General features: G+C 37.2%; 1 protein-coding gene across 1 annotated transcript; it reads right to left on the bottom strand.

The window, feature by feature from the left end:
• Positions 1-37,679: 37,679 nt before the first annotated feature.
• On the bottom strand, positions 37,680-50,220 carry LOC149227629 (putative LRR receptor-like serine/threonine-protein kinase At1g56130). The gene is given in 8 exon segments (XM_089380557.1): positions 37,680-38,084; positions 39,445-39,839; positions 39,955-40,165; positions 40,320-40,438; positions 42,696-42,875; positions 43,096-43,291; positions 43,539-43,915; positions 49,938-50,220. Coding segments are annotated over 8 exon segments (2,166 nt in total).
• Between the last annotated feature and the right edge of the window lie 21,869 nt (positions 50,221-72,089).

Below are 72,089 nucleotides of genomic sequence, written 5' to 3'. Positions count from 1 at the left end.
GATCAAGGTCTTGGTCAGTCCAGTGGTAAGTTTGTAGGAAACCTCTTGCAATACCACTTTGTTCATAATAAATGTAGGCATAGCATGAGGGAGCTTGTAAGCACCAAACACTATGATATAAGTAGCATCACAAAGAGGAAACCAATCTGTGATATCATGCAGGGAGGCACTAGCCTTGTTGAACATGCGTGGAGGTTTTGTGTCAAAAATTTCATGATATAAAGGAGAGATGAAGTATTATGTGATATTTTCATACATCTCTATATATCTCATGTACCAAAAACCTTTGAAATATATATGCACAGATAATTCCTCTTCAGGACTCCACTTCAAGCCCATCCCTTAAAAATCACACTTTGCACATACTACATCGAGTAGGTAATATGCCATGTAAAATTGTGACTATTCTCTCTCCAATAGATTCTTGGTTGCATGGGCATTTGATTTGATAGATGATGAAAGCATACTTTCCCAGTTAAATATTGTCCCTTTAGTGGCACATGTATGCATTAAGGCAACCCAGGTTTCCTGAAATGTTTTTGTGTTTGGTTTTCCATAGACCCTATTCATCATAGCAACTAGCATTTGATAAACTTTCTTGAGGGATTTAGTTTTTTATTTCCCATATGCTATGTGCCTAAACTTGTTTGGATATTTCCACCAAGACATCAAAGCATCCTTAGTTGAGCCATCAAAGCTAGAAAACCACCTGGTACTGAAGGTCTCTTGACATTTGGGAAGCTTATAATAATTTTCAATGTCTAATGCTATAAATGATACCACAAGTTTTCCATTACCACTTTTGACTGCACATTGCTCCTCATTTGTGTTCTAAATAATCGACTCTATAGTCTTTGCACATGGAAGACTAGTGGACGTGCGACAACCTTGTGTAGCAAAGGATTTTTTACATTGATGTATACCTGATATATAGGAAACTTAGGAGGGTTGTTCACAACTCCATCTATGTTGCTTTCCACCAAGCCAAAGCTCCTGTTCGATCCTCTTATGATAGGTGGAACCATATTTCTGGACGAAGATGATATGTTAAGGCAATATAGATCAATGGTACTTGACATATCGAATATATTTATTAGTGAAACAAAATTTATATTATGTCAATTCTAATCACTAATTTCAAATGAAAATATGATTATTCAGGTCATGTTTTGGGATGCCAGGGTTAGTTTGAACATGCTTTTCAGAAATGAAATTTCTCTGCATGTCACAATTTCGAGTTATAGTGCCACTAAGGACTACAACTACGATTTGTGACCTAAGGAAAGGGGCAAGTCTGGTCTAGTCACAAATCTAGCTTACAGTGTAATTCACAAATTAAAATCCAAGTCGAAGTCGCATTTTCAGATAGCAGTGTTGATGGGGACGCTGAATGTGATTTGCAACCTAAGACAAGAGAGAGATTATCCCAGTCAAAATTTACAGATTTGGCACAAGCCACACTTTGGAGTTATAGTCTCACTGCATATTATGAATGTGACTTGCGATTTCTAAGTGAAGGTTTCCTATACTAGTCAAAATTCCTATCTTTAGCATCATTGGGTTCTAAGGACGCAATTTACGACATACAAAATATGTTGCCCAACCTAGTCATTAATGGTATATCCTAACCTTAGTGGCCCAAAGTCTCAATTTGTAATGAGTGGCAGAGGGATTTTCTATTGACAAATCACAAGGCATAGGGCTTGGAATGCATTGATGAAAGGAGTGCTATAAATTCACAGTGATCCCATCAATGTATGGATTAATCCAAAGAAAACAAATATGATCCCTTTAAATGAATTCATATAACTTCAAGGCACAAGCCACACAATTTCTTGCATCAATGAATGCATGTAATTAAATTAAACAATTTCAATCATTATATATGCTCCTGAATCTTTCGATATGGAACTCGTAAGAAATCCAAAATAAATTTAGAGTAAACTCAGGGTAGAAACCCTTAGAAAAACAATGATAGGAAAGGGTTTTGGTGTAAAGATTTCTAGGATCAAGGGTAAGCAAAAATTAGGGAATTTGTGCAAGAATTCAATTAAGGGAAAGGTCATAAATCCATATTGGGTGTAGAGAGAGTAAGAAAAGATGTGCGTGAGCAATATAAGTATGCATGGGTAGGGTAGATGAATCACTTGGGAACTTGGAAAGTAAAACAAGAAGTAATGATGGACAAGGATGTGTGTTACTTACCAGTAGTCACAATCACAAATGCTATCAGGAGGAAAGGTTCGCTCGTCCAACGTTGAAGCGGAATGAAATGAAAGGAGAAGACAAATTTGATATATAAGTGATAACATGTGTGGATAAATTGAAACTTGAAAGTGAAACATGTCTTCATTGCATGCGATGAAGGAAATCCTAGTCGCATATCGCAGTTTCAGAGAGCAATCACAAGACACTGTGAACTAGAATTTGCAACTAAGGATGAATTTATCAGAGTAATTTGTGAATCACACTTCCAGAGGCTAAGAATATTGGCACTGCAAGTTGCGATTGTGACTTGCGACAAAGGAAAGAAAACACAAGTTTCAAATTTTTAATTCTATGCTTACTATTATGCATTGGAACCATAGTTAGGTCAAAGGAGAGGTCAAATACTAAGAAATCAAAGGAAAGTTACAAAAAGAAGTTGAGTAAAGGGGGTCACCAAATTTTGAAATGGTAAAAAATGTGGGTTTTTTATAGTGGCTACAATAGCTACTAATTCTCTTGATCCTACTTTCCTTATTTCACACCCTTTAGACCGAAATGTGAGATCACATCCTTGATCACACATTTGATTAAAACTCAAAAGATTGTGTTTTCAGACCTAAACATAGAAAACATTTTGAGTTTTAGTCCTGCCATTATCAAGACTGATTGTGCCCTTTCTAGCAATTCTCACTAATGCATTTTTTCCAAGAATTACACTACCTCCTTTTTCTTCTTTTAGAGTGAGAAATTTACTTTGGTCTCTTGTCATGTGCTTTGAGAATCCAATCTCAACATAACATTGGCTCTCTTTATTTTGAGCATATAGTACAAAGCCACATTCTTCCCATTTTTCTTTCTTCCTCTTCCATACCTTTTTATATTCATTTTTCTTATGTTGTTGAGGAATAGTTATTGAGTTGCTTCTACATTTACTTGTCTTATGGCCATTGTTGTTTCTTTTGTAGCATTTGACATGATCCAATAGAGGAGAAAGTCATTGTAGTTTTTAACAACATTCTTATTGAAACCTCTATGTTTGTTGTTCACATAACCATTCCTTGAAGTCTCATAGGATTCTTTGCCTCTATCTCACATATGAACATTTTTTACATATTCTCTACAATTCATTACTTTATGACCAAAATTATTACAAGCAAAACAATATCCCAAGAAATGTTTTTGATATCTGGATTTGACAGGCCTATTTAAAGAAATTTAGTTCTTTTGAAATTATTCTGATTAAAAGAAAGTTTAGTTCTCTGATGCTCACTAACTCCATTTCTAGTGCTACTTGTATTGTTGATAGGGTAATGTATTTTCTCATTCTTAAATTCATTTACGATGCTACTTATATTGTTGATAGGGTCATGTCTCTTTCAGTTCTTAACTTAATTTTTTGTACCACCTATATCGCTAATGGGGTTGTGCCTTTGTTGATTTGCACCTCCTTTTATAGAACTTTTTTCAATGCTGATAGAATTTCTAAGCACATTAGCAAAGATTTTATATTCTTTTATACATTCCTTTTTTGGCACCTTTATGCTTGATTCTCCCTTGAAAGTCTCATAATTTAGTTATAACTAATACCTATTTTAATGAAGGGAGACCCCTGAAAACTTAGAATGTCGTATAATATCTCAATACTTTTTCCAAGTTTCAAGCTTTGATGCCATATTTTGGGTAAAAACCATCGGAATGCACATTGTTTAAGAAATGATCGGTTTACAGTTCAACAATAAATGAGTAAAATGGTCCTAAGGACAAATTAAACTCATTGATTAGGTCCAAAAATTAATTTAATATGTATAGGTGGAGATAGCATGAATCGATTTGGCACAAAAAAAAAAATTATATGAAAGAGGTTAGTAAATTGATTTGGTCAACAAAATCCATCAACAAAAATATGGTTTTGCCCATGGTAATTCAATGGTGGAGAGATTATATATACTCAAGGAAATTTGTCAATTGTGTGTTTACTTGGAAGACTTGTGTTTGACTCTGGCACCAAGGATCTTCATAGGTATTTTATGAATGTTTTAATTTCCACATGATTATTTCTAGATTGGAGGAGGTTTGAAAGTGATGCAAAATACGCGAGAGTATCTCTCATCTATAGTTCTAGAAATTTGGCTCAAGTATAGAAATCAAATTAACTCTGATTGCATGGTGAGCTTGTAATAGCTTTATGCAAAGGTCCAGAAAATAGTGTGATCTGGTTTGGAGTCAAAATTTCAGAGATATTTTTAATATGTGTGGCTGAGAGATATGATTCGTAGGTGTTATGTAAGTGTGTATGGAAGATTGTGTGCATAGAATGGCCGATAAGATACAATACACAATCTTTTGAATGTTTTTTCTAGTGTGTACATTGAATTTTGATATTGCTAGTATGGTTGCTAACGAGATGTAGGTTAGATGATTACACTCTATTGTTTATCTTGGTCGTTAAATGATCGATCAACCAAACTTTATGAATGCTGGAGGTTTCCTTTTGTTTATGCACACTATAGTTTAATTTTTGGAGGTTTTGCTTGTTTATGTACACCACATATTTAATCTCTGGAAGTTCCTTTTCGTGTGCACCATATAATTGTTGAAGGTCCCATAGATATATGCGCACCATGTAATAGTCAATAAAAACATTAGATTTAGTCCTAAAACTCTTGAGATATGACTGAATACATAATTAAATTGTGTGCATTGTCATTGTAGAAAAATATCTTGGTGACTCATTGTTTTATACTCATTATATAGTTGGCATTGAAGTTTAAGTGTCAGTGTGAGATTACTGTACAAAAGTTTTACGCCTTGAGGATTTTTGCAGGGATCTACACATAGATCTAACTGAATGAGATTATTTTCCAAAATTTGTACTTAGTTCACATCATTTAGCATTGATTCTAGGTTGATGACCACAAATGACAAAGGTTTATGAAAGAGTTATGTGCCTTACATTGTTTTACAATGATTGTCATCATGATTGTTGTAGGAGTTAATCGACCTTCATGACCTTGTGTACTTATTTATTATTGTTGCATTTGAAAAATGGACTGCAATGACAAAGGTTTGGCAATGTGTAAAGATTAGTGCTCATGCATTAAGAGATTTTTGTCTCAAGCACCAGGATATAGATAGAGTTTTCTAGTCAATATGATGTATGTAATTTTGTTGCTTGACCCTTGATAAGTTTCCATTCTTTAATGCAGGGATTGCTTCCATCTAGTAGTTGTGAAAGAGATGTTGTAAGTTTTGCATGCTAAGGTTCGTATTACAGGGGTAGTTTGTATGGTTACATGTCTTGTTGATTGAGATGTATTGGGTTATTATGTTGTATGCTACTTGGTGATGTGATTGAGGTTGAGATTAGTGTGTTGAGCCGCGTTTGATGGAAGAAGTATGGTGCTAACCAATGAGTCACAAGAAATGATGATGAGATAGGGATTTGTGACAGTGTGGATGTTGGTAATTGTAGTTTCTTTATATGTATGCTACTAGGCGAAGTTGTAAATTATATTTTGAAGTGTTGCATACTACAATGGGTTGGAAGTTGGTTATCTTACATACTGAGTTTGGTACTGTTGTCATACTTTGAGTATACTACCATTAGGGTTTTATAGATGTATTGAAGTCATATTATTGGTTGATGTATTTTCTTGGTGAGCTAATGTAATGGCTCGATCTGAGTGAAGTCAACGTGTTAGCTAGAGTGATAGAAGGTAGAGTCAAATTCATGAAACTGTTGATGGTTGAGTCATGTATGAATAAATGTTACTGATTGTCAGAATTTTGATCTTGTGGGATTAAGTTTTGGCATTGAATAAGTGAGAGAGCATTGTGTGGTTGCATGTTGCTAATGGTTCTTGAGTATTTATATTGTAGTGGGGATGGTATGAGTAGATAATTTGATTGATTGTTGATGTATGCGACGATGGATTGCCAATATATTATTTGGTTAGTGTAGAGAGAATTTTGTTGACATTTGTGCAAAGGTCAATGTGTATTTAGTTATTGAGATTGAGCATAAAGCTATATGTGGGTCCAATATGAAATATCTTGATGAAAGGTGGCATGCAGTATTTGTGTTTGAATCAGGTGGATCCAGTGTGAAAGATTTTGAAATGAGGTCCAAAAGAAGTTTGAGGGTTGGAGCCTCTAGTAAGGGAGTGGTAGCTTCCTTTTGGTGGTGGCAGGAGAACTAGATCAATGAGTGGACGGAAAATTTTCTTGAAGTTTAAAACATTGGCGAATCTCGCCAATCCGTAATATGAAAAATATAAAATGTTTATTGATATATTTGTAACATATTCAAATTTATAATGATTTTATATATAGTCTCTATATCATGTTGGCGATTTTTAAGGTAAAATAATTCTATATTCTAAAATTTGGGCGAATTGTCTTTCATAAAAATTGGAAATTGGCGAATCTTTTTTGTGGAAAATCATGGAAAATTAGCCCACTGGGCGAACATTAGCCCCTAAAATTTTCCATGGCTTCCTTCTAGTGGTAGATGGATAACAAATAGGAGGTGGTAGCCTCTAGTAGGTAGGATCTTGTGAACTGGTAAGATTTTACACCAGTGCAAGATGTAATAGAATATTTTATTTATAATAATAAGAAGAAGACATAGACAACAACAACGATGGTTTTTTCTAGTTGGTTTTTCCACATAATATATGATGTTCCTATGTGATTATGTGCTTACTGGTCCATTGATGTGACTTATGTTTTTATGTGCTTTCTTACAATGCTCACAATTTAGATACATCATCTAGTAATGCTTAACGCAATTGTTCATTAACATCACAATAGAAAAAGTGAAAATACTAATTGCATGAAATACTTATTCACCCCCCCTTCTCACTATTTCCGTAGAAAACCAAAAATTAATACAAGACATAATTTGGGAAACCCTTTCGACAGAAAGATCGACTGGAAGATGAGGATGCTCTTCTCTATTTCTCTGAATGGAAAATGGATGCAAGTACAAAGAAGTGAGGCATATGGCCTATGGGATGATACAGTGCACAAATACATGTTTCTCTATCCCTATCCACTCATGGCTACTATGCTCATATTTGGAACAAAATGCACTCAAATAGAATGGAACCCCTTTTCCTACTAGTTGCTCGGTTAGAAAATAGCCCAATAGCCTATTAGTGGTTAGGCTTGACTAAAAATCTTAACTAGAGTTAAAATATGGACTCTTTTAAAGTATTATTAATCATGATCATGTGGCTAGCCCCTTTTCCATGAATACTAGGGGCTAACATGACATCATCTTGAATTTTGATGGTCAAACAGGAAGGTTAAATTCCAAGTTGCAAACTTATGCATACAAACTCTGATTGGTGTGATTATTTGTCATTGTAAAGGTCTCTATGTGTAGAATAACACAAAAAGGTGACACAATTAAGCGGAAAAGGTTTACCCCAAAAAAATATTGTTTTATTCCTCAAACTATTACAGGAAATTTTTAGACCCCAATTTTCCAAATTGGGTCCTACTAGTAAAAATGGTATTGTGAGTTGATTCCTCCACTTTTTCCACTTTGAAAGCTTCAAGATGGAAGAAAAACACTCTAATGATCCAATTTGGATCATAGGTTCACCTCGAAGATTCCATTATATTTCATTTGAGGTATGATGGTGTATATTTTCATATTTCAAATCAACTACCATTATTTTAAAGATTTGACTAATATGGCATTTTTAGAAATGGAATGGTAGTTAGAATATTTGCTTGATCTTTCAAATTTTTTGGAAATCTTAGGCTATCCAAATTATTTTGATGATCATGAATATTGGGGAGAGGATATACCAAAGTTTCACACGATTAAATACTCTCCTATTTTGCATGCTTCACTCTTTATTAATACTCTCTTAAAACCTAATCTCATTCATGAGGATGTAAAAATGATTATGTTCATAATTTCCTTAGAATTTCTTGAATATGGTGTTTTTAATTTGTATAAAAACCTTGTTGGAAAGCAAATACCATCACTTCTAGATTTTCACAAGGCATTTCTCAAGCATATCTATGAGATTGAATGCATTGAGAAAATCTATAAGTGAAAAGTGCCACAAGAGGAATGCCTTAAGAAAATATAGAAGTGATAAATCTACCACATATCTATGTAGTGTATTGGGTTGCAATCTTCAAAGGATAAGTAAGGAACAACTATGAATTAGTTATCATATTCCACCTTGAAACATTGCTTGCAAACATTTATATCAACAATATAGAGGTGTAGGTTCATTATATTGTGATGGCCTTCACAATTATTCAATATAGGAAGAAGAGAGGTAAAGGCATATTTATGGTTTTATATGTTCATCCTAAAGGATTCTTTAATGGTTTTTATCTATGTTTAAAGGGTCGATCAAACTCCGATTTTGGAAAGAGAGTTAGAAAAGTAGAGTTAAAGGGTTGATAGATAGAACCTGAGAGTCTAGATTCTTCCACCACCTCCACTAATTCTTCGCCAATGAATTCAAAGAAGTGCAGGAAAAATTCTACAGTCCAGCCGTCCGACCCAGGACTTTTGTCTTTTTGCATCGATTTGAGGACACTTTCAACTTCCTCTTTTGTGATAGGAGCCGTAAGAAGTTCATTATCTTCCTCCTCAATGAACCGAGGAAAAACCTGGGCAACCCTTATGACTTCTGCGATTGTAACTTCATCTGGGGCTTTAAAGAGGTGTTTGAAATAGTTTACCCCTTCAGTGGCCAAATCATCAAAAGAGAGCGCTATGTCACCGTTTGCTTTCTTCATTTCCCATATAGTGTTTGTATTTTTTCTCCCTTTTGCATAATTCTGAAAAAACTTAGAATTTTCATCCCCTGCCTGTAACCAGACCGCTCTGCTTTTAAGACGCCAACTTTGCTCCCTCAGCTGCAGGATTCTCCTTCTTTCCATTTCCAACTCATGTATTCGCAAGCGCATTGCCCCTGTGTCAAAACCCTGACTGTCTGGATCCTCAAGAAGGGCAAGTTCTGCATTCACTACTTGCATTGTTTCTTCCTCTTTTAGCTTCTTTTGATGTGCCCAGCTTTTTGAAGCAGCCTTCATCCTTAATAAATTTTCCATGAATAGATGATTGTGGTTCTTTTGCCGATTTCAGGCCTATCTCGTTGTGTACCTGTGTGTACAAAATAATTGCTAAAATCATTGCTGTCAGGATCAAACCCTTCCTTTCTAAACATGTTTCCCCGAAGCAGTTTGGTTTTCTTGATGGCAGGCAAATTCATGAAGCTGTGGGAGTTGCTCAAGAAACGCTCCATAGTCTCAAAGTTGGAAAGAAAAAAGGAGTTGTGGTTAAAATAGACCTATCTAAGGCTTATGACCGAATCAGCTGGATGTTCCTGAGACTTTTGCTAACTCATTTGGGCTTTAGTTTTGAGTTTGTAAGATGGATTATGAGTTGTGTCTCGTCTTCCTCCATAGCTGTTCTGATCAATGGACCAGCCTCCAGTTTCTTCCGTCCTGAACGTGGCCTCCGCCAAGGCTGCCCACTATCACCCCTCCTGTTTTTGTTGGCAGCAGATGGAATCAGTCGTTTGATCCATGAAGCAAAAAGTCAAGGTTTATTGAAAGGAATAGAAGTTGCTCCAAATCTCTGGGTCACTCACCTTCTTTTTGTGGACGATATTATACTCTTCAGCAACGGCAGTCTTGATGATTGCAGGACGTTAAAGAGGATTTTGGACCTTTTTTTGAAAGCGACTGGCCTCTGCATTAATGATAGAAAATCTTCTATTACATGTGCAGGTCTGACTAGAGAGGAGGTGCGCCGGGTGTCTTTGGTTCTGAATTTTGATGTTAAATCGCTTGAGGATTCCTTCAAATATCTGGGGTTCTATCTGAAGCCCGACAATTATAGGATAAAAGACTGGCAGTGGATCCTTGTAAAATTGGAATCGAATCTGAAGCATTGGAGCCACAAGTGGCTCTCCCGGGCAGGTAGGCTGGTTTTAATAAAATCTGTTTTAATGGCTATCCCAGTCTATTGGGCGATTTTGACTTGGGTGCCCAAAGGTATCATAAACTCTATTGAGAAGCTTTGCAGCAACTTTCTATGGGCAGGGTCTAAGTCTGAGAGAGTTACCCCGTGGATCGCATGGGACAAAATTACCCGGCCTAAAGAATGGGGGGGCTGGGGTATAAAAAACCTTGCTAGCTTCTCCCAATCCCTTGCAGCAAAGTTGACATGGAGGATCATTTCAGCGGAGAATTTATGGACTACAGTGACTAAGAAGAAATATATAGATCCATTATCTACACTTGATTGGATTCGACTGCCGCATAAATCGTCCAAAAATTCCTCGGTGGTCTGGAAAGCTGTGCTTGCTTCGGTTAACATCATTGAAAAGGGGCTGGCTTGGTATGTAGGAGATGGAACTCAGATCCGTTTGGGGTGTGATCCTTGGATTGGCTGTTCGGGAGATTTTCATCTTTCTCAAGATTTGGTGGCCTTCTTAAGAGACAGAGGATTAATCACTTTAAACCAGATCGCTGATCCCAGGGCCTCTTCCATTTGGAATCAAGGATGGCTTAAAGGTCGAGCCTTAGATTTGAGTGGTGACAGGTTGGAGGAATGGGACAGATATATAAGGAACCTCGTCAACTCTTCGGTGCGGCTTTCAGACTCTGCGGATGAGTTAAAATGGGTTTTTGCTCAGAATGGCCTTTATTCTCCAAAGGAAGGTTACAAATGGATGATGTCTCAAAAGGGGTGGGAAATTCCGGGCTGGTGGGCTAAATCCCTATGGAAGCTAAAAGGACCTGCTAAAACAAAACTTTTCTTCTGGTGTGTCCTTTCCCAAAAAGTCCCTTCGTGGGATTTCCTTCAAAGAAGAGGCAGAATCGGCCCTGGTAGATGTCCTCTATGTAAAGACAGTGACGAAACTGCCCAGCATCTTTTTCTCTTGTGCCCCTTTAACTCCAGTCTTTGGGCAGCAATGCTTGGATTAATAAAAGTGCCTCATCGATGGGAAGGGCAGGGTCTCCTAGAGGCCTGGCAGAGCTGGTGGTTTTCCTCTTTAAACGAAAGGGAAAGATCCATCCCTTTAATCATTACTTGGGGGACATGGCTGGCCAGGAACCATGCCATCTTCAAGGACGCTGCTTTTCCTATAGGAAGGCTTGCAGCTGAGGGTGCGGCCATCTATGAAAGCATCCCCATTCCTCAAGCTCTAAATCCCTCTAGAGCTGTTTGTCAAGAAGTCATAAGTCTTTCCATGCCGTGGGCTTATTTTGATGGGGCATCGGATAATAATGGACGATGTGGGGCTGGATTGATCATACACTTCTCAGAAGTAAAGATTCTTAAAGCCTCAGTAGGTCTGGGACAGGGTTCAAATAATTTTGCCGAATTAAAGGCCTTTCATCTCCTCCTCAGTTGGCTTATCCTCCGAGATGTGCGAAAAGTTCAGATTTTTGGGGATTCCATGAATGTGGTTAAATGGTTCAAAGGGACTCATCGCTGTCATAATCTTCTTTTGCTTCCTCTGTTTAAAGATGTCTCCCGGTTCAGGAATTGTTTTGTGGAGATTTCTCTTAGCCATATTTATCGGGAAAGAAATTCAGAAGCGGATCGTCTTTCAAAGGAAGGAGTAGCGCATGAGATGGGGCTGTGGTCTGTTTCAGAGGTTAACAACGGGTCTGTTCGGACTGTTGATCAACCTGTTTTTGATTAATCCTCCTTCATGCTTCCTCTGTTCCTGTATATATCTGTGTATGTTGTCGTCTTCTTTTTTTTCCATTTCTCTTCGCTCTCTTATTTATACTCTGCTGTCTTTCTTGGGCTGATTTCCCAATTTGTGGATGCCTGGGCAGAGTTTTCAGTTTTTCTTTAGCGTTTTTCCTTTGTGGATTTCTATTATGGATCTGCGCAGTCCATGCGATGGCTCTTTCGCTGCTGTCCATGCGTCGGCTTACTTCGGCGTGGGTAATAGGACGCTGCTCACCTGTCCTTTGAGTGCCGTGGGAGTTTCTCCACTCCTGCTTCGGGTCTCTTTCAGAGACTGTTTGTTTTGCCGAGTTGCGCCTATGATGGCGGTTCTGGCTCGGTGTCTTCTTTACATACTCCATTATGTAAACCATTTTTATTAATCAAAAGGTTGGAATTTTTTCTGTGGAAAAAAAAAAGGGTCGATCAAACTACCAATGCCATTATCTAGAAGAAATAACTTAGGTGTGGAGCAGTGGTTGTCATTAATGACAAGAAATATCAAGTTCAGGGGGAGCTTGTTGAAGTAATATTGTTTAGCATGTCAAATTTAAGTTATTGATGTCAAGTGTCAAGTTTAGGGGGACCCTGTTAAGTGTGTTAATGTGTGTTTCTACTTATCCAAGGTCAAGGATGCATATAATATATTTGAGGGAATTCATGTTTCAGTTCCTTAGCTCCGGTGAGGAAACTGCATATTCAGTTGGATAGTCCTCTCAAATACCTTTCTGATGGTATATGGAGCTTGATCTTAATCCAAAGGAGTGATGAAAAAATCATGTTAAATTTTGGCAAGGTTCCAACTCCTCCTAGTTCCAGTGCACACAAAACAACCCCCCCCGGCCCTGTTAAACTTCAAAAAATATTGGGGGAGGCCAAAGTTTAGTTACGACCATTCGATGTGAGAAGTCTTTAGATTTACATGGCACGATCTACAGAGGTATGGGTGGATTAGTCGCATATGTGACAAATTTCATCCCCCCACCCCCCTCCTTTTAAACATCAGGTAGGCAAGGGGGGGCCACAATGATTCTCATATATTGATCTCTTTCCAAACATTTGGCACACCTTGGAAGACATCTGTGACATTAATGAAGGAAAATGTGATATGGAAGGACCAACAGTGATATTGCAAGCCAAGTGGTGACAGGTGGCAGTGACGTAACAATAATGATGACATGGAACACTATCAGTGTGACACATAGCAAGCGAAATTACCCATTTTGGGTGGCCAAATGACTTGTTTTTGAGTGACACATGGCACCACTGAGAGTATGCTATCTGACATGATGACATTACCATGATGATGGCATGACATCAACAAGATGTGGTAAAGGAAGAGTGAATTGGATTAGTAGATGACGTAGACGTCCTATAGCAGGTGGTAGAGCTTGATTGGTTGACGAAGATGACTTCAAAGCTAAGCTGGCCAATTGGCCACTTAATTAAATCTTAATTTACCCTAATTAAGGATTATCCTTAATCCTTGGCCGCATGGTCTCAGATGTATGTGAAATCTGATTACCGGAATGGACCAATGACTGAGGGATGTGGTAATCACATGACATAGCTATCAACATAGCTGTGACATGGACACAATGCAGGAGGTGCACATGGCATAACATGTGACGTGGCAGTGATATGGTAGGATTTGTAAGCACACTATTGAGTTACCCAATGATTTTGGTTAATTAAGGTTTAAACTAAACTAACTGGGAATTAGCCTTAATCCCCAACCTTGAAGTCATGGATGGTTTGCGATGGTTAGTTAAATTAACTTGCCTAGGGACCAAGGGACCCAGATGGGAAAGTCAATGGAAATTGATGGGAAAATCCATAATAGCACATTAAAAAGGACTGGGCTTTGAAATGTGAATATTGAGCATTGTCGTGACTTCCATGAGGAATTATGAGAAAGTGCCAACAACATTGTGCTATTGAAAGAAAAATTTATCCACAATATTGATCAAGATTCAGGTGTGAAATGTTTTACACAATCAAACAATTAGGGGTATTAATCCAGTTAAATAGCTTGGCTTAGTTGATATAGTCAAAGAGGAATTTCCATGAGAAGATACCATGGACTGATACCCATGGTAAATGAAGGACCAAAATATAAAGAGAGGGAGAGATCAATGTAGGAAGGTTGGTTGCGCTAATGAAAAACTAAGACTGAGTGAGGAGTGTTGTAATGTGAGCCCATGTGTGAAGAAAAGAAATCAATGAGTAGCAGTATAAGGTTGAGCATAGATATTGTTGAGAAAATATCGTATTTGAATTTTTGTGTTGAGTTATTCTATATTGTTGTAGAATATATGGAAGTTTGAGAGTTTTAGAAGTAAAAATCTGAGGTTCAATTTGAGAAGAGTGTTCCTAAAGGTAAAAGTTTGAAAATGTATGAAAAATGGATCTGAGAGGTTGGAGTAGGTTGGTTCTTGCACGTGAAGGGAGTGGGTGCTTCCTTCAGTTTGGTGCCTAAAAAGAGAAGAAAGTTGGTTCCTTTAGGGGTTTGGTGCCTACAAATTGTGGGAATATGTGCTTCCAGCAAGTAGGTGCTTGCAAATTAGGGGAATAGTGTCTCCTTCTGGTTGGTGCCAATAAATTTAATGTAAGAACATGTTCAAGCTTGCATTTGTAGAAAGAACAAAAAAGGATTTCTAGTTTTCTCCCTTTATGCGTTTCCACATAAACATTTGTGTCTCTTTTGTGTGTGCTATTTTATTTATGGTGTTGTGATATTATTCTTTGGTTATAACATAGATACGATTAAAAATTGTTTTAAAAGTACAGAATATTGATTCACTCCCCACCTTCAATATTTTCCTAGTTTCTAAAAAATGGTACTAGAGTGGGTTCCTTCAACAAAAATTTAACAACTAGAAGGTAGATCTAGGAAAATGACCAACCAAGAAGGAAGTTCCACCAATAAAGCCCCCATGTTCACATGAAAATTTTATTAATTTTGGAAGGTATGGATGAGTATATAATATCTCTAGGTTCAGATGTTTGGGACACAATATAGAATGGCTACATAAATCTAAATCCATTGATTAGTAAAGATGAGTAGCTTGAGTTCACAAACAATGCTAAAGCAATGAATGAAATTATGAGCAGTTTTCCTGAATCCAAGTTGGTTAAATTCATGCATTGCACAATAGCCAAATATGTATGGGATAAGATGAACAATTGTTATGAAGGGGACAATAGAGTGAAGAAATCGAAACTCCAATGTTACCGAATGCAATTTGAAGCATTGAAAATGAAAGAGAACGAGGATATAACTAAATTCTTCCTCTGGGTGGATGATATAGTTAACAAGAGGGGAATTCATGAAATAATAGATGACTCCTTTGTAGTACCAAAAGTGCTAATATCACTCCTAGCAAGATTTGATCCCAAAGTATCAACAAGTGAGGAGATGCAATATCTTCACTCATTGACTTTGGATTTATTCCATAGAACATTGCTAGCCTATGAAATGTGCACTTCAAAAGGAAAATCCACATCAAGAGAGGTTTCTGATAGAAAGAGAAAGGAATAATTAGAATATTGTAGTTGTGAATATGATAAAGAAGAGGCAATTTCTATCAGAAGGTAGAAGAGAGGATCTGAAGTACCATAAGTGAACTACCTTTTAAATGATTTAAATGAGGAGAAGTAGGCTAAAATGCATCAAAATTTCCATACAAGAAAGACAAGCATGAACGTGATCTTAAATAAAAGAACAAATATATGACAATGAAAAGGGAAAAGAAGCTCTAAAAGAAGATTGTTTACACTCAATAAGATAACAATTCCTCAAAAGATGAGGATGAACGATTCTCTGAAGAACAAATAAGAAAAGAAAAAATGAATGACATTATGTTTGTGGCCTTAGAAACTCCAAATCAAGGTTAAAATGAGTTTGATGAACAAGAGGAAAAGGTAGACCCAGAGAGTGAGTTGATCAGTGCATTAGCAAAAATCCAAAGGCTTAGAAAGAAGAATAAAATGTAGAAGGAGATGCTCGCAAAATTTGAAAAGGAAAAGGATGAATATGAAGATTCATCACTTCTTCTTATAAAAGTAATGTTGGAAGAAGTTGAAGATACCTTATTATAATAGTTTGAAGAGAAAAGCGAGGAGTGTGAAAAATGAAAAGACGAAATTGTCTCCCTCAAAAAGGAAATAGAAAAATTCAAGGGTCAATTGAACCAGAAAATACAATTTATTAAAGGATCTAATAAGGTAGATGATATTCTAAACGTTCAAAGATCATCTCTCATAAAAAAAGGTATGGGATATGAAGGAGAGTCAAGTAGCTAAAGGATTGAAAATAAAGGACCAACCAACTATATCAAAGCAGTCAAAGGACCATCCAACAATGCAGTCAAAGGAAATGAAAAGAAACAACAACAACAAAAGGAATCTTATTACAACAATATGAAAGGCCATAGAGATCAAGTGAACAATCAACCCTGACCTCATTTCTCTTCAAGGGAATGTCATCAAAGAGTAAGCATATCACATCCTCAAAAGAAATTTCATCCCACGTATCAAAATATTTTCAATGGTTGTCGTTTTTCTTGTATGAATTTTGGGCATAAAGCTACAGATTGTAGAGCTTATCTTAAAAGTTAAGAAAAAATAGAAATGAATTCTATTAGTCAAACAAAAATGGAAGATTTGTAAATTCACATAAATAAAGTATTATGGATAGTAATTCTTTTGCTCCCTTATTTGATGATGTTGAATGCTACAACTATCACAATTTTGGACCTATAGAAACTGAGTGTAGGTCCAACAAACTCAAAATAACTCCTTGGGTTAAACAAAATCTACAAGAACCAAAAACCGGAAGAAAAATGATAAACAAATGGAAGAATGTGGCATCATGTTGTATGCCCAAAATCACGAGATCCATTGGTATGTGGATAGTGGATGCTCCAAGCATATGACTAGAGATAAACAAATTCATGTTATTGAATGAAAACAAGACTGGAAGTGTCATTTTTTGCAATGATGCTCTAGATAACATCAAAGGCAAAGGAACAATAAGCTTGGACAATGGAAAAGGTAAAGATCATAGAATTCTCTTTGTATAAGGGCTTAAACACAATTTATTAACTGTAAGCCAAATATGCAATCAAGGGTATGATGTTGCCTTTCATTCCAAAGGATGTGATATAAAAGTAGAAAACACAAGAGGTGATAGCAACATGTGTGAGAACCTCAAATAATGTGTATATACTAAAAGAAGAAAATGAAAATTGTTATTTGGGAAGGCTTGATGAGAGTTGTTTATGGCATAGAAGACTAGGACATTAAACTGTCAACCATATTGTGAAGCTCAACAAAATGGAAGTTGTAATGGAATTACCAATGGTTACTAAGCCAAGCTACCATCTATAAATCATGTCCAATTGGAAAGAAAATTTGATTTCCTTTCGAGACAAACGAAAATTCATCCATCAAGCCAGTACATCTAGTTCATACAAACTTTTGTGGGCCCACAAGATCTGAGACTCCAAGCAATGACATATATTTCATGTTATTATTGTTGATTATACCATACTTACATGGGTTGTTTTTCTAAAAGAGAAGTTTTGAGCACTTGAAAAGCTTAAAAATTTTAAGGCTACGGATGAGAACCAAACTGATTACAAATTAAAGTGTGTAAGATCAGAAAAAGGTGGAGAGTTCACTTCAAATGATTTTAATAGCTCTTTTAAAGAACATGGTATAAGGAGATAGTTCACCATTGTTAACACTCCATAGCAGTATGGTGTAGCTAAAAGACAAAATCGATCAATCCAACAATTGGAAACATCAATGGTGGATGAAATAAATATACCAAAAGCCTTTAGGGTTGAATTTGTTCATACAACAGTCCATATTTTGACTAAATCTCACCTTAGGCCAAATAATGACAAGACCCCATATGAGCTATGGAATGGAAAACCAGCCACAATAAAACATTTCACATTCTTTAGCAATAAGTGACACACCAAGAATAATGAAGACAGTCTGGGTAAATTCAATGCAAGGGAAAATGAAGGAATATTTTTAGGATATTATACTAAAAGAAAGGGATACAGATGCTACGATAAAAAGGTTGTGTAAAATAGTTAACTACATAGATGTCAAGGTGGATGAGGGGTAATATCACAAAATCCAACAATAAAGATTCATTAACCCACCCAATTAGATTAATAGTGAAGATGAAGTAGAACAACTTGAAGATTCAGGAGAAGAGGAAGAAGAACAAGAAGAATGCTCAGACCCAAAAACTCCCTCAAGGTCCGTACAAAAGCGTCATCCCACAAATAAAATTGTTGGTGATAAATAAGTTGTAGTTCATACTCAAAGAAAAGTAATGAATAGCTCCATTCAAGCACATATTTCTATGCTTTCAATGATTAATCCAAAATATTTTTCTTAAGCAAGCCAAGATGAGCATTGGGTAAAATCCATGAATGAGGAACTAGATCAAATCGAGAAAACGCAGACATGGGATTTAGTTCCAAGACCAACAAATAAAATGTCATTGACACTAAATGAGTATTTAGGAACAAATTGGATGAGAATGGGAAAGTTGTTAGAAACTAGGCTAAGTTGGTATGAAAAGGTGATGTTCTAGTAGAGGCAATAGATTTTGAAGAGGATTTTGCACCTGTAGCATGATTAGAGGCAATAAGGATGTTCCTGGAATTTGAATGTTACAAAAAATTCAAGGTATATCAGAAGGATGTAAAATCAGCCATCCTAAATGGCGAGCTTGAAGAAGAGGTCTACATAGAACAACTTGAAGGATTTAATCTATAAGAAAATCCTCAAGAAGTGTGTAGGCTAAGAAAGGCTTTGTATGGCCTCAAAGAAGCACCTAAAGCATGGTATTCCAGACTAGATAAGTACCTACAACATCAAGGATTTAGAAGAGGAGAAGCAAACAATAATATGTATATTAAATTTGAGAATAATAAATAGTTAATTATCGTTGTTTATGTTAATGATATCATTTTTGGTAGTGATGTAGATCTACTCAGCCAAAATTTTGCAGCATACATGCAAAATGAATTTGAGATGTCCATGATTGGAGAAATGTCATTTTTTCTTAGATTGCAGATTTCTCAATCAGAAAAAGGTATACTTATCTCCTAAAGCAAGTACCTCAAGGAAATGTTGAGTTTTTTTGGAATGGAAGAGTTCTCTCTTGTTAGCACTCCTATTGTCACTGATGGAAGTTCAACAAAATGACGAGTCATTAAAGGTAAATCAAACAATGTACATATCAATAATTGGTAGTATTTTGTATATAACATCCTCTCGGCTAGACATTATGCAAGTTGTTGGTGTATTTGCAAGGTATAAATATGCCCCCAATCAAAGTCACCTCTTAGCTACGAAGATAATTTTCAAATATCTATGAGATACCAAGGACCATGGTCTTTGGTATCCAAAGGGTCACCTTGTTTCATTAACTTCATGTTGATTGGGAAGGAAGTGTAGATGACAAGAAATGCACAAGTGGTGGTGCTTTCTTTCTTGGCAATAGCTTAATGGTGTTGTTTAGCAAAAAAAAATATCTATTTCTCTTTCCACTGTTGAAGCCAAGTACCTAGCAGTTGCAACTATTTGTACTCAAATTTTATGGATGAAATAAACATTGCAAGACTTGAAAGTAACATATTATAAACCCATTCCTATTATTTGTGATAATAAAAGAACTATCAAAATATCAAAGAATATTGTTCTTCACTCAAAGACTAAGCACATCCCTATCAAATACCATTTTCTTAGAGAACGAGTGGTTGAACAAATTGTGAAGTTGGAATATATTCCAACCAAGGAACACATTGCTGATATTTTTACAGCCTCTTACCAGAGAACTTTTTGAGTATTTAGGGAAGAAGTTAGGAGTGATATCTCACTCTTCTATTAATTAGTTTTCTTTACAAGAAAAGAGGGAATTTGTCCAAACATGTACAAGGATGGTTGTAGTGATTTAACACAAGACAAAAAATTAAATTCAGAGGGAGTATTATGATAAACAAGAATATGAAGCTAAGGAGAGAAGTTCACATACATTGTATCGGAAATCATGATTATGCATGTAAAATTCGTTGGTCACAACCTTGACAGAGGGATCTTTCAGATAGATCCGCGAGAATCTCAAATTACCCATAAAATATTCACCAGCTAGTTGTACATTTCATGGGGAGAATAATGAATAGCCATTTATCTCTTTTTAGGGGGAGGACCTCAACCCTTTGTCATTGATGTCAAAGGGGAAGAGTATGCAAGCATTGAAAATATTGAAGATGAAGAGTGCTTAGTTATTAATAACACAAGGGGAAAAAGTGAGAAAACAACAATGGATTTTCCGGTGGTGTTGTCATCAATCACTAGTAGACAATGTTTGGTGATGATGCCATCAATGCTAAAGGGGGAGATTGTTGAGATGTGGTTGTCATTGAAGTCAAATTAAGTCATTGAACACAAGAAATATCAAGTTCAAGGCGGGAGATTTTTGAAGTAAGAATGTTGAGCTTGTCAAGTTTAAGTCATTGATGTCAAGTTTCAATTTCACAGGGAGCCTGGTAAGTGTGTTAATGTGTGTTAATGCGTAGTCGAGGTCAAGGATGCAAGTAATATCTTTGAGGGAATTTATGTTTCAATTCCTTAGCTCCAATGGGGAAACTACATGTTTAGATGGATATTCCTCTCTAAGACCATTCCAATGGTATTTGGCACTTGATCTAACTCCAAAGGAGTGACGAGAAAATTTAGGTTAATTTTGGCAAGGTTCCAACTCCTCCTAGTTCTAGTGCACATGAAATGAAAAAAAAATCCCCCCACTCGTTAAACTTCTGAAAAGTTGGGGGGGGGGGGGGGGGGTTGAAGTTCAGTTACAACCATTTGATCTAATAATCCATTATATTTGTGCAACGGAATTGGAAAAGGTGTGGGTGGATTAGTCGCATATGTGACAAATCCCCCCCACCCTTGTTAAATGTCGAGTGGGCGGAGGGAGACCACAACGATTCTTAGCCATTGATCTCATTTCAAAAATTTGGCATCCCTTGGAAGGCATATACATGTTAACAGAGAATGATGTGTTGTGAAAGGACCAATGGTGATATGGTAACATGAGTTGCCAAGCCAAGTGGTTACAAGTGGTAGTGATGTAACTACAATGATGAAGTGGAACATTATCAACATGTCAAGTGGCAAGTGGAATCACCCCTTTTGGGTGGAAAAGTGGTTTGTTTCGAGTGACACATGGCTCCACCCAAGGGATTTCACATGGCACGATGACATCACCATGACGATGGAATGATGTCAAAAAGACATGGTAGATCTTCATTGGTTGACAATGATGACTTGGAAGTTAAGCTGTCCAATTGACATCTAAAGATATGTGGTCGCTTTATTAAGTCTTAGGTTACCATAATTAGGGATTAATCTTAATCATTGGCAACACGACTCTAGATGTATGTGATGTTCGATTTCTGAAATGGCTCGGGGACCTAGAGATCAGGGAACGTGGAAATCAAATTACATAGTTTTTATATATTTATGACATGGATGCGATTCAAGAGGTACACATAGCATAAAAAGTAATACGGTAGTGACATGGCAAGATTCATGGGCACACTATCAAATTACCCAGTGATTTTTTTAATTAAGGCTTCGACTCATGGATTAGCCTTAATCCTTGACCTCATGGCCTAGGATGGTTTGCAAAGGTTGGTTAAATAAACCCGCCCAAGGACCTGGGGACCAAAAAGGGAAATTCAGTTGCAGTTGATGGAAAAATCCGCAACAACACAGTGAAAAGGATTGGGCTTCAAAACATGAAGATTGAGAACTACCATAACTTCTGTGATGAATTATGAGAAAGTGCAAACAACGCTATGCTATTGAAAGAAAAACCAATCCACAATATTGATCGAGGTTTAGGTGTGAAATGTTTTACATAGACAAACAATTTGGGGTATCGATCTGATCAAATATATTGGCTTAGTTGATACAATCAAATATATTGACTTAGTTGATACAATAAAAGAGGAATTTCCATGGGAAAATAATATGGACCAATACCCATGGTAAATGAAGGACCAAAATATAAAAGAGAGAGAGATCCATGCAACAAGTTTGGTTGTGATAATGAAAAATTGAGACAGAGTGAGAAAGAGTGTTGTAGTGTGAGCCCATGCGTGAAGAAGAAGAAATCAATGAGTAGAAATATAACGTTGAGTAGAGATATTGCTGAGAAAAGAGTAGATTTGAATTGATGTAATGAGTTTGCCTATATTTTTGTAGAATATCTAGCAATTTGAGAGTTGTAGTAGTAAAACTCTGAAGTTTAATTTGAGAAGAGTGTACCTGAAGGTCTGAGTTTGAAAATGTATGAAAAAGGGATTTGAGAGGTTATAGCATGTTGATGATTGCATATCAAGGGAGTGGGAGCTTCCTGCAGGTTGGTTCCTGAAAAGAGCAAAAGGTTGGCTCCTACAAATGGTGGGAGTAAGTTCTTCCAACAAGTAGGTGTTTGCAAATCAGGGGAATAGTGTCTCCTTCTACTTGATGCTAGTAAAACTAATGTAACTGGAGGTTGAATCTTGCATTTGCAAAAAGAACAGGAAACGATTTGTGGTTTTCTCCCTTTATGGGTTTCCACATAAACATTTGTGTCTCTTGTCTGTTTGATATTTGAGTTATGGTGTTCTGGTGTTCTTCTTTGGTTATAACATAAATAATATTAAAAATTGTTTAAAATGTACATAACACAAATTCACCCCCTCTCAGTATTATCTCGGTTTCTAACACTACGTTTATATCTCTATGTACTTAGATGATCTATAATTACATGTCCCATGTGCATGTATAAGATAATTTTATAAACCAAGAATAGGTGAGGTCAACCCTACTTGTCATATTTATATTTTGGAAGGTCGCCCATCTATGAATTCAAGATACCTTTTAGGTTGATGTTGAATTGATCTTGGCATAATCATTATAAAAAAATGGAAGGATCTCATTTATCAAGAATCCTTATATATTCACTTAGCTCTAAGATTTGTGTTTTGATAAGGGTTTGGATTTGAACCCAGTTCGGGTCCATTAATGCCAAGGAGGGCATTCGATCACTCAGGTATACTAGAAATTCATGAACACACATACATGGAATTTTCATGGCATCCTTTCTACTTTATTTACCCCACTTTATCTCAAGGCATGGTTGGGGCTAATTAGGTCATAAAAGAGGCTTGTATGCACTCAAAACATATTCATTTGTGGCTACAAATGATAGCAATTCTATGGATAGATTGAGGAATATTATTGAAGTAACACTAAGCAAGGGACAACAAGCCTAAGAAAATAATTTAGGGTGTAAATGCACAAATCTAAACCTTGTTCAACCCTTTAAAAGGGCCACCAAAATGGAGGTAGTGTTAATATCACACCATCAACAAGAATATTTTCTTACAATAATATTTGTCTAAGCAAAGTTTAAGCTTTGAAGTCTAACCAAGGCTTGTATTAAAAACACCCTACCCCAAATAACATACGAAGACTTTGAGAATGGATCAAATATCCACTATTTGAAGAGTGATCCACCTATAATAATTGAGAGGAATATAAGGAACATTTCCTTATGAGGTGTCATTCAAGGTGTTGGGCATGAAATCCCCCCATGACATGTTTTGGGGCTCAAAGCCTAAGTTTTGAGTTGATATGATTGTAAAGCTACAAGAATTGCAGGCATGAAATGTATGTTAGAATCATAGGGTTGTCTACCTTAGTCTTAAATGTAAGGTCGGCCTACCCATGGTCTACGGACCATGGGATTGTATAAATAGAGCGAGGCTCTAAGTTGTAAAGAGGGATCCAATCTAATAGAGAATGGGCATGAAAGGTCCTAGAGATTAAGTCAAAGTACGAAGTGTGTCTTGGGTCGTAGAGTAGGAAAAGGCTCTGCAGCTGAGTGCGCAGAGGCCTAGTAGAGTCCGCAACTGAGTGTGCGTACCCCTGCAGCTGAGTGCGCAGGGCGGAGTCGAGTTTGTAATTGGAGAAGAGATTAATAAAGAAAGGTTTTGTTACCAATTATGTGTATCTGTTTTGAGTTATTATATGTTTGATATCATTTGCGAATGTATTGTTTCTTTACTACGCGCACTTGTATGAATTGTGAATATTGTTAAGTATAACTGAAAGCATATAAATAAGCTAAGTTAATCAACTAATGTCAGATTACTAGTAAGGACTTGGGTAATAACACTATTCGGCCCCCAAGTAGGGATGCACGAAGGCAACATCTAAGGCTGTGAGGAACGGGTAAGTGCGCGTAGCGACGTGCGCACCAGGTCGAATCACGGACCACTTAAAACCATCAGACATCTGTAGGGTGCGGAAACCTAGTTCTAGCACCCTCCCACACTATTTCGGTTGAGACCTCAGTCCATGCTCCGCGGACTATTGCCGAAAGGGCCAGTAATACCGGGACTTGTTTGGCTAAATCACCTCTAAACCTGGGTCAGGCCCCAACAAGCCAACAAATGGTTCCGTTGCTGGGACCAGGATCTGCATGAGGGATGTCTGGTGTCGCTTCATTAGAATCTGACGAAGAAAGAAATTGAAGGGTGGTTGGATAGAAAGATTCACGAGTTCGCAGCGCAAGAAAACATGAATCCACGAGTATTAAAGGAACAATAGTTAGAGCGTTACTTATATAAGGAAATCCACAAATTTTTCTTTGCATCCTTCCCCTCTAAGTTGTATGATTGGATCACAAAGCTAGCAGATAGTCAGGGAAGGTGTAGGATCGACAAAACGATTGTGTGGACTCCAAAATTGGTGCGCAGACTAGAAGCATTGGAAGATAAGATCGCACACGCTATGGACCATTGGCTTGATCGAATTATAGGAGGGTCTATCACAAAATTCGCGGTAGACACGTTAGTCACCTACAGTGAGGCGGAATGATGCTTCCTCAAAGGACCGCGAGGTAAGTACATTAAATCTTTGAACACTTGGATTAAAATTCCATTGTGTGAAAAGTGAGATATGTGAATAAATTGATTTTTGGAGCTACGCGAAGTGGGAGGATCTATGGAAATGAAGGTAGCATAGAGATAGAGAATAGCCCCTTGATTTCGCCTCGACGAGAAAGTGAGGAAGAGCTCACGAAAGTTTCACCAAGAAGTGCGATTAGTCTGATAAGGCAACAAATTCTACGCATACCACCTCCATGGTACATTAAGCATTCTAATGACCATCTAAATGCGGGGATTGTAGATATCCAAGTTGTGCTAAACAGGGAATTTAGCAGGCCAAAATTGGAGACATAGTCAATTATCGGGTTTAAGGAAATCGCGATGCTTCTAGGCAAGACCCCCTGGGAGCTGGATCAGAAATTGAAGAGTATGATTCGCGAAGCCAACATGACCTTGACGGATGGACAACATCGCGCATGGTTTGTAGTGTCACTAACGCCGCATCTAAGGACCGCGCTATCACAGCAGAAGTTATCCACCCAGGTCGAAGCTTTGGAGATTGCAATTAGACTGCATGAGACCCTGATACAAGATCCTGGCCTGGGAGTCCAAAAAATCCATGCGTAACTAAAAAATTTGTGTCTATAAATGTAGAGTTTGAAACAGGAGAGGACAACTCGCCCAGAGGTACGCGAGGAGGTATGGTGCATAAAGTGCAAGAGACAGAGACATGACAAGGACCATTGTCCAGTCTTTCACGAACTACTTAGTGGGAGGAGGGCTGATGCCATTAAGACCAGAAGAAAAAGCAGGACCGAGTGTGGCGCCTACATTATGGTGCACGATTTGTCAGATAGGAGGAAAACATGCTACGGATAATTGTCACACTCAATTGTTGGGATGTCTGCATAAAAAAGAACACACCTGTAGAAGTTATGAACTGATGATGGACTGGACTCTTGTCTACCGAGTTCAGACCAAAACGCGAGCCCTCGATTAAAATGCAGGAATGGCACGTACTGGATTCCAAGGGCGTGGACGAGGTCGAGGTGGAATTGGACCAGGAAGGGGTCGCGGACAGCTAATTTGTTACAATTGTAGAGGGCCAGGGCATTATGCCTGCGATTGTACAAATCCGACGAGGGCATCATGTTTATATTGTACACAGTTTGATCATGAGATGGAGGACTGTCCCACACTGATAATGAGGTTGCGCGATAAAGGAATACTCCAGCCTCCCCCGGCTTAGAACCTATAAATGATGAGGTATGAGCCGCATGAAGAGGACCCGAATGTAAACATCGTGCTCCGAAGCGGTATCACAACAAGAGATGACAAAGGTAAGCAACTAGAAGAGAGCGCGTGGGTTCGCAAGGCTCCAACAAAGGAACCAGAGTTTGATTTGGAGCACACGAAGGAGACATTCATGGAAGCTAAGAAGAGCTTCATAGAGGCCTCCACTTCAGGTAGTAAGGATCAACTAAAACTAGAGATGGATCCTTAAATGCTCACTACTTTTCTGGAGACATGCATGAAGTTGTTGCGTGATAGAAAAGCAGTGAAAGGACTGCAAGAACTCATCACTAGATGTGTTGGATCAAGGGAACCACACGTAGTCTGGAAGCTCAGAAAGCACACAACGCGAACATGAAGGGAGATGAGATTGACTGCGCAAATCGAGGAGTATGAAATGGATCAAGTAATTTTGGATCTAGGATTGGACGCGAATGTACTGTCAAAACAAACATGGGAAGGCATGGGAAGGCATGGGCAGGCCCACGTTGCAGTGGTCCCCTATTCAATTATGAATGGTGAACCAACAGAAGATCCTACCGATGGGAAGATTGCAGGGAATAACAGTAGACATCAATGGTGCGAGTGTGCTTGTAGATTTTAAAGTGATAGAGATTGTCGATGACAACAATCCCTATCCCGCACTACTAGGAATGGATTGGGCCACTAACATGAATGGAGTGATAAATCTAAAGAAGAACAAAATAATTTTTGAGAAAAATCACTGCGCGTAGTGGTACCTTTAGACCCTGCGGAAGGATCACGCTGCACGGAGATAGTGTGCGATGATGAAAACGACGACGATCTAGACTGTCGACAAGATAACGCTCGAGAATAGGATTGGGTAGATCCTACAACGGATGGCAGGATTTTGTGGGAGCACGAAAGCTCATGCACATCGAATTCGGATGAGGAAATAGAATGATGGCAGAACCGGTTACACGAGGTAACCATGCTCAATTGAAACATGATGGTAAGATCACTGCGCTACGTGACAACAGAGGTAAGGGATCTGCCTATGTATGATGGATTGACAGCGGTGGATGAATTCCTAAACAAATTTAAAAGAGAGGTGCCAAAACAACAGCATTTTGACACTCTGAAATGGGCATTACGCGCTACGCCTGTAAAATGGTGGGGTGCACATTAGAGAAGCTTTGAGGACTGACGCATATGTAAAAGGATGATGCGCCTACGATTTGGAAAACTGCAGATGCGGCTAGCAGAAAAGTATGACAGGCAGGATGATCCACGTACGCACCTCGTGAAATGCACCAAGGTCTACGGGGAAGAGCCACAACCTGAATGGGTGCATTTGTTTTGTCATACTCTGGATGTCATACCCATGAATTGGTATACTGAGGCAGAGATTTGCCATGGCACGAGCGACTTGCGCAAAGGATTCCTACTAACCTTCACGTTTGAAGATCGTTGGTGGGATACTGTTGATGATGTGCCACAAGCAATAAAAGTAACTATCTTCAAAATACCCCAGGAGCCAATGGAAGTGCTTCAGCTGGAATGGGCGACATAGCTGAGCTGCGCGCTGGAGTGTTACAATGTAAATGTTGAGGAGGATGATGAGGATCCACAAAATATTAACATTCCAGAAACGAAAGGTTGTCATGAGGTTCGAGGACCATTGATTGAGGATCCCAACATCACCGCACCGCTAAAAACGAAGCAGGTAAACATTGGAATGGAGGCAGAACCAAAGTATGCAACGCTTGGAGACTATTGGGATGATGCCACGATGGATAAGGTCGCTGAGTTACTCCGTGAATACCAAGACTTATTCCCGACCAAAATTACGGATTTAAAAGGGATCGTTGGCGACTTAGGGATGATGAAGATCACCCTGAAACCTGACGCGAAGCCGGTTAAGTAGAGTCCTTACCGCTTGAATCTGAAATATAAGGAAAAGGTCCACGTAGAACTAGAAAAAATGCTCGCAGGTGGAATTATTGAGCCAGTGGAAGAATCCGACTAGGTGAGTCCTATGGTAGTACAGGAGAAAAATCAGAAGGGTGAAATAAGAATATGCATGGACCTCAGGAAGCTGAATGACGCCTGTGTACATGACCCATTCCCGACACCATTCACAGATGAAGTATTGGAAAATGTTGGCAGACAAGAAGCATACTCGTTCACAGATGGGTTCTCGGGGTACCACCAGATCAAGATTGCGCCAGAAGATAGGAGAAAAATGACCTTCGCAACGGAATGGGACTACTTTAAGTACACCATTATGCCGTTTGGATTGAAGAATGCGCCAACCATCTTTTCGCGCATCATTGTTGCCGCATTCAAAGAATACATCCACAAGTTCCTGGAGGTCTATCTAGATGATTGGACGGTCTTCAAATTGGTTAAGCACCATGTAGCAAGCTTACGCTTGATGCTGGATACTTGTCGAGGACACCAGATTATGTTGAACCTTAAGAAGTGCACATTCCTGGTTCCCTTTGGGAACCTGTTGGGACACATGGTCTGCAAACAGGGATTGATAGTGGACCCTGCGAAGATTGCAGTAATTCTAAATTTGGAAGCATCGCAAAGTGTTAAACAGATGCACGCTACCTTGGGACACACAGGATACTACAGGAAGTTCATCAAAAGCTATGCCCAAATCATCGCGCCGATGGAAAAACTATTGAAAAAAGATGTCGCATTCTGCTGGAATGATGATTGCATAAAGAGCTTGGATGTCCTAAAGGGAAATTGGCCTCCGCTCCAATCTTGGTCTTCCCAAAATGGGATGTGGAGTTCCATGTCCATGTTGATGTGTTGTGTATCGCGTTGGGTGCAGTGATCACACAAGAGGGCGGCGAGGGCTTGGACCATCCTATCGCGTTTGCAAGTCATAGATTGTCTAAAGCCGAGAAGAACTATTCCACAACTGAGCGCGAGGGGTTAGCGATGGTGTATGCGCTCCAAAAATACCAACACTATTTGCTAGGAGGACATTTCAAGATGTATATAGACCATTCCGCACTGAAATACTTGGTCAATAAGCCTGTGTTGGGGAGGGCACATATGAAGGGGGCTCTTATTATTTCAAGAATATGAATTTGAGGTCATGGTCAAACTTGGATGCCTGAACACAGGATCGAATCACTTGCTGTGTATTGAGACGGGTGAGGAACCTACTAGTTTGGAGGAAGGATTCCTTGATGCACAACTCTTTGCGGTGCGCGTTGTAGACGGACACTTCGAAGATATAATCCATTTTCTGACAATAGGGATTGCACCGAAGGAATACTCTGTCCAACAGAAGAAGGAATTGGTGGTGCGCGTGGCGGATTTTTCTGTCATCACGGGGCACCTATAAAAAATGGGTAATGATGAGATATTGCGAAGATACGTATCTGAATTTGAACGAAGTCAAATCCTTGCGGAAGCACATGGGGGTGCTGGAGGAGGACACTATGCAGGATGATCAACTCCACAAAAGATTCTCCGCGCAAGATTGTGGTGGCCAACCCTGCACCAGGATTCGAAAGCACACTATAAGGCCTGCGATATATGTCAATGGACTGGAAAACCATCGCGGAGGGACGAGATGCTATTAAATCTACAAATGACACTGCAGCCATTCGAAAAATGGGCAATCGACTTTGTAGGACCGATCAAACCTTAGGAAAATATGGGTGTGTGCTACATCATCATCGCAATGGAGTATTTGACACGATGGGCAGAAGCGCAGCAGATCAAAGACTACACGGCCGCTATGGCTGTGAAGTTTTTGTTCAAAAATGTGTTGACCTGATTTGGTTGTCCGAAAATCTTAATGAGTGATTGCGGAACACATTTCCTGAATGAAACCATCAATGAGCTCACAAAATAATTTCAGGTATATCATCAGGAAAGTACACCGTACCACCCACAAGCCAATGGGACTGTAGAAGCCTTCAACAAAATATTGGAGATTGCGTTTACCAAAGTGTGCAATGCACAACGAAGCAAATGGGACCTGCGCGTACCTGTAGTGTTATGAGCTTACAGAACAACGTGCAAGAAACTGACGGACAAACACCTTTCTGGCTAGTTTATGGCGTGGAAGCTGTCATGACGATGGAATATATCGTACCTAATCTGCGCATAGTCACGCTCATAGGGATGATGGACCACGAAGCTCTAGAAGAAAGGCTCGCGTAATTGGAAGAACTTGAGGAAGAACGGTTCTTGGCTGGGTTTCATCAGCAGGTACAAAAGCAACGTGAAAAAGCCTAGCACGACCGCCATATCAAGTTGTGCACCTTCAAGGTAAATGACTTAGTACTGTTGTATGACAGTAAGTTTGAAAAATTTCTAGAAAAATTCAAAATGCATTCACTGGGACCATACGTGGTTAAGGAGGTCACAGATGGAGGCGCGGTCCAGTTAGTCAAACTAAATGGAGAACCCTTCCTAGGCAAAGTAAATGGCAGCCACTTGAAGCCCTACACGAGTGGGTCGTCTATCTGACTAGCTGGCCGAAGAAAAGTCTTCGCGCTCCGAAGAACCGGACAAAGGCATAGGACTATAAATATACGTAGCAGATGCCAGTACAAATGTAGGAAAACAATTCAAACACAGATGCCTCAGAAGAATGGATGCAGCAGGTTCAACAAGAAGCAGCTCAGTGCACTGTGGACATCAGTACTGTTCGAGAACAGTTGGAGGGACTCCGTGCCAAGATCGTCGTGTCGACAAAGTCACTCGACGGTGAGTCACAATGTTTGTGTTGGGGGCCTGTTGGGCATGAAAACCCCCCACAACATGTTTTGGGGCTCAAAGCCTAAGTTTTGAGTTGATATGGTTGTAAAGCTCCATGAATTGCGGGCGCGAAATGTATGTTAGAATCATAGGGTTGTCCGCCCTAGTCTTGAATGTAAGGTCGGCCTACCCATGGTCCGCGAACCATGGGATTGTATAAATAGAGCGAAGCTCTAAGTTGTAAAGAGGGATCCAATCTAATAGAGAATGGGTATGAAAGGTCCTAGAGATTAAGTTGAAGTACGAAGTGTGTCTTGGGTCATAGAGTAGGGAAAGGCTCTGCAACTAAGTGCACAGAGGCCTAGTAGAGTTCGTAGCTGAGTGTGCAGGGTGGAGTCGAGTCTGTAATCAGAGAAGAGATTAACAAAGACAGGTTTTGTTACCAATTTTGTGTATCTGTTCTGAGTTATTATATGTTTGATATCATTTGTGAATGAATTGTTTATTTACTGCGTGCACTTGTATGAATTGTGAATATTGTTAAGTATAACTGAAAGCATACAAATAAAATAAGTTAATCAACTAATATCGGATTACTAGTAAGGACTTGGGTAATAACACTATTCGGTCCCCGAGTAGGGCTGTGCAAAGGCAGCATCTCAGGCTACAAGGAACAGGTAAGTGCGTGTAGCGACGTGCACGTTGGGTCGAACCGTGGACCACTTGAAACCATCAGACATCTCTAGGGTGCGGAAACCCGGTTCTAGCACCCTCCCATACTACTTCGGGTGAGATCTCAATCCGCGCTCCGCGGACTATTGCCGAAAGGGCAAGTAGTACCAGGATTTGTTTGGCTAAATCACCTCTGAACCTGGGTCAGGTCCCAACAAGCCAACACAAGGACTTAAAGAGATTTAAATATCATATGTATAAGACGTTAAGGAATGGATGATGGCAAACAAACCACTAGGGTTGGATGAATATGCATAGTTGAATAACTAAACTGGATTATGGCATTGTTGTAGAACTGTTGGGGAAGAGTGTGGCCTATCCTATTAATGTGATATGAAGCAATAGAGATGGAAGAAATAAAGCACCTTTTCACTATCCTAGAATGGTTGATACTTCTAGGAAAACAATGAATGAGGGATTTAGAGCATTTTATAAGGTATATTTCATATATGTAAATGATGTAAGATGCCTCCCTTAATTTATTCTATCAGAAAAATTTGGAGAAGGACAACAATTCATCCTTAATTTTTAAAAGGTAATAAATAAAAAATGGGCGTCCAAGACCCTCACCATCCTTTTTGTAGCACATGGAGAGTCACCTTTTATGCCTTGGAGTGTTGATTGCATACATTTATGAAGGTGCATGCCACTTGGAGAATGACATTTTAAGGGTTTTACTTTGTCAAAATCCTTGGTGTGCACACTTATGGGGCATCTGTTTGGTCTACACTATTATTTCTACATTGGGATAATACACATGCCACATAGACCTTCATTATATTTTCTTCATCACATTTCATAAGGATGACCTAGTTTACAAAGGCCATAGGTGTGGCTAGATTTGATCATTGAGCAAATACCATGAGGATTGAATTAACTTGTATGCATATGGAGTTTATTTGTACAAATATCATGTTACTTTACTTGCCTTTGGTGCACACATGGTACACATATCTAGGTGTGCGCACATGGATAAGCATTAGTTTGTTATTTTTAGAACCTAAACACAATCAATTCCTAAATCAAAGGTGCCCCGCTTTATTGTTATACTTTTGGGATGTAGTTGTAATTGATTCCACTAATATATTAATGTTGATTTTTCTATTGGAGTTAGTTAGATGCAAGCTTCTTTGATAATTGTTTTAGTAGAATATTTTATTGTAACTTCCTAGACGAAATTGCGGATCCCAGCAAACAATTATCCATCTTTATAAAAGTTTGTTGAGGAGGTTCATTAGAGAAATTTTGAGGTCTAAAATGGGCCTCCTAAGGAATATCATAAAATAATAGTGGAAATAATAAAATTAGATTATATTACATCATGAAATTTTAGAGGGAAGAAATAAAAAACTATTTTTTCAACTCGTATGTTTAACTTATCACCCTATGGTTTTACTCAACTTTCAAGTGGAAGCACACATTGGGTGCATAATTTAATTCTTCATCCAAGGAGTACCTATGTTGCATACTTTTGATAGACCCTTCTACAAAAAAAAAATGAGAAACACATTAAAATCGTGATTGCAATCACATTTTTTCATGTATTTCTCATTTTTCGTGTAGCAGGGCCCATCAAAAGTATGCAACGTGGGCACTCATTGGATGAAGAATTAAATTCCCCATTTAACGAGTACTCCCACTCAAAATTTGAGTAAAATCATAGGAAGATAAGTTGAAAATACGAGTTGAAAGAATAGTTTTTATTTTTTATTATTATTATTTTTTACTTTTTTACTCCAAAAATTGTGAATCACCCCCCACGGTTGGCATCATCATATTGAATCCTGAAGGTAATTCTCTAATGAGAGATGATTGTTTATTGATTTTCCTTAAAGATACTAATAGATTAAGGAAAACAATTCATTGTTTATTATAGAAGAGGTATAGAGCTTAGACCTTGATAAGGGTTTTCTCTCACCATTTACAACTTGAGATTTTAGTGAATGGAATAATTCATGACTAGAAACACTCCAAGCATTGGAGTAAATGTGCGGTGTTTTATTTTTTATGTAGTATACGCATAATTTCATTTATGTGTGGAAAATTATGTTTAGAGTGCACCATTGGAAGTCTCATTTGTAGGTTCATGAATGCCCAAATCGACACAAAACCATAAGATGGAAATGTTGCTACATTAGAAAAGAGTAAGGTTGTATCTTTCCTCCCAATTATCCTAATCCCTTTTATGTATCTTATTTTAAAGATTAATATGTTGGACATTAAACATCACTTGATTATGTCTTTTCACTTAGTCTTTACATAGTAGAGACCCTAAGTTGTTGTTTTGTTTAGTGGATTAGATAATTCCTCTCCACTTACAAACTTGAAGACTTAGCAACCAAATTAGAGTTGTTATGAGGCACACAACCTTGGTTATTTATATCCCCTAATCTTCCTTTAGAAATGCCCTCCAAATTACATGCATGATCTCATAGCCCAAGCAAATAAGAAAATGGTCATTCCTTTCATCCACTACCATAGATCTCAAAGTCATTTTCCATTGTTTCCATTGCTAAGCTCTCTTTTCTCCCCTTCATACTCCATGAATTGAGCTTAGTTAATCTTAGGGAAGCTCTCCTTAGCATACGTCCAACTTTAGTCTAAAAAGAGAAAGGCAAGGCTATTGACGTGGAAGTTGGTAGCTTTCCTAAGTTTCCCTTGGGGTCTCACACTTGTTGCATTGAGAGGCACTCTACACCCCATAATGGTGGAGATGTTGCCACTTAACGTTAAATATTTTTTATTTTTTCTATATCCCATAGGAACCCAACAACCTGCCTAACCCGTAACTACCAGTAAACCTTGGTGGGGCAACGATTTGTCCTCCCCATAGCCTTGGTCACAATAGGGGGGATTTGAACCTGGGTTTTTCAAGTTTCAACGATTTCAAATGTTAGATAACTTTAAATTTAAAAAGGAAAAGGAAAATACAAATAGGATTTGAAGTGAAAAATAATACAAGTAAACTTAAAAAAAAAAATTATGTTTTTAAATTATAACTAGAAATAAAAAATTATTTATAAATTTACCATGTCACTCATAATAATAATAAAGGTTTACTTTAAAAGGAAAAAAGATACAAGTAAGCTTTAAAGTTAAACTATTACATTTCTTGTTTAAAATATATTTAATTTATGAATTTGAATTATAACTAAAAATAATAAAGATGGTTAATTTGGCTACATGTCAATAATTATAATAATAATTATGTTTTTAAATTATAACCAGAAATAAAAAAATTATTTATAAATTTACCATGTCATTCATAATAATAATAAAGGTTTAGTTTAAAAGGAAAAAAGATACAAGTAAGCTTTAAAGTTAAACTATTACATTTCTTGTTTAAAATATATTTAATTTATGAATTTGAATTGTAACTAAAAATAATAAAGATTGTTAATTTGGCTATATGTCAATAATAATAATAATAATAATAATAACAATAATAATAATAATAACAACAATAACAATAATAATAATAATTCAATTTAGACACCAAATGCTTATCTCTGCACAACAATTTGATTGTTAAAGTTTACATAGGCATACATACTTTACCTCCTGTTAGACATTGGATAAACCAACATTCCCCCTATGTTTCACGACATGGACTAACTACCTCTCATGGATCCTTGTCTCTGGGGATGTCATCGTTGACTAACATTTGTGGGTTTTGGTCTAACCACAATCGTATTCCCAACAAATGGTATCAGAGCGTATGTCATGAGTTTTATACATACCCGGCTCGCGTTGGGGGGAGATTGTTGGACATTGGATAAACCAACACTTCCAGTATATTTCACAACATGGACTAACTGCCTCCCATAGATCCTTATCTCTGATGATGCGATTGTTGACTAACACCTGTGGGTTTTGGTCTAACGACAATTGTAATTCCGGACACATCCCTTTGGATTTGAACATCTGACCCCTAATGAGGAAACACATGCTCTTAATCAATAGGCCCACTCAAGTTGTATATTGGTAATAATACTTAATCAATAGGTCCACTCAAGTTGTATATTGGTAATAATACTTAATCAATAGGTCCACTCAAGTTGTATATTAATAACAATAATAGCAAATATTTACTTTTGATTATGAATTAATTGTAAGACTAATAAAATAGATATATTTATTTAATTAATTTGTCAAAAAAATAATGAAAAAATATTTATGTTTGTAAATGATTAATGAAATTAAAAATAAATAAATTATTTTATTAGTTAACCAGAAATAAAAAATATTACACCCTATTCAAAATTTATTACACCATAAAGTGCTACAAGAGGAAAAATTATAAAAAAACACATAATTATTTATGTACATATGTTTACAATATACAAATCTATTTTAAAACCAAATCAATATAAATCCATCAAATATCAAAAATTATAAAATGTAAATATTTATCATTTAACATTAACAAATAAATAAATAAATACATCAATTAGAATTAAAAACAAAAAGAATTACCGTTTTAAAATTTTTATTCCTGATAATGCTTAATAAATCCAAACTTAACTTAAAATATTAAAACTTTTGCACCAAATAAAATTCCAAAAAATATAAAATATTATTTTTTTAAGACCTTTCTTTCTTATATAAAATATAAAAGTATTTTCTTAAAGTATTTTCTTAATTTGTTAGTTCTTTTTAGGAGAGTTTTCACTTTCACATTGAAATCTTACATTTATATTAAAGAAAATCTAAAATCATTAATGTAAAGCTGTAACCCTTATTTCTTTTCTTTCTCCAAAGATTCCCTTTTCATGATTAAACATTATAATCAGGTAACAATCACACCAGATTTGCCATAAAATTCATTTAAATGATAAACAAGGTCAATGTTATAACTCATAAAATTCATTCATTCCAGCTGTATTAAGTGACGGAAGGAACATGATTACACGAAGAAAATCTATAATGTTAATATTTATGTTCGAAATAATTTAAATAAAAAATTACTTTATTAAATTTTAATTTAACAGGTTTGTTAATGAATAATTTTGTTTAACATAATTTTTTATTTAACTATTTAAAAAAATACCAAATTTTATTAATTTTTTTTCATTCCATTAATAAATTAAATTATTAAAATTTTTATAATATTATAAGAAATTAATTTAAAAATAATCATATCAAAGAGAATTTTGTTGATGCGTTTCAAAACAAGGAGTGTAGTTCATTGTGAGGACAAAGTAAAAAATCAGATCAACCCAGTGTGTTAAATAGATAAACAAATCTAATTGGTTCATCGTCAAGACACAATGAAGAATCAAAGCGGGTTAAATAGATAGATAGAACTTTCCAACAACTAAAAAACCACTACTTTTGACTGGGTTGAAGAAACAGATAGAATAAATTTAAACACATCCTAAATATTTTTTTTTAGTCAAAAATAAATAAATATTAATATTTAAAATTAATGTCAACTATATTAAAAATACATATTATAATTATAATTGAATTAACAAAATATATAAGTGGATTAATTAGAACCCTATAAACTTAAATAAGCATTTGACTCCATTAGAATAGGAGAAATAATAACCTTAGGTAAAAAATACACACACACACACACACATATATATATATAGTGTAATCTAATTTATAGAGGAAATGATTTTTTTCACGATGTATTTTTATGGTTAATTTTAATCAAAATTCGACCAAGATTTTTTAAAGTTTCAATTTAAATCGTTTAATTAGCATATTTTTGTGTTGAATCTATTTATACATTCAAAAATGTATTTTAAACAACAAAAAACCTCTTCAAATTGTATTACCATATTTTAATGAATTCAATTGAAAAATATTATTTCATTTACTGAAGTTTTTTTTTTTTTTTTTTTATAATTTATTTATTTTGATAGAGTTTTTTCTTTTAATAATTATAAAAAAAATTCGTAGGAGAAATCTCTATCATACCCCACGAATTTAACAGGCTAATCCGCTAATATCTACAGAACAAATGGAAGCTGAAACTGATAGTAGATCTATCTGCTGTTTCATACCCTTAATTCTCAAGTCAGTTCTCATCGGCCATCACCTATGCCATTGTCAATCTTTGATAAAGTTTCAGTCTCTGCTGAAGACACTGTACTTGTCAAGCTATGCCTTAAAATTGTTGAACGCTGTTTGTCTCTGTGTGATAGTGTTGTTGCCGCAGTAGGAGTACTATCAGTGCTCGCAGCTCCTTCAATGTCAGTGTTATATTGCAGATCTTTAATGTAACCAGGGCGAGAAGCAGCAGGAATAACCTCTACATCGCCAGTCAGCATTGCCACCACTCGGGACATCGATGGACGCATTGTAGGCACAGCTTGGGTGCAAAGAAGGGCTACTTGAATCACTCTGAGGACTTCTTCTTTTGAGCATGTTGACTCTAAGTCAGGATCCATCAATTCTAGTGGTCGACCTTGCTCACAGAGATTCCAGGTCTATAACGCCATGCAATGAACATGATACACATTGATCTTATGATCCATAGAGAACATTTATTGTTTACATATTGGCATATTGTCTACAAGGGTAGTTCATAAATTCAGAAGATATTGTTAGATAAGCTTGACTTGGTGAAAGAGTTAAGGTTGTAAGGTTAATAGTTGTGGTTCAGGGCACTTGGTATAATGGTATTGGTGGCTCGTTGTATTAGCCTGTGGTATTACTAATGAAACATGAATCTCTGATCACTCACGATTAATCACGAGTCACACTTTGCTCTTCCTTCAAACGATCCGATTCAACTTTGGGCGAGTCAAACTCGCGTTGACCGAGTTTGACTCGTGGTCAACACGAGTTTGACTTGCAACTCACCAATTAATTGTGATTTAGGCAACTGAGGTGATTTTCAGCCCTCAACTCGGTGAGCACAGGTTTTAAATTTTAGGGTTCCCACATTTTTCCTGCATGGTTTAGTTATGTTAAAAATTAAATGTCAATCCGCAACTCACTTCTCACTGCTCATGCCCGCAACTCATACACCGAGAAGGTAATACTTAATAGAGGCATAGTTTCAGAGTCGTAGTGTAATAGAGGCGTAGTGTGGAGTGTGCTCCAGTGTTAGCGTCAATGTGTATTCTGTTAGAGATTTAGTACCAAACTATTATCATGTCATTTCAGTAGCGATCAAGAGATTTCAGTTACTGTTTTTTCACTGACTAGTATGCAGAGTTTTATAAACTTTTAAAAGCAAATGCTTCTGGTTCTATGTAGTCAATGGTTAGGAGTCAAGACTCAGCACTTTGGATCATGTTTGGACTCATAACATATATGAGATACTTATTCATTCATGATATTTTGGACATCTATTGATATTATGCATTGTTTGGACATGGCTTTATTGATTATCAATGAAAAATATATTTTTTTAATTCAATATATGTGTATATCATTATTTATTGAATTCACCGATTTTTTCCCGATCCGATTAAAACTCTTCACTCTTTTGTCTTGCCGATTATTGCCGATTCTGAATCTGGTAACATTGGGTATTACATGTGATGAAGTCTTTAAAAGGCTTGAGGATTCTCCATTGAAATGTGTCAGAGTTAAGAGGAAAGCTCCAGTGCTCTTCATGTGATGTGGAAGGCTCCAATGGTATTACATGTGATGAAATTTTTAAAAGGCTTGGGAATTGTCCTTTGTATTGTGCCAGGTGAGCAGAAGGCTCACTTGCCTGGGCTACAGTGTTGACTGGCTTGGCTAAGTTTAAGTCAAGAATAATAATAGATTTATTAATGTTTGGTTTTTTCCCTGTTGGGTTTTCGAGAGTAAATCATGATTTATTGGCGTTGTTACTATATGTATGATTGTTATGATTATTCCTGTGGTATTATTTTTAATTCTAACCGATATCAAAAAGGTAATCAGAAAATTATGTTTTCGGACGATTAATGACAAATATAGTTTTTCATACTGATCAGAAAGAAAAATTTAAACTTTTAGGTCATCTTACACTGTGCCAGCAACTCTGGTGCTGATGTGAGTTTTCTTCTCATCATATAACTTGGCCAAGCCAAAATCTGATATCTTAGGATTCAGAGAGTCATCCAGGAGAATACTACTGGCTTTGATATCTCGATGAATTATCCGAGAACTGGACTCCTCGTGCAGGTAAGCGAGTCCACGTGCTATGCCAATACAGATATTGTATCGAGTAGGCCAATCCAGTTGGAGATGAAATTTCTCACTCCCTGCAACATGCATGAATCATGATACCAGTCAAACTTTTTTGTTGCTACATGGTGAATGAGTGGAAATTTAAATTTTCAATTCAGAATGACTGATGCAGTTTATATATAAAATTACCAAATAAAGCTTTTTCAAGACTGTTGTTTTCCAAGTATTCATAGACCAGGAGCCGATGATCTGCTTCTAGACAACATCCATGCAACTCTACAAGGTTCTTATGTCGCACTGTAGATATTACAGCTACTTCAGTTATGAACTCTCGTTTTCCTTGTCTAGATTCAGAAGACAGTTGCTTCACTGCCACTATTTTACCATCTGAAAGTGTGCCCTATGAAATGCCATAATTTAGGGTAACAACAATTAGACAAAATTAAAATAAAACACACAAATTAGAAAGATAGAGTAGCCCTGGATGCAATTCAATTGCGGACACAGAGTTTCATTAAAAATGAGTGCAAAAAATGGAAAGAGAACTAACATACCTTGTAAACTGCACCATATCCTCCCTCGCCTAGCTTATTCTCATTATCAAAATCTCCTGTTGCATTTTTCATATCCGCATAGCTGAAAGTTTTCAGTTTCGAACTGATGATGTTTATTGCTGACAGGAAAAAGTAGTCATCATTAGGATGGAAGCACTAAACTGGCATAGCTCCATTTTAGTCTTTAAAATATTTAAGTATTAAGATGATAAAAAACCTTTAGAAATGCAAGTTTGTATACAATTTAATAAATAGTAAGGTTTGTAAAAATAATTTTATATTATTTATTGATAATTATTATTTAAATAAGTTAGACTATATATCTTCTTAAGGGTAAAGAAGATGAGTAATATTTTTTTAAGTTATAATAATTAGAAAAACAACAAACAACTCTTTTTCCCATTTTGTTTTATTACCCTTACACAAATTAATATAGACATTTTACATGGTTATCATTATCAATGGAGTGGAAATGTAGATTAATTGGTTTGTGTGTATTTTAATTTTTTTTTAGAATTCAAATTTTATGAGTGGGGTTATGGGTGTCCTTGAGGATGGAATGGCAGCCACTTTGGTGAATGAAACTATGCCTTATATGCGCTGGGCAGCCAAATTCAACTGAAATTCGCACTAGCACTCTTGATGATAACATCTCACTAATAGCCATATTGTTCTTCCACGTCACTGGAGCTGAGGTCCCTCTTTCATCCAACATTGGGATGGGCCTCAGCCTGAGCTCAACCTAGTTGTGTAAAACACTCTAAACAAAGTATTATCACCGGACATCGGACTTGATTGGTAAGTGCCCTCCGCAGGTAGGAAAAACATTTGTAACCATGAACAGAAGCCATAGGTGGAAAGAGAAGGGATGCTATTTATGGCGATGTCCTCTCCCATGCAACACGATCAAGATAGCTCTACTCATTTGTGAAGGTGACAAAGCTTTGCAATGGAACATGGAGAGGTTACAAAGGCTCGATGCAGTTTTAGGAGGGTTCACCCAGTTCTCTTTTTGATGAATGTCTTAGCTGGTAGGTGGGCATCGGACTCTGCAGTTATTGCTGGGCAGTGCAATAGACTTTTCTAGTGGGTTTCCTAGTGCATTGCTAGTGGGTTTCACCCAGGAACATGGAGAGGTTGCAAAGGCTCGATGCAGTTTTAGGAGGGTTCAGCCAGTTCGCTCTTCGATGAATGTCTTAGCTAGTAGGTGGGCATTGTCCTCTGCAGTTATCGCTGGGCAGTGCAATAGACTTTTCTAGTGCATTGCTAGTGGGTTTCTATAACTGCAGACATGGCTGATTCCTCCTTCCATGGTCATCCTTGCAGACACAGACTGGAGGAAAGCAAAGCAGAGGACATTCCCACAAGGAAAGAAATTGTCCCCTGTGAAGCACGCTATAGAAGTCTATCACATTCGATTCTCTGCAGAGGTTAGAGGGAAAGTGGCTGATTCAAATAAAGAAAGGGTCCAGGTAGAACATGGCAAAACTCGGAATGCCCTTATTGACACAGAAATCTAGCTATGTCTTCCAGATCCGGTTATACTTATACCTAAGGAAGAGATTCCAAGAATTTGAAGGTCCTGCTGGCAGGTTAAGGGAATGGTGGAAGAGATTCCCAGTATTTCAAGCTCCTGTAACTGTACCGGAAGGAAGGGAATCGTGGCATATGCACTGGAAACAAACCCAAGACATTATACAGAGGCTATCCCAAATGGAAGCAAGATTTGATAAGAAGTTCAAGCTGTTAGAACATCAATATGACCTTTTGATTACTGCTATCTATAGTTCTAAGGCTGGTAGTGATGAGGCAGAGGATGTTGAACTGGCCAGCAAGGAAGGTTGCAAAAGGAACCTGATGCAGCTACACAAGATAATAGTTTCATTGGCCTGAAAGACGAGCCTCTCCTAATCACCAAGCCACTCCAGTTCATTCAAGATTGAACTCTACTATCATGCTAGCTATCTTGCTGTACTCTGCTCCATCATTTCGTTATGTTTATACTCTGGTTATAGGCTTAGCATTTCATAGGATAACTCTGAACAGTTATAACTTTCATTTTTGGGCTAATGAACATTATCCCGGGCATACCCAAGATCATCACGGGTAAAATTTTTAATGAACATAGACCTGCTTTCCTGATTTCTCTCAGGGTAGGTTACAGTGGGGATGGTTGTATCTTTTACTCTATAGTATTAGATATTAGAATAGTTCATCTAAGTTATAAAAGAAAACACAGATGAAAAAACAGATGCACACATGGAGATCTTCCCCACCCTGGCCTGTAGGGCACCTCGCTTCTCTGGGTGCAACTAAAAGCTGCTACGAGAAACAATGGAGTATCCCTGCAAGGGTCCTCAAAAATTTTCCCATTACCTTCTTCTTCCGTAAAATCTTTTTCTGCAAGCTTTCGAACTCTCTTCCTCCATAGGAAAATAAGCAAACATATGCATATCAAAGCCGCAGCTGTCCCAATTACGATTCCAATCACTGTTCCCGTCTGGATTTTCTTCTCCGAGTTGGGAGATGAAGTGTCAATTACGGTGGGAATAAAATCTACACACATTTGTAAATATGTTTTAGCGCAGTGAGCTGAAGCTGACAATGTCTTTCCAATTTCATAATAGAAAAAAATATTTATTACAGTAATTATAGGAAACATTTTAATACAATCATCAATAGGGTCTGGCAATATTGTCATCCAAGGTAGAAAGCTGCTCTGTCCATAATGTTTTAATTCAATGAAACAATTAAAAACACAATCTTTTATCTTTACCAGGCGTAGAACTTATAGCTGATACTAATGGTCCATAGGTTGCTTGGATAGGAATACAGCAAGTTCCCTTTCCAGTCCAGAAAAAATGAATTTCAAGGAAGTTTGCTGTTACATTCGTCTTGAAAGATTTAACAACAGCTATATTTGAGCCTCCTGCCTCCTTTCTGATGTCAAAATCTGTTAATTCTTTAGTCCCCTACAAAACAGTACATAATTTATAACATTTAGTTATTCTATATAACACCATTCTCCCCAAGAACAAACAAGGGATGCATATGCATGCATTTTCATTTTGGGAATAGTATATTTAATACATACACTATATCGTTTTCTTAAGGCAAATGATCAGATGGTGACAATTAATCTGCTGCCCAAAAGACAAAATGCACAGAAGCATATTTAGAGAGTAGCAATAGCATTGTAAGATCAATTGTTTATCATACCTGGACATAAACATCAAAAATGCGCCTTCCAACACTCTTCCAGCTTGCTGTATCTACAAACAGTGTCTCTGCAAACTGTAGATTTACTGTATATGGTCCATTCTCAAGTTCTAAACCATAATATCGAAGTGAGCTGGGAGATATGCGTGCTGTCTGGTACAGTTCTGAATCTAGTGTCTTTGTAAATTGAGATTGACTAGTTGCTATATAAGTTGGATTGCTGGAGTCGATAAAATATCCAGTATCACTGACTCCCCAATTTCTGTTATTACTGACATAAAATGAGGCAGCATTCAGTGTTTCATTCTCCTGCTGATAAACAGTTGCTGTAGAAGAATTCTTTTGTGGGCCTCCACAATTTATAGCGAAGCTAGAATCTAAAAATTGACAACTCAAAAGTGTGAGTTTTGTTGCTTTTTTAGCAATACTAAGATTTCCAGTAATATGTCAAGGTAAATGCATATGCTGAAATATAGATTTGATTACTTTAGAGAGTGCAATTAACCCATTTTTAGCTGTGCACAAACATTTAATATTCAAATGTATGCATTGTGGTTCACTCAAGTATGACAAGATAGGAAAAACCGATGTACCTAAATATCAATTGATATTTGGTGATGCATAACATGTGAGACAAGCAAAGAAAAGTGAAAAATTGAAACAAGTTGCAAATTGCTATATTCAGAAGCAGGCATAGGAAAACATATTAAGAAACATGGAACACTAAACTGCAAAAATATATGTTTTCTAATTAAACTTACCTTATCACCAAATTATAGGAAAGACTACCAATTATGTTGCAGTCTCTTTGGACAAGAACACAAATTGTGGGAATAAAGCTTGACTTCTTATGCTACACAAATAAATAAACGTATTACTTTATTAAGTTTATTCATATGCACCACTAGGGGCATAGATAATGTTTGGGAATTTGTTTGCAGTCTCTAACGTGCCATTGTTGTTTCCTACAATATTATTCACCAAATTAGTGTGTAAATGTCTCCAAAAAGAATTCATCATCACTGCAATACATTGTGTATAGTTTACAGATTTTAGATGTCTTATGACTCATGAGAACTAATGTCCACCTATTGGTAACTCTAGCATTATATTGTAATTTATATTAACAACATTTAATATGGGCAAAGTGGTTTTATCTTGTTAAGGTGGTCTTGGTTTGATGGTAAAGTTTGGGTATTTTATACCTCCATCAAGGTTCAAATCCCCTAGCAACATATTTACTCCTCTTGGGTCATCTCTCACACATAAGCAAGCCATCTTGTCAGGTCATTCCTTGCAGATGAGACATGTTATCACAGAATCTAGCACCTTAATGCAAAGCCTATCACAAGGGCATAGACAAGTGTAACATGAAAATGTTACCACTATCACCTATTTAATCACTTCACTCGTTTTAGGATGAAATCCAACACAAGGGAAGCTTCTCTAGCAACTTCAAGGAATCCTATAACAAGATGGGATCAAGTCTACAACCTCCTATATTGGTTACTCAAACATACCACCATTAAATTAAGTATTCTGGATGAAACAAGGTGGTTTAATCAAAGCGATTTCCATATATATGTGAGTGAAGTATCCCAGACAATTTGTGATATTTGTCAAGTGAAAATAGGCCAAGAGGGTGCCCCAAACATTATAAATAAAAGAAAAAGCTATGACTGTATAAAACTTGTGTGAAATATGACAATCTTCAGCAATATATAAAGTTATAACAGCAGACATGATTCAGCCCTTCATGGTTGGGGGAACAGCTAAGGAAAGTCCACATCTTGAATGTATAGATACAATGGAGGGATGTTATGTATAAAATTTTTGTATTAACTTATTTAACTTAATTTTTAAACTAAGGAGCACGATCAAAGATCATGCCCATGCCCCCTCATGTAATGGCTCTTGGGCTACTTGTATTCAAATATTCTTATATATATAATTACTTGTCCTACAATGGATGTTATTGTCTTCAAAGTATTCTAAAAATTATTGCCGTATACGAACTTTGTTCATTACATTGGTATCAGAGCATTCCTCTGAGTATACGAATTTTGTTCATTACAATGGAGCAATCATGGAGGCATGAGTTACCCCTCTTAGCCTACTTTTTCCACCCCTCTAATGCACCTTTTACTTCTTTTTGATAATGTTTTTTAATGGTGCATGGCTTAAGGATCAAAGCTTTCCCTTTATGATACAACATTCATTTTACCCCTTAAGATGACACAACTTCTCACTCATCAGGGTTGAAATATGCAAGGGTTCCTTATAATGAGATGGAACATCAAGTGCTTAGGAATCAGATGATGGCTAATGAGGGGTGTAAAGCTCATGCTAGGCTTTTGCCCACGCGCTAATTTTATCCCGACCATCTTTTTCATTTTAATTTTCTTTTTCTTTTGTTGTGAACAACTTATGCTTTTTTTTATTCTTTTCGCTGCATCAACCTCCAGGGCAAAGTTTTTTATGCCCATCTCAAGGATGTAGATATGTGAGTGACAAATCCCAATGGACCAATGATAGTTAACCCAAAGAATGGAGATGGTATCAAAGGAATGATGTCAAATGAAAGATGCCAAATATGGAATAGGGTGATGGACGTGCTACTTCAATCTAAGTTTTCCATGTAGTTCCCTTAAAGGAGGTCCCACTGGGCTAGGGCTAAAGATTAACCCCCATAGTAAGGTGAGAGAACAAGTTTACAGTCAAGATCAATCAATCATCTAGATCACCCTTTTATCTATGTTAAAATGCCCAAAACATTAAGTATAAGAACTTGATTGCAAAATGGTCAAGGTACCTATTAAGTGGTAGCCCATCTCCATCCAATAGGAATGTCGGATGGTGAGAGGTGCATGACCGGCGTAGATGGCAGAGAAAATCGACATCTCATCATCATAAGGCAAGTGTTTGGGGTTGTTGGCTGACTAGCTGTCGAAGATAGGAGAGAGCTTTCTCCTATAGGGTTACCTATTTTGGTTGGTAGCAGGGTTATGAAAACATTGTGGGATATGGAGTATATGGAGGCTCCTAGCAAGATCCTCAGGAAGAGTAGACCACCAACTAGATTTTCTAGTTATATGGCCTTGATGAGCAACATCATTGAGACTGAGCCTTCTACCTTTGGGAAGGCAGTAGACCAACAAGTTTGGAGGGACACCATGGTGGAAGAGTATAGTACCTGTTACCCACCAAAATGGGTAACCCCATAGGAGAAAACTTTTCTCCTACATTTGATGGCCAGCCAACCAACAACCCCTAACATTCACTTCTTCATGATGATATGCCATATGCCTCTACCATCTGCATCAGTCATGCACCTCTCACCATCTGACATTCCACTTAAATGAAGGTGGGTTGCTACTCAATAGGTACTTTGATCGTTTGCAATCGGATGGTTATAATTGATGTTTTGGGCATTTAGTGAATAAAGGGGTGATCTATAAAATTAACCAATCTTGACTATAACTTTGTTTTCTCACCTTACGAGGGGGCTTAATCTTTAACCCTAGTCTAGGGGGACCTCCTTAAGGCCTTAGGGTTATAGGAGGGGAAAACTTAGATTGAAATGAAGTGTTCATTGTTGAGTTTTGTAGCTCATAATGTACTTCTAGCCTTGTGTCTTGACTAGAAGGAGCTTGACTTGCCTCTTTAGGAGCTTGCATGCGACATGCAGAGTGTGCAAGTGAGTTGCACGCATGCGAATGTGTTGCGTGTGACATGCATGTGATGTTCATGTAAAGCAAGCTAAATTTATGACTTGTACTTGAATTAAAGTAAAGAAAGCTAAAGAGAGGATAGTTAACTAAAGTAAAGTCATTTATCTTCAGTTAACTTGACGAGCTAATTTTGGTTGTCAATCTTAGCTTAAGAAACCTATTAATTGAGCCTAAGTGTTGAGGCTAAGACACACAACAACAATACAAGATTGAGAGAGACTTCTCAATGAGCGTGTGCTAGGTCCGAGAGAGTGTAGAGAGGCTGGTGCTCAGTGTTCTATTTTCTCAGTTGGGCGTAAGTTTCGTGATTAATTTATTAATGAAGAACTGTTTATTGGGCAGAAATTTGTTTGTGTATGTGATTCAGATCGAGTGATGTGAAATTTTCCTTGAAATGAAACAACTGTAATTAATTCTTCTATTTGAATAATTTATGCAATTTATTTTGTTATGGAAAATAACGAATTAATCACACTGCAATTTCTTCACAATAAAAATGTTGTGGAAAATAAAATGTTGGAACTGAGAAATATGCTAGTACATGCACATAAACAAATGACACGATTATTTTTAGACAATTGTCCCCAGAAAAACCTAATGTAGGAAAATTAGTGCAACAGTTGAGGGTTTTATTATTATGCAACAGTGAATTTTTGAGTACAATAAAATGATGCCAAACTAGCATTTCTATATGAGAGAAATATTGGCAAAAATATATGAGGAAATTTACCCTCCTCCTCAAGCAATCCTCGCTCAATCTTTCCTCAAAAATTGACTCCCGGAATGATCTACGTCCACCCCTGCATAGGCCCTGCGCAGTCCTTGTATGCTTAGCTCAGAACTCGCTCTGAATCAAATGTCCTGCCTGTCTCGGTCCTAGAAGTGACTCGCTTGGCCTACTGGGAATTTTTCTAGCCACCAACAACTGAATCGACCTCCTCTTCCGCTGAATCAAACTACCCTTCTTGAGGCTTCTGCACAGCCCCTGCACATCCTCCTGGAGAAATAACTCAGCCTCCTCTCCTAACTCTCCAGAATTGGAATCCTCCTCCGGAATCATTGTCTCTGCCCCTCTGCATCCCTTTGGCTCGAACTCTCTTCCTCTGCTCAACCTTTGAAAATGGATAGCTCGAGCTGCTAAGGAACTCGCACTACTGGCTCTCACTCTGTGTTTCTCCATCTACCCATCGACCCCTTCTTATAATCTCCAGTTGAGACTTCAATGACCATGATTAAAACTTAATCGATAGTTGACATCATCTCCAAGTTGATTTGTGTGAGTTTCTAGAGAATTCTCACCTTTCTCAATTAATTACTATTAGTTTACCAATTTTCCTAAGCTATACTTGAGAAAAATTTAAATGATGGTCAATTAATTTAATTGAGCTATCTCTAGGTGGAATTTCCAGAAACGATTTCTGGGTTTTGGAGATCTCCTGTGTTTTAGCCTCTCCACAAAGTTTGAGACTAGAACACCATTCGATGCTACAAAAACTAACACTCCCTCTTAGTGAGGAAGGTGTTCTCTAGCGCTGCACTACTACAACACCCTGTATTTGCATCATCCTCCATACACATTGTTGATGTCTGACAACTATAGCTGCCTGCCACTGTCCACCAACTATTGCGCTAACTCTGATTCATCTGCTATCAAATGTAGTTGAACCATGTTGCATCTGTGTTGGTGCTAACACTGCATTGGACATCCTGTACTGCTGCCAACTTTGCATCTACAAAGCAACCCAACTAACACTCCCTCTCAATGTTGTTGCTGCTATTGCAACTGAGAAGTATCCAAAACACTGAATCAACCATGTCTTTGTACTGCAACTGGCTCATGAGTCTCTGACTGCTACTAGCCTCTGCACTGTCCACTGGAAATTTGTGTTGTTGCTGACTTTGCATTGTGCCTCTTGCACTACTATCAACACTGCTCTACGCTCCTCAACATCTTACTGCAACTATCACTCTATAACTAACTGCACCAAAAGACATTGATCCTCCTGCTACTGAATACTATGGGAAAGGGTAATGATCCATGTGAGGAGTAAACTACATTGCTACTTCTCTATGGACCCTGCCCAACACTGCGCAACTCTGGAGTCTAGAACTCGATGTATCCCCACCTCTCTCCTAGAGGTATGGTTGCATACAAAGTAAATTGTTCCTCTAGCTTAGAGGACACTTGGTTTATCTTTGCGGGTGTTGCTGCTTGATCTTGCTTCTCCTTCTTGTCCTTCTTCCTATGAGGACAATGAGTATTGTAGTGTCCAAAATCGCCACATCTGAAGCACTTGATCTTAGATAGATCCTTCTTCTTTTTCTTCCCTCCCTGCGAGCCTTGTCCTTGAGTGGGACCCTTTTTCTTTTCCTTTTGATGCAAGGGCCACATTTTCTTCCTCCTTCACACCCTTCGATCCTCTGCTGCTACTGCCACTTATGGAGCTCTTTACTAGAGCTCGCCTCATCTCCTCTTGTGTGATATCTGCCCACATCTGGTCCCACCCAAGTAACTGATCTCATCCTAGAATGTGTTGGATGAAATTCTCCCATTCCTCAGTGACACTGTTGAGGGCTACACGCATAAGTTCTATAGGTGTAGGTGACTCTCCTACAACTGCAAGCTCATCTTAGATATCTCGAATTCTAGTGAGATAGGGGTTAATGCCTTCACCCTTTTGCATTCGAACATTCCTCAACTTTTCCTTCAGGACCATCTTCCTCTGCTCGGAAGGATTTTGGTAGAGTGATGCGAGAGCATCCCACATTTCTTTGGTCGTATTCTTGGTCGCAATGTGAGAGACAATATGATCTCGAACTTCATCGAGAATCAACCGCTTCGCCTTGGCCATCTCCTTATTGTAATTCACTAGTTTGTTTGCATTTGTAGGCACGACTACAACTCGTTCTACAAACATCTTCAAACTATACTCGTCAAGCAGGAATGCCATCCTGGCCTTTCAGATACAATAGTTCGATGCACCCTCTAATCTGTCCTGATCTCGGCGTCTTGTTGAAGCCATCTCTGCAAAAACTCCACTTGGGATGGAAATCTCCCTCTTTCACCTGCTATTCACACTCCTTTCTAGAGTGAGAAAATCTGCCTACTGCAACTGGAAATTTTGGACTTCTGAAACTAGAAACCCTGTGAGAGAAACTCCCTCCGTGTGTGCAATTTCTCTTCCACCCAGCATTGATTCTGCTATGATAGACTGCTGCAAAACGCTACTTTTCCCAGGCAAGAAAGCTTCTCTGCAAAAATACTGAGTTGCTCACCTATTGCCTGTTGGAATCACTTCTCCGAAAAATCGACCCTTCCTGCATTCTGCAATTGGAAATTTGACCCCTGTCCAATAATTTGCACTATCTGCCTAGGCATTGCGCAACCCTTGGGTAATTTGTGCTACTGCTCCCTCTGGGCCGCAAAATTCTCCCTATTCGTCTTTGAGCTTCTTGTCTGTGAACTGTGCTCTGATACCATGTGAAATTTTCCTTGAAATGCAACAACTGGAATTAATCCTTCTAACTGAATAATTTATGCAGTTTATTTTGTTATGACAAAATAACAAATTAATCACACAACAATTTCTTCACAATAAAAACGTTGTGCAAAATCAAATGTTCGAACTAAGAAATATGCTAGCACACACATAAAAAATGACAATTACTTTTGGAAAATTGTCCCCAGAAAAACCCAATGTGGGAAAACCAGTGTAGCAGCTAAGGGTTTTATTATTATGTAGTAGTGAAATTCTGAGTATAATAAAATGATGCCAAACTGATGTTTTTATCTGAGAGAAATACTGGCAAAAATATCTGAGGGAGTTTAACCTCCACCTCAAGCAATCCTGGCTCAATTTGTCATCAGAAATTGATTCCTGGAATGATTTGCATCCACCCCTGTACAGTGCCTTGTATGCTTAGGCCGAAACTCACTCTGAATCAAGTGTCTCTTAGTTTTTGATAGCATCAGATGTGCTCTAGCCATGAAAATTTGTGGAGAGGCTAAGGCACATGAGTTCTAACAACCCAGAAATCGTTAGGTGAAATTCACCCAGATTGTATTTTATTAAAATAAGTAATATTTTTAATGGGGTTCCTAAGTCTAAACTTAGGAAAATTAAAGTAATAATGGGTATTAATCAAAATATGTGTGAGAATGTTCTAGAAAGCGGATCAAGTCAAGTTTTTAATCTTAGTCGTTGATTAGAGACTTAATCTTGGCCGTTGAAGTCTCAACGAGAAAAGTATAAGAAGGAGGCTTGGGGTTCATTCAGAAACACACAGAGAGAATGAATTGATCTAGAGTTCGATTTTTGGGGCTAGGAAGCTGAGAAATTCAAACTAAGACATCATTCTGTAACAGAGGGGCAGGGATAGTTCAAGAATACTGGGCAGAGAGGTGGAGAGCCACTATTGGAGGCATCGAAACATCTAAAGGGACTAACATTGGGCCAGTCTGGGCCCACGTAGGCCTAACACAGAGCCAAAAGGGCCAGTGCAAAAGTGAGGCTACCCTCACACAAAAATCCAGAACTGTCAGGGAGCTACCAGAATAGCCGGGAGAGGTTGACATAGAAGCTCCAGGAGGCAGAAGAGACAGTGCAGAGCTGACGCAGAGCTTGTAAGGCTGACGTAGGGCCTATGCAGAGCCAGCGTAGAGATCACCGGGTTTGCCAATTCTGTTGTCGGATCAGTTGAAAACTGCCAGGTGAAGTGAGGTAATCTCAATCAGTTTTCCACCATTATATTTTTTCCTTGTCACTAGATTGTCGGGAGGGAAACCAACATTGTATTCAGAACCACTGCTTAATAATATAAAACCCTCAGAGCTGTTGCACCAGTTTTCCCGCATTGGGTTTTTTTGTGGACTATTTTGTCCAAAAATAATAGTGTCCAATGTATCTTGTTCTTTGCTCAGTTTCTTGTTTCATGTAATCAAATTAAAATGGTGTAGGTTGCAAAAGTAATTTACTTCAGTATTATTCATAAAATAACTTGATAATGTATATTAAAATCAAGTAGGAGAAGCAAATTTGGTTTTGCTGCAGTAGGGGTTCCTTGAGTGTAGGAATTTTCACAATGTCCTGCTTGTCTTAGACCTTGGAAGTGATTCGCTTGGCCTACTGGGAATTTTCCTGGCCACCAACAACTGGCCAATATTAGCTTAGGAAAGTTATAAATTGAGCCCAGGTGTTGAGGCTAAGACACAATAGCAACACAAGATTGAGAGAGGCTTCTTAGTGAGCGTGTGATGAATCCGAGAGAGTGCAAAGAGGCTAGTGATCAATTTTGTATTTTATCAACTGGGCCATTATCCCAGGACAAGAGCCCAACTAAGTTACGTGATTAATTTATTAATGAAACATTGTTGATTGGAAAGAAATCCATTTGTGTATGTGATTTAGATCAAATAATTTTGTTTCCACTAAATATTTTGGTTAGGAACTTAGCCATGTATTCATTTAGTTAATAGTTGTTGGGAACCGAATACTAGGTGTTGGATTCGGGAAATTCTAACATTCATTTTCTCTTTCACCATACTTAACACTCTCCATGTCACATTATAAGCCCTTTATATACCATCTCCATTCTTCAGGTCTAACTTGTTATTGGTTCATTGGATTTGGCACCATCTTACCCACATCCTTTAGCTAGGTCAGGAAACTTTACCCTGGAGGTTGATGCAGCCAAGAAAATGGAAAAGCATAATATGGCCACAATGAAAGAAAAATAAAATAAAAATGCAAAAGATGGCCCAAACATAAGTTAGCGCGTGGGAAAAAGCTTAGCATGAGCTCTACCCTTCTCTTCTAGCGATCACCTGATTGTTGAGCACTTGATGCTCCATCTCATGAAAAGGAACCCTTGCATGTCCTAACCTTGATGAGTGATAAACTGCCTCATCCTAAGGGGTAAATTAAATGTTGTATCATAAAGAACAAGCTTTGATCCTAGAGTTATGCACCATAATAAAAAGAGTTATTAAAAAGAAGTAAAAGGTGCACTAGAGGGGTGGAAAAAGCAAGCTTAGTAGAATAACTCATGCATCCATGATTGCTCCCTCCATTACTATACATTCAAGATGTGGACTCCCATTAGCTAGTCGCTTGACCACGTCACTTGGCCATGAAGCCTTTCCCCTTCATTGTCATCCATTTACACCAACACCTATTGATTGAAGGGTTAACTTTGGAAATTCCACCTCCCCTTGGGAGTTGGAAGCACCTAATAAGGTTCACTATTATCTACCCCTACCAAGGTACGGAATACCTTTACAAGAATTAGTTAGATATTGAAAGGTGATCCAAATTTGAAGTATTAGTATGCCCTTAACATACAATTTTGGTCCACTTAGATGCTTTTATGATCTTAGTCTCTACTGAATGGTTGCTTTCACTTGAGTTTGAGTTGGTCTTTCTAGGCGGTCCATAAAAGCACAATCCTTGAGGGTAGTGTTGATAATATCGATATCGACAAAATATCGGCGAGGGTCTAGAAAACATCTTATCAACAATATCAGTGAAAATACCGGCAAGCATAAAAAATGCATAATATATTCATTTTTTTTTTTTTTTTTTTTTTTTTTTTTTTTCAGATTTTTAAACATATAAAGCAATAACAACATGAAATAAACACATTGGCACATAAATATGAAGAAAGCACTGATATATATGATGTCAAATAGAAATGAATCAATGATATATCAAAGGCGATACCAAATCCTGCTGATCCCTTATAATTGTCCAATCAAAGACTCAAATGTGGAGAACCAATACAAAAAACATCACATATATAAAATTATCTCATCATCATGAGTTATATGTAGCAAAAAAAATAAAACTAGCAACTATCTATTTGAAAGCAATACCCTCTTCCCCTTTTATGGGAAAACATGATGGGTTGTTTGCCAGGCCTGCCCCTAGTAGTTGAAGGCCATAGCCTTGGCCCTACACCTAATATCAAATAATGAGTGCTAGGTATGGAGCTGTGCTCTTCTATATCTATAGCAGATGGTGTTGATGTTGATGCTCCCACAGTCTCCTCCTCCTCCTCCTCCTCTGACTCCTTCTCCTCCTCCTCGTGCTACTCCTCCTCCGAGGCCTCTGACTCCTACTCCTCCTCCTCGTGCTGCTCCTCCTCTGAGTCCTCCTCCTCTTGCTACCCCTCTTCTAATGGATCATCTGGCTCTAACCATGAAGGTGACTCGTCCAAGATGGGCTCCTTAGACTCCACCCTCCACTAAGACAATACATCAATATTGTCTAAGGAAATGGCATCTGGATCCATTGGTGCTTCTATTTTCTTCACTCGAAGTCGGATATTGTAATGCACATACACTAAATCATTGAGACGTGTGAACTCCAACCTGTAAGAGTGTCAAAAAAACTAATGAGTCTTGACTCTTGACTCTTGACACTTGAAGGTCATAAATTAAAAATTAAAAATTAAAATAAGTGTAATTGCTCAACTGAAGGCTGGAGCTCAAAGTTATACCTATTGTGCTTTTTTGTGTATATTTTCTCAAATACACTCCAATTGCACTCACACCCTGAAGAGATGCATGTTTGACTCAAGATTCTTATGGCCAATTTCTGCAAATTTGGTGCCCTTGCACCATAGCTTCGCCACCAAATATCTATAACAAAATAAAGAAATAAAAAATTCAAAAACTTAAAACATAATTAAATTTTCAAATAAAAGATACATAATTGAATTTTAAAAATCTAGAATTATATGTAAGGAAATTCTAAATTGAAAATTCTAATTTCTAATGAGTGATGACTTATCACTTATGTGGCATGAAGAGGGTCCTTTCCCTAATAGCATCATCAAAGCCAAATAGGTCAACACAATCTCGATAAAACTATATCTCACAATTGATTTTGTTACGAAGCTCAGGATCAGGTACCATCCTATGAATACAGGAATGGGGCCCTTCCATCACCTCGCCATCAAAATCAAAGCCCCATTTGTATGAAAATACAGGGTTGAGGAAGAGTGTTGCTACATGAATGGGTCGATGAAGCATCCTTTTCCACCGACTATCAATCACATCCCATAACATCATACGCCTATCAAGCCCAGCAGAACCCTTGTCTGCATAATAAGAACAAATGGCCTTGTTGGTCCTATCCATGGCCTCATACAAATAAGCCATTGCAAGCTTCTCCCCATCTTCCAATCTCAGAACCTTTACTATAGGTTCACTAACTGAGCATGTTTCTTCTACTCCCTGCCAAAACGTGTTAGAGTACACCATTTTTTCAATGGCTTTCCCATCCTGTCTCTTGCTGTATCTACAATCACGCCACTCATCAGAAACAAACATTTGCTTCAAACTCGAACTGGCACCGAAGCAAAGACTGAAGAGTAATAAATTTTGTTGCAAAACGTGTGATTGTAGGATGCCACAACTCCTTGTTTCTAGTGAACACTTCATGAGGCTAAGAACAAAAGCATGGTTATAAATAAACTTGGGGACGCTCCTAGCCATATCAACCACCTCCTTGATGAAGGAAAGTTTCCACATATCCTCAAGTAACAAATCGATACAATGTGCTGCACACGGAGTCCAGAACAATGTGCAATTCCTCTCTATAAGCATCTTGCTGACAGACACATAATTAGTTGCATTGTCTGTTATGACTTGCACCACATTCTGCACAACAATCTTCTGAATGAACCCATCTAACAACTCACATATCGTTGCTGCATCTTTGATATGCGCTGATACATCCAGTGATTTAATAAACATGGTACCTTTAAGACAATGTACCAAGAAATTTAGAAGGGTCCTACCCTTCCTATCTATCCAACCATCAGACGTCACTCTGCATCTAGAAACTTCCCATGTTTTTTTCAACTCCGCCAATCTAGAGTTGATGTCCTGCTTTTCTGCTTGAAGAATTGGCCCCTGCAACTGCTCATATGTAGCACTTTTGCACCATGGACCCACAACAACAGTAGCATCACACATTTACTGCCAAAATGGATTGGTTTTGGTGATGCTCAGAGGTAAGTCACTCTAGAAAAGACACCTCCCCGTGACTCTATCTACTTCTTGCTTCTCCTTTTTTTTAACAATTGATTTTATGCCAGGTTGTGCTCCATGTCCTGTTCATGGAACAAAAAATGATGACTTCGCACTAGCAGTAGCAAGTGATGCTCTGGAGCCCCTCCCATTACCCTCAACATCAAAATTAGAAGAATATATCTCGAAAGATCTACCTGCACATTCAGCCTTGTTTCTTTCTGTCTTTTTCATCAATTACTTCAAGAGATTTTTGTATAAGCTCCAGAATAGAAACTGTACAAATCCAAACATCATGTCCAGTGAGTCTAGCCAGACAATATTTCAATCGTGTAACCCCTCTTGTCATCCTGGTCCCACATAATTTGCATGATAGATATGCCCAATTTGTCCCACCATCAGGCTCCCCATACTCCCAAAATGGGTCCAAGGCTTTTGGCATATTTGAATTTTGTAGTGAGCTAAGTCAAACTTAGGGCACAAAAAAAAGAAGGAATTAATAAGTAATAACCACCTCATTTTACAAAATATTTTTTTGCTACATCTTTTGCAATGTGAATTCAATAAAAAATCATAAATGAAAATAAGAGGGTGCATTTGAAAGTTTAAAAAAAAATGGAGTTTGTCGTCCAAATATGGAGAAAACCCTTGCATTTTCTCATGGGCATGAAAATCATAGCAAATGGAAAAAAGGAAAAAGAAGAAAGAAGCAGAATGTTTGTAAGCAAATAGGCAAGCAAGAATAAACCTAAATCTATCAAAAAAATCATTAAAATAGGGGTTTATTTGTTAAAATTGGCAACTAGGGCCAAACTCCATGTGGATCACCTTATTTGTGGCTTCTGATATTTTTCCTAGATTCCTCTCATCGAGAGGTGTAGGAATGATCTAAAGATCATCCGATTCTGATATATATTTATGGAGATATGAATTTATTTTGATTATGGACAAATTGTCAAGGTCGGCCAGCGAACTTATGTAGGCTCAGAAGCCCAATAGTCACATCTATTCACACTCAAAATTTGCATATAAATACAAGGAGACTCCTCATTTAGACAATTCATTCACTCATCTTCTCTCTCTCTCTCACGTGTGGTTGAAAGGAAGACGTCCTAGAGCAAGGAAGACGTAGAAAGAAGGACGCTAGGACAACAAGTCATTTCTTTGACCAACGTTAACCAAGCGTTGACCAGTGAGAAGTGCGGATTGGGTGTGGTTGTCTCTCCTAGGCAAGCCACAATTTTTCGCACGAAAATCGAGGTGATCTGACCTCTGGTTTGACTGGTGTTGACTGCCCTAGTTTAGGGTTGCAAGTCGACTTCAAAAGTCTGCAAATTGACTGAAATTTTGGGGTTATTTGAGGACAAGTTGACCGGAAATTGACCAAGTATTTTAGAGATCAATTTCAACTAGTTTGACCAAGTTTAACGTTGTTGATCTAGGGTTTGTCGCTGCTGATATAAAATTACAGAATTCAGATTTTGTACTATTTCTCTCTACTGAACTATTGAAGATAAAAGAAGATTTGATCAAAGGGTTTCCCCGCATTGGGGTTTGTCTCTGGCTAGTCGCCACATCTTGTGTCTCTTGTCTTGGCTTGTTTTTTGTTGATCATTTAATGTTCTATCTTCACTTTACTTAATGTATATGTGATTGCTAATCTGTAGATAATAAGAAGAAAAATAAGTAAACTGCTCTAAGCATAGAACATACCATAATTTAACATGGTAGCAGAGCTGAGGTGAAGACAAATCCCAAGCAAGAGCAAGAGCAAGAGCAATCACCAAAGAGAAGGTTGGCAAGACTATCTGAAATAAATCATGGGGTCTGCAACACACTTCCCTGCTGAAGACAAAATCCGTGAGAAGTCTGATTATCACGAATGGAAGATGTCTCTCGATCTAACATTAGAAGAACAAGAAGTGTTGGACCATGTGAGAGGCGGAATTGTTGAGCCTCCATCAAATGCATCCGCTGCTGCTAGGAACAAATGGACCAAGGGAGAAGTCAAAGAAAGGAAGATCATCTGGGACTCTATTGACAAGCTCTTGGTTGCCTATGTTTCCGATCTAAACACCTCCAAGGAAATTTACAATAGACTAGTGAGTTTATTTAAAGTTAATGATGCAAATCAAGTCTTGTTTCTTAGAAATACACTGAAGGAAATTAAGAAGGGAAAAGATTAGAGTATGCAAGCATATTTCTTAAAGATCACCAAGATCAAGAACGATCTCCTATCTATTGGGGAAGTAATTCCTGACAGGGAAATGACACTCAAACTCTTGGAGGACTACCATCTGAATGGTATATATTCAGGACTACTCTTCTCAACAATAACGTAATTCCTGGATTTGAGGAATTAATGGCCAGATGCATTCAAGAAGAAACGAGGATGGAAGAGCAAGAAATGTCCATACTTAAAGGTCATCCCTCTGCCTTTTATTCTCATACTAAAAGAAGAAACAATTCCGGGGCTAAATTCAAAGGAAAGGCTAGACCAAAGGGTGGAAGAAAAGGATGATGTTACAATTGCAGTAAAACTGGTCACTATGCAAGGGAGTGCCCTGATAAAAGGGACTCGCACTGGGACGATGATAAAAATCCCTCTCAAGGCAATCAAAGGAATGGCAGGTCAAATGTCAGAGGTAAAAGAAGTGCCAGAAATCAAGGAAGAGTACAACCATTCAAGGCAAGAAATTCCAGGTATGAATCTAACACTGTTAACAATAAGCAAGATGAATATTATCTATCGAAAACTCTATCTACTACTACTCCCCCGGACTGGATAGGAAATTGGCTTATTGACAGTGGTGCCTCAAGGCACTTCACTGGTTACAAAGAAGCTCTCTATAATCTGATAGAGAAGAAAACCAACCTAGAAATTGTTCTTGGAGATAATTCAAAATATCCCGTGAAAGGCGTAGGAAATGTCACTCTTTAATTGAATTAGGGTAATACCATCCACTTACAAGATGTATTATATGTACTTGATCTCAAAAATAACCTGGTGTCCATTTTGGCAATGGAAGACAAAGGCTACAAGGTGGCCTTTAGCAATGGCAAGGTACGTGTATGGAAAAAGAATTTTAAAGATGCTTTTACTCTTGGGTTTCGAGTTGAATCATTATATCAGGTCGGAGGAAGTCCGCTGGGTGTCATGTCTTGTGACACATCTCTTCAGTCTGAACTATGGCATAAGAGGTTTTCTCACCTTCATTATAAAGCTCTATCCAATGTAAGGAAAATGGTGACTGGGACGCCTGAGTTCAGCTTAGAGCAAGAAGGTGTATGTCCAGGATGTGTCGAAGGAAAGCTCAAAAGGGGACCATTCCCCTCAAGCCAAAGCAAGACCTTCGATATATTGCAATTGGTTCACTTAGACATATCCTGTATGATGCCCGTGAACTCCTTGGGAGGATATTTATATTACCTCACTTTTACAGATGATTATTCTCGCAAGACTTGGATATACTTCTTGAAAAATAAGGATGAAGTGTTCTCCTAGTTTCGACGCTTCAAAACCTTGATCGAGAATCAAACCAAAAAGAAGATCAAGACCTTAAGGAATGATAATGGGACTGAATATGAATCCAATGAGTTTCATGACTTTTGCAAAGAGGCTGGCATTAAGAGGGAGACTACTACACCATATACTCCTGAGCAGAATGGTGTGGCAGAATGGAAGAATCGTACAATTGTGGAAGCTATCCGTGCTATGCTCCATGATCAAAGACTTCCGAAGTTTCTATGGGCCAAAGCTGCAAATACCACCGTATATGTACAAAACCGATGACCTCATCAAGCATTGGGTTTCAAGACTCCCGAAGAAATGTTCACTGGTAAGAAACCTGACGTATCTCATTTTAGAATTTTTGGAAGCCCTATATATTTTCATGTGTTGAAAGAGAAAATGAATAAATTGGGTGCATCTGGAAAGAAAGGAATCTTTGTGAGCTATAGCGAAAATACTAAGGGCTATAGAATCTATGTAGCTGGTCAAAGGGAAAGCTAAGGGCTGTAGAATCTATGTGTTGGTAGGGGAAGAATAAAGCTAAGAACCAATATTGGTAAGATGTTCTTACAGTTGGGTAAGTTTTAAGAGTGAGATTTACTTTCTGTGAAGAGGTTAGCCAAGGATGAGATTAAGAAATTTTGTACACGAGTAGAGTCCATAATGTAATGTTGTGGAGCAAGATGATTGCTAAACTATCTTGGTTTGAGTGGATCAAGGAGGTTAGTTGTGCTTGGTAATTGTTGTTTTTGGGTCGTTGAGACACCACTGCCAAGTATAATATTGGCCTAATTGGGGGTGTTCATTAAGGGAACAACTGATATTAAGATCCTTGTAGAGGGAGTATGATGTTGGCCTAAACACAAGCACTCACCTATGGCTAGGGTGGTATTAAGATCCACGCAAACCAATCTTTGAGGGGTTTTTAGGGTTGTTGAAATACCAAAATTCCTCTCCACCTCACTTTGATTGATCAATTGGTTTTTGGTCCTTATCACGGTTATGGTATTTGCGTTGGTTGGGTAGAAACTTAACTCTTGTGTTTGATTTTCCATCTTGGTTGGTGTTTTGTTCAAATAACACTACTTTAGACCAAACCATCATACTTCATTAATAAAAATGAGATATAGGTGCTCTAAATGATGTTTTCTTTCCACTACTACAAATATATGTTTGATTATTTATGGTTTTTATTTGGTTTTGTTGCTAATAGCTAGATTGATTAGTTAGCATTTTTAATGTATTGACTACTCTAAGCCTAGGACATGTCATGTTACTTATTTTTTATTTGTATACTTAGAAGAAAATGAATTTTGTATTTATGTAACACCCTCTATGATAGAAATGTTGTTACACCCTACCTGTAAATAGGCACGACAATGATTAGGCAATGTTGCAAGCACCACATAGAGGTTTTAACATAAGTGGAGGGATAGGTGGTATTGGTAAATGATGATACAGACCACCACTCCTCAAGTATGAATGATTTTCTAGAAAATGAAGCATAACAAGAGGAGGGTACACTAGACAAGGAGGTTGACGAGGAAGAAAAAGATGAAGAGATGGTGTTTACTCCAAAAAGGACTATACTAATCATCAACATAGTGACATTACCTTCACCTCTGGACCAATTTGCAACTATGGTACAAATTAGGCAGTGTTGACTGAAAAAAAGTGCGACCAAGTAGTTCAAGGGATTTAACCTAAAAGAGAGGCCCAATTAGACTCTCCCTTGTTTGGGATAGTTGAATTCTCAGGATTATGTGGCCCGACAAATAGTTTCAATGGAATTTAATGATTGAAAATAATGTGAATTAAGCAAAAACCTCCAAAGCACTATTTATGAACCATGAAACAAAGGATTGCAATTAAATAAGAAGGATTGGTCCAAATTTACTAACACATAATTTTACCACTAATCTATAAAGAAATAGAGCAAAAGAAAATTATAATTCCTTAAACATGATCAGTTCAGATCCATTGAATGACACATAGATATATGTATTAATTGATGAAAGTAAAAGGATTATTGTACTCAAATAGAAAACAAATGAAATAAATCTATATTAAGCTAATAAATAAAAGTGCAGCTAACCTAACATGTGAAGAAATATGTGTTTGTATAGAATAGTCCATCAACGCATAAATGCTTATTGCATGAGTTTGTTCAATTGATAGTTGAAACAATACTTATGTGGAACTAAGGGAGTGAAGTTAATGAAAAGGAAAGAGACAAATCTATTTTATACCCTGTAAAATAAATCAATGCCCACAAAATAGTCCAAGGAACATGCAAATCTCTAGCAAAAAATCAACTAATCTAATTAAACTAAGAAATAGAAAAGACTAATCTAATCTAAATTGCAAAGAAAATCATTCCATTCCCAGTATATTCCAAGACACATGGAATTTCTTAGTAAAATATTGGCCAAGAAGTTGGCTTCTCAATATTAATAATGGATATAAAGTAGTTCTTACAAAAACGATGTTAATTTCCCCTTGAATACAAAATTTCCCAACCCCTTTTCCTTGGGACTAACCCATATATATAGTATTACAAAATACCCCTATCGTCAAGAGTTTGAAGGAGTTTAATCATGAAATTGAATTTAGTTCCTAAATATTACATGTAACTATCAAGAATAAACTAAGCTAACTAGAGGAGGTCACGTAGTCATGTTATGCATAATAGCCACGTGGCATTCCCAACTCCTTTGGATTAGTTACATTGCTTAATCACGATGAAGACACATATGGTACATCATTAATCACATTTTGCCATGCTTCGAGTGGTGAGATCTAATTCTTAGTTCATGGCCTCGCTGAAACATGTACATTAAAGAAATATTTCACTATTGATCTTTGGTGTACCTTTTGGCACAACTACTTCCCAAAAAATTTCCCCTTCGTCTCCTACTTTAGTGTTTTGAAGGCCATTTTTCATTCTAATTTCTTATGTCTCATTTCACTCTTGCTAGGGCTACCACTCTAGCTTCTTTATGCTCTGTCACCCTACTCTCTCAACCATGATAAGGAATAATTGATAGGACCAAAAGAAAACTATAGTTTGTTATAGGTCAAACTGTCAGGAAAACCATATGATGAGGTAATGTATTGATGGGAACGCAAGAGGGAGTTCAAAAAGATTAACTCCAATGCTCGATACTAGAATTGTGTGAATTAGCAAGCATATTCCCCCTCCTTTGGGGTCACACTATGGGGAATCTCAAGATAACTAAATTGTAGAAAAATTCTTCATACCTTGGTGCATGTCCATTTTCCCAATACAAAACCGCCAAACCCTAATCCCATAATTTTCTCTTCAAATTAGGGGTTTGGGTTCTAAGGTTGGGACATGAGGTCCCTCACAAACCTTTTTTTGGATATAAGGTTGGAGCATCTACCCTAAGGACAACTGATAATATCCCATAAACCATTTACAAATCCAAAGGGGAATACATGGCCCCGCTTCCTCCCATTTCTTCTAATTTTGTCGAAGCGCCATCACCACCACTTGAACTTATTCTTGGGCTTAGCCAAGAGAAGCTTTGAGCTGGGTGTACCCCTCCAGTGGCATCTTAGCATCTTGGGGAAAAACATTGTAGATTGAGAAAAGGTGGAAACACTAGGAATTTCCCTATAGCTAATCAGACACTCTAAAGGGAAAATAATGAGATATGTGGGAGCCATCATCAAATTTATAAACTAGGGTATGGCTCCATGAGAACATTATAATCTAAAGCTCATACCTTGATATATTTAATTGTGCATTCTCGGTTCAAATGAAGATTTTCCTCTAGACACTTCTTAACTATTTGAATGTTAACTTGAGTTGATTAGAAGGATCTAATCATGGGAAAGTTCGCTTTTATAAGTGCACTTAATATAATTAATTAGTCCCCTGGAGTGCTTATGAGGTCATTTCATCTTGAAAAAACACCTAAACTATGGGATATAACTTGGACAAATGTGTGTTAATTCATGTTATGCTATTGATGAGATTTTAGGTCTCGAGGTTACATATTTGATGCACATCTTACATTGATAGTTTGTACGATAAGGAATGTGAGGATATCTTTAGCTAAAGATTGGTCCATAAACTGACATGGGTATTCCATTGATAGTTTTTCATGACATAACTAATAAAATTATACCAAAATATATACTATAAGGGTTGATTTCCCTAAATTTCATACTTATTAATTATTGTTTTCTATTTATGCATGTAATAGATAAAATGTATAAAATTGAGAACAATGATACACAATCAAACACCAACCATAATAAACACAAGATATTCTATAAGAAAACCTTACAAGAGAAAACCTAGATGGAATATGAGGTTGTTGTGGTCTCTTTGTCTAGAATGGAAATAATACAAGTACAAAGAATAAGACACTCTCTATGGAGTCACCTTAGACCTGTAGCCTAATATACTGAAAACACAAACTCCCTATATTATTCTCTCTTACTCCCACTCATTGTTTCTCTATTCAACTATGGAACATTATATCATCCAAAATGAATGGAACCCCTTTTCCTTCTGGTGGCTTGGTTATAACATATCCTAGTAGCCAAATAGGGGTTAAATTTGCCTCCTTCAACTCTCAATTAGAGTTACAACTTTGACCCTTATAGAATAGTATTCATAGTATTCACTTGGCTAGCCCCTTTTCCATGAGTAACGAGGGTTAAAATGACACCCTCTCTAATTATGGTGGTCAATCATGATAGGCCAACTTCTATGAGGCATATTTTTTGCATATGAACTCCAATTGACATCTTTCTTACATATTTGGAAAGTTCTCTAAGTGTAGAATAGAATTATGGAGTTCACGACTTAATCAAGAAATCTTTACCCTTATAAAATTTCATTTAAGGCCTCAAATGGCCCTAGAAGGTTTTAGACCCCAATTTTCCAAATTGTGTCTTGCTAATAAAACTACTCATGTAAGTTGATTCATTTAATTTTTCCAATCTTAAGGTATCAAAATGGATGAAAAATTATATAGTGATATAATCTGGTTAAGGATAAATGATCGGGACACACCACATGGCATTGAGAAAGAGAGGTAGGTGTCATATAATTTGCATATGAAGGACACAAGAATGGCATCAAAATTTCACATTACAGGGAAACACATATGGGAATCAAGGTACCAAAACAAGGAAGGATAAAAAATTCATTTTTACTCATTAGAAGGCTCACAACATCGAGGAAGTTCCATTCATGCATATGGATGATGAAGTAGAAAGATTCAATTCGCTAGAGGGAGAGGGTATACAAGAAGGTTGATGTCATGGCAGATAACAACAAGCCATGGGTTGATGACATGTGTCGATACAACTATGAGTTGTGGAGTAAGGTATTGAAGATGGAAGAGAGGAATGTTGCTTGAGGACTTATGTAGTTGAAACAAAATAAGCAATACACATGGATAGATGATGGAGGATTAGATATCATGTGTTAATACAATTGATTTTGAGTGGTAAAAATCTTGTCGACCATGGTAAATCCATGGACCCAACATGTGAACGATTGGCAGAACATCATGCAAATAGCATCGAGGAATTACTAGTTATGGTAGTGGAGGATTGCATGATAGCGAAAATGTTTCCATCCATATAAGTGGACGGTTGGTGAGGACTTAGAGGAACATATTTTTGGAGGATAAGTGATACATGTGAGGATGATCACTCCAATAAAGTACTTCACCAAACATGCACATGGATAGCTAGTGGGAAGTTAGGGATGAGATCATTAGAAGATATACATTTGAGGTACTAAAGGAACATCCAAAAATAGAAGTTTTGCTAACCATCAACATGGATGGCTAACAAAAAATCAGGGAAAAGGCTCATCGAAGGCTGAAACACATTAGATCACCTAAGAGAAGGAACCCCATTGACCCCACATATTTATGATCATCAATGAGTCAGAGTGTTGGGAAATTAGTGTATCAAGTGGGACTAAGGAAATTTTTTGACAAGATAGGATGGTTTCGTGATTAACAAATGAATGACTAGTGAAGCATTGGATTTGAAGGTAAAGCAATCAATGACCCACATCAATTCTTAATTAAATTGATTAGAGACAAGAAACAACAAAATATGTAACAAGTCCATGTAGATTGCATGGTAATACATTCAAAAAATGAAAATCAAAGAGTTTATGGGTTAGCTTGAAATTCAAATATGAACCAAAATTCAAAGGGTGGTACTCAAGAAATGTCACACAATTTTCCTGGGCCTATTTAAATTTCAACATGTAGCTGGAAAATGACATGATCTATAAAATGCCATGGATATTCCATTGGATAGTTTGTCGCAACAAAATTGATAAATTATACTTAAAAATCTAAAATGTACACTATGAGGGTTTATTTCTCATTAGACTTTTGGATCTATAAATTATTGTTTAATGTGTTTGCATGCAAATTATTATTATGCAGAAAATAAAGAACAATAAAATAAAAACTCACGAACCACAATTTGACAAAAGATATAACCTAGGAAATGATTTTAGGAGAAAACCTAGCTAGAAGGTGAGGCCACTTTGCGCTCTTTCTCTAAATAGAAAATAGTTGAGTATAAATGAGTATGTATTGTGGCCCAAGGGATACTACAATGCACAAATACTCTCTTTGTTCTCTCTCCCTGTATCTCTTGACTACTTTCCACATATATGGAACAAATGCACTTGAAAAGAATGGAACCCCTTTTCCTCCTAGTGGCCTAGTTATAACACAACCTGAAAACCTACTAGTGGTTATGTTGGACTCCCTCAACTATTAACTAGAGTTACAATATCAAAAATTCTGATTCTTATTCATAATAATCATATGGATATACCCTTTTCCATTATTTATGGGGGCTAACATGGCATCCTCTCGAATTATGGTCGATAAAACAAGAAGGTCAACTTCCGAGTGGCATAACTTCTACATAGGTACTCTGATTGAGGTTATTTTTGTGTCAGGTGAAAGGTATTTATGTGTAGAATATGATAAACAAGTGTTTCACTAGAGTGGAAAAGTTTTTCCCCCCAAAAAATCCATTTGATTCCTCAAAATTCTCCCAGAAGGTTTCGGACCCCAATTTTCCAAATTGGGCCCCACTAGTGAAAATGGTCCTGTGAGTTGATTATTCCACTTTTTTAACTCTCAAAACATTGATATGGATGAAAAATAATATAATTATCCAATATGGATCATGACCCCACTTATTATTAGGTCATGTGGATGGTTTTCCAAGAGGATTCAGATATCATGCCTACTTGATTAATGCTATGTAGTCTAACCTTGACTTAGAAGCATATACATGTGTACAACATAATATTTTATTTTTTATTTTTTAATCTAGGATAATCGGTAACTAGTGAGAGTTATCCTGAATAGGCCCAGGATCAAATCCAACTGGCTACCACTATAAACCTGGGCTAGGTGCAACAGCTTGCAAGCTGCACACAATAGCAATTAACTTATGCCTCAACAAGAGCCGAGACGTCTGCTCGAGGGTAGCATACTCTTCTAGCCAAGACACAATAGGCCATATACTCAATGATATTTGAACCTCCAAATTGTGGGTTTCACCCAGCGAAACTTACCGTTAAACCCCATGTCACTGTATGTACAACATAATATTTTATTACTAGTGCGTTTCCATTGAATTGGTGCCCACCTAGTAGTCCTTGACCTGGTTCATGGAGGTAAGCAACAATACATAGAGCTATTCTACTCCAAATTTTGTTACGAATCATTTGCTCGACCATGGATGAAGTTATGTAGAGGGATGTTTAGGCTAAATGGAGTCATGAGGAGCTTCAATAGGATCACCAATAAATAGGCATCTAGTTGGTGAAGGTAATTTTAGATATATACTACAAATAAAAGAAAGACAACATTTGGACCAAGAGTTGGAAATGGTGTGGGTTTTGTGAAAAAAAATTGGCCAAAGTTGAAGTATATGGATCTAAAGTTATAATATTTTTCACCAAAATTTCTACCATTCATGGCATTGGATATTATGTGTTTTTCTTAGAGGAAGTTGCTCCAACAAATGTTGAAAATGCAGCAAGAAAGTCTCAATATTGATTTTTCATTAATCAAATTGAGGAAATTCGTAATTCCACATTAGTAGACAACTTGGAGGAGTTAACTGGGATGACATGGTTCTTGTCACTCAGTTAAGAACACTCAACTAAAGTTAATGAGTTGAGTTTCAATTTTCTTGTGTTGATTTGTAAAAAATAAGAGTCTAGCTCAGTTAATTCGAGTTATGGGCATGAATTTAAGTTGTATGTAGTCATTCCTAAATTTTAGGAGCCTAGGTTGAGTTAATTTCAATTGTAATCAATTAAAATAGTTCTAACTATTAATAGAACTAGTTGGTGGTCAGTTAAGTAGTGGGACGTCAGTCTAACTCAGAGATCATCTAGTTAACTCGTCAACCAACAAATAATTAGCTCATGCATGCAAAGAATATGAGTTTCCTAGTTGTGGTGGAGTTTCCAAGGTAGTTTACTAGCAGTTGTAAACTAGTTGAGTGTACAGGTGTTGCATGAGGTCAGATGATCAACCCTAAGGAATTGTTCAAATATTTTGAAGGAAATATCCTAACTAATAGGGGCTTATTTCCTGAGGATTTGTGCAAGCAAATAAGGCCTCAAGCAGAGGCAAAAATTGACTAAGTCTGGGTCAGAGGCCTTCAATTAGCAGAGAGATAGGTTATGCACTTGGAAGTTGTGCTCAGTTGAGGAAAGCAATTGAAATACATCTCTATTCATCATATTAATGCAAGCATGCATTGGGGTTTTTAGCAATTTGCTTTTCCTAGGAAAAAATGCTATTTGCATGTGTGTAATTTCTTCTTGCATGTCTGAGATTTTTGTTTTAAATTGTGAATTAATGTTCGCAGAGCAGTAGAGTAGGTTTGTGTCTTTTGATTTTGATTCAAACTTCATAAGAAGTTGAAAATCTATATCTAATTTCTACAACAAACATTATCATTGTGAGCCAAATTAGATATTAAGTGCAACCACACTGACTAGTGACTATAGGGGCTCATAGATAGGATAAATCCCCTCATTACTAAAGGGAGGGAATGCATGAGAACAATTACAAAGAGCCACAAAGGAGAGAGAATGTTATACAACACACTTCAATATTGGATGTGGTTGCAACACTAGTGTGAGTGGCCAATTATAGAGTTGAAAGATAGGATTGAGAAGATGAATAATGAATACCATGAATTCACAACCCTCTAGATATGGAAGATAAGTTTAATGATATAGATGCAATGGTAAATTATTTTGTTGATGTGACCCCCCAAGCCTAACAATGAGATGAACTAAACCTTCATTATTGAGGCTTCAATTTTACTCGATAAATGGATCACCAATTTGGATACCTTTAGTAAGTTTTAGGCTCACACCTTAGCATTGGTACTTGTGTTCATCCTTTCATTTGAAGGGCATGCAAGAGTAATGTGTGGAAAAGTAGTGGAATTAACTAGAGAGCACATCAATAGGTGTGGTTGAGGCTTGTTGGCCCCTTCATTTTTGTAGAGTGGCATGAAGGAAGACAACATTACAGTTGGATATCCTTAGTTGTGCTATGTGAAGCCGAAATTAATTGAGTAGAAGATGGAAAATATCCCCTATTTTGCAACCTGTTTTAGTTAGTAATTATATAATGTAAGGGGTTGTACTTATAAATCCAACTAGGTTAGTTACATTAGAATTTTTACATAGTCAAGAATAACCACTAAGTTGGAATTGTATAAATAGCCACTTAGGGCTATGAATAGTGGTTCTTACTTGGTGTTCATTGGATATATTTTGATAGAACTATTCTACTATTATGGAGTGTGTTTTATGAAACTAAAATGCTAATGTTTTTTGTTTTTGTTTTTCAAGTTGTTTGTGTTCCTCCGAGCTTGACATGTGACTTGAAAAATTGTGACCCATGGGAACCTAAGCTGTCAAAGTCACTTGGGGATCGCACTCAGCCTGGGCCACACCAGCCCTAAGCTGGCTGGATTTTAGCTTGTCTCATCCCCCTAGTACGAGTGTAACAGCCTCCGTGAGGTTTGATCCTGTGTCACCTTGCTGAAGAGGCCCATCCTCAACTGGTTGTGCTAGTGGGACTTGAAAAGCTATAATGCTAATGTTAAGATTAACACCTATTCTTGTTTGTGGGAGTATGGATATCTTAAATATATTGATAGAATGGAGTGATGGAAGCCATAATTTTTTTTTCCAAATTGTGCCTTGTATCTTTTAATGGATGATTAGAATCTTGTTATTTCCATTTACTTTTTGTTAGACTAAATATATTACATGTTATATATCTAAATATTTTAGCTTTTTATTTCCCAAAAAAAATGTATATGTGTTATTTCAAAGTAGAGATAAAAATACACATTGTACACTTCTTCTCATAAGAGCTCCTTTAAAAGAAAAGGTCTTACATATTATCATATGATTCTACCTAACAAACTTTCAAAAAACGTTGAATCTGAAAAGTACATTTCTAACTATAGAGCTATCCTCATTGAAAAAAATATAAAAGATTGTCCCATCGTTGTTTGAAAAAATCCATTAAAACAATACTTCTTTTAAGGCATACACCAAACCACCCCCTTTGAATTCCCCACCAAGCAAAGTCCTTTCTCTGATTACCAAAGCCTTCTTTGAAATAAAAGCTACTTGAGAATTAAATTCTCTATGGATATGTTGGATGACAACCGCAAGAAAAAATTCTTAGATTCCTCAAATTCTATGATTCCAAAGAAAGAGTACAAGACTATCCAAATACATTCATCCCTTAAACCATTCAATCACTACAAGTTTCAAATCTTGTGCTACCTATAGATCTCAAACACCTTTAGCCTTGAAAAAATCAATAATTCCCAAAGTTCCATTAACTTTTCTTGAATTTTAGTGCCTTGGCCAAATCCAACCTTGAACCTAGAATAATAATCATAACTGAAATAAAAAAACAATACCAATACCACAATCACCTTAAACATATTGAAATGCACCATGAAAATAACTCCATGGAAAAGTTGAAGTGAATAATAGCTTATGGTTGGGGTTAATCCTCGAAACCCCAACTTTTCTATATTATTCACCATAATTTGAATCAAATAAGGCACCACATATTTACATCTCTAAATTCCTTTAAATAACACCCGATTATTTTTTAATTGTAGTTCCCATATAATATAGGTTTACGACTATTTAAAAGATTTAACATTTTTAACTTTTTATTTTTACTACAGTATGAAAAAAACATTATATATATCCAATGAAAATTCAGTACATAAAGCATTGTATAATGCCAATACCATCATAGATCTTTCTGATATTATCATTGTAATAGTCCATCCCTATTTTTCATCACAATATAGATCTGTCTAAATTTGTGTCTATGTACCCAGTGGTAAAAATATACAAAAATAATTGCTACAAACATTGATCCATTTTAATCTAAATTGAAAACATCCATATGTCTATGTGAAAAGTATGCTATGCACAAGAAAAAAACAATATAAATAGTGTCAAAAACCCCACTGGAAAAATCAAAAGAAAACAAAATATATCAGGTGTGTTCTCCTCCAAAGAGTGGATGATATCCTAGAAGTGAAAGCACCTTGACATCTACTATGTTGTCTCCCAACTTAATTTCTATATGCATCCCATCCTGTGCATCCTGTAGACCCCTCTTAGATTGGCGATCCACATTTTAATTGAACTCCCATCCAATATGCACAATCGTAGAGTCTCTGAATGTGGCCCAAAGATTCTCGATTTGTCTGATCCAACCATGAAGCAATGGTTGGTATACTTGTGTGCAACCCATTACATGGTCAATGATAATCCGAGAGTCTCCAAAAATGTGGATGGAAGAGATGTTAATATAGTGTGAGAACCATAGAAGACCCCATAGATCCATCACTTCAGCCTTCATAGTCGTGCCCTTGCCAGCACCCAAATGGACCCATAATTCTTGCTCCTTTGATATAGCAATCCAAAAACCACATCCACAGTTGTTCCTTTGTGTGGCACCATCAAAAAAACTAGTTGGATACTCAATCTCAGGGCCCGTATTTTTGTTAATAATCTTCTTAGACTCAATGTCATGTTGTTTTCCAAATCTATACCATCTTATAATATGGCCCATCACCTACATATCATTATCCATGTAGTTTTCAAAAATAATTTTATTGCGCCATCCCTATATTTCCCAGAAAAAAGCAAGTGGGATGTTCTG

Source organism: Pinus tabuliformis, chromosome J (assembly GCF_031772625.1).
Source record: "Pinus tabuliformis cultivar Carrire ecotype Pingquan chromosome J, CPIR1, whole genome shotgun sequence".
Taxonomy (NCBI): domain Eukaryota; kingdom Viridiplantae; phylum Streptophyta; class Pinopsida; order Pinales; family Pinaceae; genus Pinus; species Pinus tabuliformis.
Note: the sequence above shows the minus strand (reverse complement) of the source record. Positions and strands in the feature narration are given on the sequence as shown.